At 38.9% G+C, this 60948-nt stretch overlaps 1 protein-coding gene across 1 annotated transcript; it reads right to left on the bottom strand.

The window, feature by feature from the left end:
• Window positions 1–13829: 13829 nt before the first annotated feature.
• On the bottom strand, window positions 13830–38150 carry LOC132129655 (NLR family CARD domain-containing protein 3-like). The gene is made up of 8 exons (XM_059541300.1): window positions 38013–38150; window positions 32690–32855; window positions 32480–32584; window positions 17793–19649; window positions 16316–16489; window positions 15341–15514; window positions 14767–14813; window positions 13830–14684 (listed from the first exon to the last, which is right to left on the bottom strand). The coding sequence occupies exons 2-8, from the start codon at window positions 32833–32835 to the stop codon at window positions 14113–14115; spliced, it is 3075 nt and encodes a 1024-aa protein (XP_059397283.1). The 5' UTR covers window positions 32836–32855; window positions 38013–38150; the 3' UTR covers window positions 13830–14112.
• Window positions 38151–60948: the final 22798 nt, after the last annotated feature.

The following is a 60948-nucleotide window of genomic DNA, read 5'->3' as shown; positions in this document are numbered from 1 at the left end:
AGCTGAGAATCATCAGCATAACGGTGAAAACTAAAGGCACTGATATATTTCAGACAAAATCGACGAAAGAACTGATATGATGTCATATCTAAAAAAATAAGGCCTAAATGAACTTCGTTTTGAGTTAATTTCGGCAGTTCGAAATGGATAACCAAAGTGAACTTTCTGGGGGAGTTCGTTTGGCTCCTAAACACCTTTGAGATTCCATTGGTCTATGGTGGTTACACAATCGGTGGGTGTGTTCTGAAACTCCACCTTCTTTAATGAACAATCTTTTTTTCTTGGTTCGTTCCCATAGACTGTATAAAAACATGGACGTAGTGTCCGTGACGTCACCCGTAGACTCCTGAAGTGTGTTTTTGACATAGACAGTAAAAGAAATGGACACAGCGACCCCATTGGAACTCAATTGAGACAAGTGAAGTGCGTTTTTTAGCACTTCTGTTTCTGACGCGCAGACTCAAACTAAGCTTGATGACGTCAGCAACCTGTCTGACAGATGTAAATCTTCTAGTAGCTGTGCGTGCAAACTGCCATCGTTAATCTTGCAGAGACGGCGAGCTTGAGCGGGGAGTTCTTTGGCGTGAGTGAGCAGGAGTAAGTATTCTGATTAATTATTTTGTATAGTATTTTAAAATGTAACGCCAGTACACCATATTAAGTTAATTGCCTGCGAGCTTCTCCTCCTGTCTGTACGATAATGCGACAGAGAGTCGAGTGGTTATGACGCAATCGTTAGCCTATTTTTACAAAAACTGTTTCGACGGGGCCATAATGTAACATAGAAGGTAATGGAGCCCTTTATACATTGTCGTGTATCTTTAGAAATAAACAATGGACAAACGGAGTCTTTAAACGCCTCAGATGTAAAGTTATTCGCTGTCAAAGTGACGCCAAAATGAATGGCAGTCAATGGGAATGCTAACGCAAGTGAAGTTCTGCTACAAGATGGCGGCACGCGGCCGGCTTCAACTTCCGGTCGACTTCCTTGCCGCCTGGTTTTTGAAGCCTAAAGTGTGTAGAGCGGGCTGTCGCCATCTTGGCAGCGCGTCACCGCGCGACTCTTCCGGACAATCAAAAATGGGCAAAAAGGCGGGAGCTAGTTGCTGTAGCCACACCCACCTAGCACGACGGCAGTGTCAGCAGCGGCAATCCACCTGTCACTCAAGTGGCTACGCCCTTAATTATGCAGAACTTTAAGTCTTAATATAATTTAAATGGATGAGTTATAAAAAAATTCACCCCCCTCACAGTTGTCATGAAGGGCAAAATTAGCTATTTAGACCAAAATAATTTTTTGAACCAGGCTGTAAACATGTTTTTTCCTGCTGTAAATTTGGGCATTTTAACATGGGGAGTCTATGGAACTGACTCCCTTTTGCAGCCAGCCTCAAGCGGCCAGTCGATGAATTGCAGTTTTAGTCACTTCCTTATTGGCCTCACGAGAGAGAGCAGGAGGTTGGCGCTCTTTCGTTCCTCATTTTGCGAAGGTCATCAAGGAGAGCAACATATCCTGAGTACACTGGAGTGTCGAATAGCTCGGCTGCACAAATATATCCGCACCTGTACGATCACTCGCGGAGAGACTTTAAAGATGTAGAGAGAGTATTTCATTCCTAGAATGAAGCTTGGTGTTGACGACCCGGAATTATGCAAAAAGTGAAGCAGAGAAATGTCAGAGACAAGTTTTCCAAAGCCATGAAAAGAATGAAAGGAAAGAGTAAAGATATAAGGTACCAAGTACCAAATACGTGTTTCAATTTTTTTTTATAAAATACTGCTGCTGTTGTTCTTTCAATAAGCAAATTTAAAGGGTATACAGTAAATTAAATGCCAAACGAATATATAATAATAAACTGTTGTTTTTATCAAAACAATTTATCCAGTTTAATAAAATAAATGAACACTAATAACGTAAAGCAACAATCTGATTCCAATTTTTTTTCCTACATCATGCTAAAGTTTTAAGACTATGGGCCATTCACACAAAGCACAAACCCATAAAGGACTGATAATGGAATGGTTCTTCTGTATTGCAAACATGATACTTGATTCTGAACTGCTGCTAATCATTATTCTTTTGTCTATAATATTCTGATCATTGGTGCCCATCTCACACCTAGGTTGTCTACACTTCATCATTTCATCAGTGTTGTGTTTAGGGAATACATGCGGGCATCGCAAGTCAGTATACCGTCGCTCAGCCTTTTCAAACTTCTTTTTCCCCCGAAACGTAGAATGAAAACTAACTTCGTTTGAAGTATATCGGGGCCTTAACACCGTGTTTCCTGATGATATCTCCCAAGGGTAACATGTAAAGCCTGAAGAGTAACGGCCCTAGTATTGAGCCTTGAGGTACTCCATACTGCACTTGTGATCAATATGATACCTCTTCATTGACTGCTACAAATTGATTGTGGTCATATAAGTACGTTTTCTAGTCTTTACAAAAGAATGTTGTGGTCAATTGTGTCAAACGCAGCACTAAGATCCAATAGAACTAATAGAGAGATACAACCACGATCAGATGATAAGAGCAGGTGATTTGTAACTCTAAGGAGAGCAGTCTCAGTACTATGATACGGTCTAAATATTGACTGGAAATCCTCACAGAAGCAATACCATTGTAATATGGATGATAGTTCCTTTGGTTACATTTCAGTTCTTCTAGGACAGTACTGTTTTTGTCCGTTATGGATTAACTCACACTCAGAAACTGGTAGTATAAAAACAGCATGGTTTTGTAGCGAACAGTGTCACAAACAGAATGAGACGAGCCACAAAAAAAGTGAAAGATAGGCAGAAGATTGTTCATTTGAATTCTGGTGCTCTCTCGTGACGGCTCGTGATGCGAGCTCTGACTCACCTGTCATCTGATGGAGGCGGAATTAGCAATAGCTGTTTTCTTATTTTTTTATTTATTTCTCATAATTTTTTCTATATGTGTGAGTGTGTTTTATGTTGAATGTGCCTGCATCTGCATGATTACCATCTGTTTGAGTGCAAATCAGCACGCTATTACTGTGTAATCACAGCTATCAATGTCTATATGAACATTGTAAATGCTGCATGTCTAACGATGTCAGGATGTTCTCAGGATGTTTTATTTTTCATATTTATTTGTCTTACTCAAATTATTATTTTTGTATTTTTCTTGTGTTCAAATATATCACTTATATAATATCTAAGTTTCTGTCTATTGTTTTATGATTGAAAAAAATGCAGTGGTATGTTTAATTACTAAAATAGTTTGTAGAACCATTCAATACAGTTGGTAAATATTTTTTTATATTTGGGGGATGGTGGGGACTAGACAAAGTCTGAGAAAAATGGTTGCAGGGATTTCATATTTCATGGTATCTTCTTCAGATATAAAATATAAACTCATGAGACATTTGACTTTCCACCCATTACTTTTCTAGATTGCTCCAGGACTGATTTCATGTATTTTAATATCAAATAACAGAATTCATAATAAAAATTCAGTGTGGTAACAAATTTTTCAAGGCACTTCAGTGTCTATAACTTTTAAGATTTTTGAGCATGAAAAAGTAAAGCCCAAAGGGTCTTATTTCCAAATACACCAAAATTATGTGTGTAACACACTGAAGTAAGGAACTGTTACAATTGTAAGTTAGGTAGAACACTTTCAGTTGTGAGTCCCATAACAGGTTAACTACTTCTTTGGAGTCAAGTTGTGATTTTTTGATGAGAGCCTTAATAACAGCCAGTTTAAAGTTTTTGGGGACATATCCTAATGACAATGAGGAATTAATAATAGTCAGAAGAGGATCTATGATATCCAAGTTCTAGAACAACATATGCTCCCATGCAGACGTCGTCTTTTTCAGGGAAGACCTTGTATTTTCCAAAGTGGATGTTCGAGGCTGTGGGCTGGAGTGACGCCATTTCACACATACTCCATCTGCAGTGCGTATGTGTTGCGTATTTTTTTACGCACCCACGTTAATGGATTCTACCGTTCACACTGCAAGCGGTTGGAGTCCGTCAGTGCGTTCCAGGAGCGGTGCGTCTGCAGCAGTCCAGCGATCGTTTACGTACCGAGTCTATTTTTGCTGACAGCGCAAATTAAAGTGACAGCGCATTGTTCGTGGTAAAAATGAGCATGGATTGACATATAAATGAAGTAATTTCACAATAAATGTTTACTAATTAAAGCCTATTGTGTTTCACACGCAACACATGGGTTTTTGGCTAGGTTTAAAACAAGACAAAGAGCACCTTTAGATAAAAATTGAAACATATGCACTTTTATGGAAGCAGAAAAACAAAGTTCATTAAGACCCGTGGGATTGCTTGTTATAAAGATTTAAATACAAAAGGCACGAGAGTCAGTGGTGTTTTAATTTTACATTTTTGTGATATCCTAACAAGAAAAGAAAGCTATTTGTTTTGTTTAAATGTTTTGCTGTTTGCCTGAGCAGCTTATTATACAAACCTACATAGAAGTCAAATGCATGAATAATATGTTGTTTATGTTTATTGCGTTTAAACTAATGTCTATGATTATGAAAGAGTGTTACTGTACTGTGAAAAGAGTCACTATACTGAAAAGGTTTTTTTTTTTTTTTTACATGGTTTGGAATAGAGTTGTGGGGATAGATGATAGTATCATGTATCTAAGATATCAGGGATATCAACATAAGCAGATTTCTCTGCTGATAATCAAGACAATATTAGACTCATTTTCCTATTAATGTATTAGATTATAATAATAGCTTTTATTTTTATTAGGCTGCTTATTATAATTCGGCTGTCTGCCCAGCTATTTCACTTCAGCACCGCATTTCACAGACACACACACACACCACGCGCAAGCCTCCTGAGCGGACTTAGCTTCCACTTTTTTAACTTTCTTAGTTCAAGCTCTAGCTTCCTCATCTCATAGTGCCTCTGTTCACATTCACTCTCACATGCATACTCTATTTTTTTTTTCAATTCAACCTGAGTATGCTCATGCTCCTGCTCAAGCTCCATTTTTTTAAACTGAACCTGTTTTTTCCAGTCCTTATCTTTTACGGCTTCAGTACCCTCAAAAGATAGTCTCTCGGTTTCAAACTGTGTTTGTTTTTCTTTTGAAGTTAAATCTCTCTCTACTCCTGGGGACAATACTTTACCAAAATTAGTCTCATCTCTTATAAAAAGAATTCCTTTGGCTATTAACTGGCTTTTAACAGATTTAAACAAGTCTTCCTTTCGCTTCTTATCATTACTAGTCAAAGCAATAGCATGACTCTCTGAGAGTTCTAAAAGTTGTTCTTTGGTGCACCTATCTAGAAATTCTCATGAAGTTCAACACTCAGTTCCTCAGTCGAAGTCATTTTGAACTTGCATAAAAGATGAAGTGACGATTAGTTAATAAATCGACCCCAATAAATCCAAATAATCCTAACAACCTTCCCTTAAAAAAAAAAAGATTAAGTGCCAGAACATATCGTAGAGCCTAGCTCAATAATCCAGTATCACTAGAACACATAAGATCAAGATGAATGAACTCAAATCAAGTTTCCTGGTTCTATCATTCAAATTAATCTTCACGTAGGCTACAACAACCATTTCAGCCTGATTCACTAATCACCTATAACCTGCTGTTGTCCCCAACACAAGATTGTGTAAACAAAACTAAGTTTTACATGTTAACCGGTCTACACAAACATCCAATTAATTCCTCCTCTAAAGTGGCATACGTAGTACCAACACGTGCAAAACATGCTCCATTCATAATCTTTAACAAAAAAAAAAACAGGGGGAAATATAGAGTACTTACCAGGATTTCTATTGGCTTTACATCTCCGATATGCCTGCTTGTGAAAACTAACCTAACTAGTCTTCAAAGGACTGCCGGGCTCGAGGCAACTTGAAACGCTGAACCTCGTAACAGCCAATCTCCAAATGAGTTTAGCTGCACGAGAAGCATAGCCCCACCCAGGATTTCCTTCCAAAAACTCAAATAAAATACAGAGAAAATCTCAAAACAACAAACAGTGTTCCGGTGGAAGGACCGCTTAAGCAGCCCAGCTGAAACACTTTAACTAACCTGAGTGAAAGCCAATAATCACAGGAAAATCCTGAAGAGACAATAAAATACTCCCTCAAACAAACTCAAAATCCGTGATGAGCTCAAAATCTGTGGCGAGCTCCCATTTTATGTTATGCCTGGCTCATATACCACAACATAAAAGAGGCACACAACCAATTTGTTAGACAATAAACCAATTTATTGTTACAAAACAAGAAAACAATTAAACAATCTAAAGAAACTGACATCTAGGGGGAAAGAAAAACATGTGCGTGTAGTAAAGATGCAAATATTCTGACACTAACAATCAATGATAAGAAAAGAAAAATAGGGACAACAAGATGTATAACAGAGAGAAAAAGTGAGAGAGCTTTATGCTAAGGTGCACCAACCTTTTATACTAACACCAGTGGTTTAATTACTGATTGATTGCACCTGTGGCCCAACTAACATCTGCACTAATTAGCAGAGCCAACAGGGGAAAACAGAAAGACGTAACAATGTTCAGAAGATGAATGGAGGTCTTACAGGTTTGGAACGACATAAGGGTGAGTCATTAATGACATAATTTTTGGGTGAACTAACCCTTTAAGTAGAAGATACCAATTGACTTAAATTAAGTTAATATGTGATGTCCTATAAATAATGTAAATTGTATTCAAAATGACAAACAAAATCAACAAAAATAACATTTTATTCTATGAGAAAAAAATAATATTCAGAAATCTTCAATAAAAATAATCTTAATAACACAAATTTATTAAAATAGTAAAAACACTTTTACACAGTCCTTGTGAAAATATGAGCACCTAAAACAAAATTATGAGTACTCTATTGTTATATAACATAAAGAAATACTCGTAATCGGGTATATGTGTGCATGTGTGCCCCTTTGTGCAGATTTATATTGTTTAATTAATATGATTAATCTCATATATGAGGGTGGGGTGGGGGGGTTGTGTACAAAATTTACAAGCAATCAGTTAAACAAGTGCAAGACACAGTGCTATTATATGGAAGCATATGGGTAGCAATATTCAATTTGGAATGTAATATGCAAAATGACAATGCAATATGTAAAATGGCAATGCATTTCTGTATTTACATTTACATTTTCCAATACGTTTGTGCCACGTTTGGTGCAAAATGAAAATGAAAATTAAATTCCATAATTTTCATTTGCCATTTCATACACTAGTTTAATATGTAAAATGAATACTAATTTTAACGCTTTATAAGTTGCAAAATTAAAATCAAAATGTATTACAAAAATGATTAGATATGTATAACATGTTCAAGCAAAAACTGTGGCAAAATTACCATTCAAATGCTATTTTTATTAATTGCATTAACACTCACAGTCAAGACACTGATGATTGCATTTTCATTCAATGTCCCGCAATGAATGTAGCAAAATTCAATGTGCACATTGAAAATGCATTCCGAGCCGATCACGTGCCCGCCCCTTCCTGCCATGTCAATCACTGCGTGAACAAGGCGGGGCTTGCAGAAGGTCAGAGACTCAAATCTCAAGAGGATTCAAGTGAGAGAACATGGACAAGACAGTTGGTCCGTGTACGTTTTGATCATTTCTGTTTATATATGTTCGCTTCAATATTTCATTCGCACTTGTGGGGGGAGCTGAAACGCTCATTTCATTTGATTGGTCGATTCGCTCCGCCTTCAGCTCGGTCTTTTCATTCTTTCAGGCAGAATAAGAGTCAGTGCGAGTGCGGCACTGTAATGTCTGAAACCACCGCCCACTGTTAATTAGCATAATATTTGAATCAGATGTAGCTGGGCACATAATTCGTGCTGCTGAGACCTGCAAATTATTTCTAGGTTGTAGTATTGTATGAATATTGTCCCACTGATAAATGCAGTGCAAATAGTTCTGTCTCTGTGGATAAAAGTGAAGTGGAAATAAAAATCAATAATAGACTGAACAGTTCCATGTCTGTAACACTCTAGCTCATCTTTTAAGTCATAAGGCACTAGGTATGTGTGTGTGACATTAATAAATAATTGTGAAAATTTATATAGTTACATTTCTTAAATAAATTAGTAATATTAGTTTTATTACATACTAAATTGAATGATGTTTCTCTTTTTAGTCTTCTTTTTTGGGCTTGAGAAAGACAACATATATTTACCTAGTTTTCCGGACTATAAGTCGCACTTCTTTTCATAGTTTGGCTGGTCCTGCGACTTACAGTTAGGTGCGACTTATTTATCAAAATTAATTTGACTGAAATGAACCGAGAGAAATGAACCAAGAAAAAAAATTACCGTCTACAGACGTGAGAGAGCGCCCTCTCGCTGCTGGAGACGGTAATGTTTTCTCTTGGTTCTGAATAAATGCGACTTTTTCTCCTCGTCATGACGTATTTTTGGACTGATACAACTTATACTTAGGTGCTACTTATAGTATGAAAAATACGGGTAACATTATTGTTATTATTATTTATTATGAGAGTTATTGACACAGACTAGTACTTTAATGTTTCACCAAATTCAGCTCAGATCTTCAGACTTGTGTTGCTGTATAACTGGCCAGACTTACCTTCCCAAAAAAATCCTATTTAATTTGATTTCATAAATTTAACTACATTTATTTCCAGTTCACTGTTATCCAAGGAGACTGAACTATTTGCTCTGTTTTTATCAGTGGGACAATATTTATACAATACTATAACCTAGAAATAATTTAAAGTGGTCACTTGCAAGTCACAGCCGCATGAATTATGTGCCCAGCTACATTTGATTCAAATATTATGTTAATTAACAGTGAGTGTAGTTTCAGACATTACAGTGCTTCACTCGCACTGACTCTTATTCTGCCTGAAAGAATGAAAAGACCGAGCTGAAGCTGGAGCGATTCGACCAATCAGATGAAAGCAGCGTTTCAGCTCCGCCCACAAGTGTGAATGAAATATTGAAGCCATAAACCGAAATGATCAAAACGTACACGGACCAACTGTCTTGTCCATGTTCTCTCACTTGAATCCTCTTCTTGAGTATCGAGTCTCTTGACCTTCTGCAAGCCCCGCCTTGTTCATGCAGTGATTGACGTGGCAGGAAGGGGCGGGCACGTGATCGGCTCGGAATGCATTTTCAATGCGCACATTAAATTTTGCTACATTCATTGCGGGACATTGAATGAAAATGCAATCGTAAGTGTTTTGACTGTGAGTGTTAATGCAATTAAGAAAAAAAGCATTTGAATGATAATTTTGCCACAGTTTTTGCTTGAACATGTTATACATATCTAATCATTTTTGTAATACATTTTCATTTTTATTTTGCAACTTATAAAGCGTTAAAATTAGTATTCATTTTACATAATAAAACTAGTGTATGAAATGGCAAATGAAAATTATGTAATTTAATTTTCATTTTCTTTTTGCACCAAACGTTGCACAAATGTATCAAATTTTGCATATTATATTCCAAATTGAATATTGCTACCCATATGCTTCCATACTATTACAGTAGTGTTAGATAGACATTTAGTAACAGAGGAGTTACAGTCGTAAGAGAATGAGAAGTGCTTTCACTAACACTGTCAGAAAACAAATGTGCAAAATTGTACATTTAGGAGAACAAAAGCTTGTCATTGGGGTAGTGCTTTCAAAGGGACACCTTTAAAGATCCTTCCAATACTCAATTTTTGCACTTTTTTTATACTTCATACTTCATTTTACAAAACAATATGAAAATGTAGTTGTTAATGTTAATGACACACAATCAGCAGGTTTATTAACATGCTCTCACTTTAAGATGGACACAAGGATCCAATATATTGATCCATATTTCTCAAAATGTTTTTGTTCACATAAGACCAACCCATACCATAAGACCAACCCATTTTGTGAATCCTGCCCAAGACATTTATTAAGACAGTTTAAGTGCAATACACGACTGAAGAGAAATGTATAATGCATAAGGCATCTGAGGCAAATTCTACAAAAAAAAAAGAAAAAGAAAACAAAATGTAAATAGAAACAAAAGTAGATAAAATACCTAGCAGTCTAATGTCACTAGTCAATAGCAGGTATATTCACAAGTTCTCAAGCAGCACAGCTATTTGCTAATTTGCTGCGTCAATGCGCTTTTTGCTTTCAAACCAAAGTGTAAATACACATAAAAAAAATTATCCTTGTGGCGCGGCTGACACAGAAGAGCATAAGCCACCTGCATACTGCTCAGTTTTGTCAAAATGGCGCAAATAATCAGCAAAATGGCCATACGCTGATTTGGAGAGACACAGAGGAATTATTGAATTAATGAAGTCATTATTTTTGTTTTCTTATTGCACAAATAGTATTCTCGTCTCTTCATATGTTATGGTTGTTGTTAATGTTATACCTGAATCAGATGGCTTATTCTAACGATGCTTTTCATACTTTCCTGGATTTTGACACTGTTATTTATTTGGTAGTCTATGGGACAGTCTCAAGCCTACCGGTTTTCATCCAAAATATCTTAAATTGTGTTCTGAAGGTGAACAAAGCTTTTACAGGTTTGGAACGACATGGGGGTAAGTGATTAATGACAAAATGTTCAATTTGAAGTGGAGTAACCCTTTAAGGTTCAAAAAACATATTTTTTTTACATACTAAACATTATTGTTTCTCCTCTATGCCCCGTCTTCTGAAAGTCTTTTTGTACAAAGCTCACCATTCTGAAAAGCGAGGTGTGCTCTGATTGGACAGCTATCTAGTGTGTTGTGATTGGCCAAATGCCAAAAGTGTGTGATGGAAATGTTACGCTCCTTACCATACTGTGATGCGTGTCCCGTTCAGAACACTGGCACAATGAGACAAAAACAATAAAGCTATTACAAACGAGCCATTACAAACATAAATTATTGCATCCAGTAGGGACATAATTACGGATTATAATGACTAATACTGTGATTTTACACATCGCACTGCATCGTGCTGCGTAAACATAAGACCATGTCTGCATTTGTGAGAAAATACAAACAACAAGCAATACTCTATACTAGCGGTTCTCAATTCCAGTCCCCCCCCCCCCAACAGCAGGGGAAATCTGTTGAAGTTACCTCACTTCGGAACATTCATTCATGGATTTGCACTGTGTAACGGCTTCACACTCAGACAAGTGTGACATCATGGACCTCTGTAAATAACTACAATTTAAATTAATGTCTCTCACACTTCAAAATGGACTCTCTCGCCTCTCGCCTTGGGCACCAAATAACCTAGAGCCGGCCCTGCTGAACACACTAAAATATTTGGGTTAAACTGTTCTGGATTATTGTTGTAAATACAGCATAATCACCAGAGGTGTCAAGTAACGAAGTTCGTTACCCTACTTAGGTAGAAATTTGGGGTATCTATACTTTACTTGAGTAATTATTTTTCAGCCAACTTTTTACTTCTACTCCTTACATTTTCACGCAAGTATCTGTACTTTCTACTCCATACATTTTAAAAATAGCTTTGTTACTGCTATTTTATTTCAGCTTGTTTTCATTCCGGCTTGTCATCATTCAAAAAAAAAAAAACCTATCCAGATAAATTGCGCCATCCGGATGGAGTGAATTTGATTGTGGTTGGATGAGAAGTAAACATATACCATTCTGACACCCTATTGGTTTGTACGCGATCCATCGCACCTGCACATGACACAAATCACATCACACTTCAGCATAGGACACTCCAAGGACATAGCCAGTTTTGGGTTCGTTTATCAAAAAATATATTTCTTAAAAGTAGGTTTGGGTATGGAACCAGTATCCGATCGCCTCAGAGTCAGTCCCCTTAAATTTCATATGAAACCGGCGTCAGGCGTCTTTCAGCGCGCTCTTCAATCCGCAGACCGCGGCGGAGCAGCGCAAGCGCACTCAAACGCAAGCAGAGGACACAAGGTATGTGTTTATTGACATATTGTTAGAATATCTGTATCTGTGCAGTTCTTTGTCATAAATACAGTTTACAAAAGGTCACGAGGGAGCAGTCGGTTTCCCATCTACTGTAAAGTTTTCGCTTGTCACCGCTCATCACTAAACAGCTGTTTCCTCCAGCGAAAATCTTGCCCTTAACACATATGAACGAACACATACTTTAATTACACTTATTTAAATATACTTAATTTAATCATACGTACTTTATACATACACTACTGTGCAAAAGTCTTAGGCACGTTAGTATTTTCACTTAAAAGAATGGTGTTCGGCCAGTTATTTAAATTTTTTGCTGTAGTGTGTCAGTATAAAATATCACTTTACATTTCCAAACATTCATTTTGCCGTTTTCAAACTGCTTGTGCATTCAAAATCGCACTAGATTATTATTAAAATTATTGGCAAACTGACATTTCCTACTGCCACACTACAGCAAAAGATATAAATAACCATCTTAAAACCCTTTTTTTAGGTGAAAATACTTATGTGCCTAAGACTTTTGCACAGTACTGTATTTTAAAAACGACATTGTTGCTACTTTATAAAGAATTAGCATACAGTAATTCACAGAACTGATTAAAGACAGTGACAGACAGCACTCATCTTAACTAAATATCAGAGTGAGTGACAGAGATACAGTAGAAACAATATGTGTGGTTTTGTATTAAACAATGACCCAGATTGTGAAATACATTTATTAGCCTTAGATTAAGGGAATCACAACTCCAAGGTGAAAGCTATGGATTTATTTTTAATATTTGTAATGTTCTTTAATGTTATCCATAGTTTTTTTGTGGTTCTTTTTTTTAAAGTATCGGTTCAGGCACCGTTTAGGCGCCAGTACCATTTTAAAAGTATCAAAAAGGCACTGGACCCTACTTAAAAGTTATTATTTCTCACTACTGGCTCATTTACCAAATGGGTGCTTTCTCTTCCTCCTCCACAAATTAAGCTACTGTAGGTAGTTCGTTTTTAGTAATGTTTTAAAAAATTATCTTTTGCGATTGACGACGCGATTGACAATGTTGTGATATCTAGGCCATACCAACTTTAACTCGTTACCCCCCCCCCCCCCCCCCCCCCACACACACACACACACTGGACATAGCAAACGTATGTAGCGAATACAGGAAACTATCAGTCAAGAAGGTATCCAGATTATGAGTTATTTTTCATTTTTAGTTTTTGATTAATCACTTGGATTAATCATTCATTTTGACAGCACTAATGTTAATTGTAAATAGACAACCATACAAGGGTAATTGTTACTAAGCCTGCACCTATGTTCTTGTCCATTGCCCTCGCAGATTCCTGCAGCTAAGCTTGGATGTACATTTACATTCCATTAAAGGTTATTGATGACATGCCTCTGAAGTTTGACTTTTTGCACCATTACAATACTTATAGGCAACTAGTCATCATATCTCTAGTTCTTTAATGCATTTGCATTGTACTAAAGTGCGTTCATTTTCAATGGGCATATATGCGGCTGAAACAGGTAGCCTAGTGCATCCCAAATTTTTCAACATGAACATTTTAATATAACATTATAGTCATTATGGCTTATGGACTTTAGAAAAAATGTTTTTTTGAGGAAGTGGGGTAGTGCACAATAGGCCCCTATGGCGCAGCCTAAGCTTTTATTCTTAATGGCATTTTTTTTCCTTACATTACTTTTACTTTTATACTTTAAGTAGTTTTTTAAACCAGTACTTTTACACTTTACTTGAGTTAAACGCTTGAGTTGATACTTCAACTTCTACAAAGTCTTTTTAAACTCTAGTATCTATACTTCTACTTGAGTAATGAATGCCAATACTTTTGACAACACTGATAATCACTGATTTCTAGTTGTGTCCTCTTTTGAAGGCCAAACAAAGTAGTTCCGGTTTCACAAAACAGCATCTCCATGACATGGCGGCAGCAACATCGAGAATCAAAGGATATGCCTTCTTTCTTTAAGTGAACATTTGGGAGGTGTTATGACAAGTGGGGGCATGTTTAAATGAGGGGTTTTAGGAGCATGTGGATGAGTCTTAACTTCTATAAAGAATATCTCTATGGGTTTGATACTTTAGTCTTTGCAACTTTACAGATCTTGAAAACTTGAAATTGCATCATAAGACCCCTTTAATGAAACTTAACTGACAAGATTAGCAGTGTGGGGAGGCAATTGAATCTGATGAAGAGACACTGAAGAGTCAATAAAAACCCTAAATCCAGCACAGAGGGGTTCAGTGAATGTGGTGTAAAATGTGTGTAAGTGTGTGAGTGTGTGTGTGTCAGAAATGCTGTAGAAGGACAGAATGCCATTCTGCCAGTCCAGAAACACTCCTACTCTCTTAGAGGAGAATGGGATGGGGGCTGTGTCAGTGCTTTTTTTATTGTGCCAGACAGTGAAAAGGTCATCAGAGCAATCAAGGCTCCAGGACTTTTCATTGAATCCAAACCTACAATCATCACTTCCTCCTTTCCTGCTAATTCCTTTATGTGCCACTGATATAACAGCCCCCCTCCACCCGCTCCATTCAACCTCCCAGTAGCAGCGTCCCAACAGACTTTCTCTACACAGAACCTGAGGAAAGTAATCAAATCTGTCTGGATGATCAGGATATGATTGCTGCTTCTCCAAACGTGTCACCTTTCTGATCTGCTCAGATAGACAGAGATGAATGTTTACTGTGTTTGGATCCAGTGTAAGATCATAGGCATCTGAACACAAGAGAGGAAACAGGGAAGAATGAGAACACAACAGAGCAACAGTGACGAAAGGTGTGTGAGTGTGTAAACTTACACTTGCGTAGTCCTGCTGTAATCATGACCTCTCCAGCATGATCCACACTATAAAAATAATTTAGACAACAATAACAATTTCTGCTTTTCTGATTCAACAATAACATAAAATAAGTTAAATGTGAAAAGTAAATAAAATTTTATAGAAAATTTTTATTAAGCCCTCTTTCTTCCTTCTGGTGTGAGTTAGTTTGTCTTAGCACATGGATTTGTTTCCTATAAAATTCTCTCTTATAATTCATCTGCTCCTTCATCTCCTCTGTCTCTCTCTGGACCCATTCATTTTTAGAAACCCATGACTTCCTGCCCATTACTTAGTCTCTGAATGTGCAGTCATCTCTAATCCTCCCAGCAGAGGAACTCACTGTTTGCCTTGGAGTGGAGTTGGTTTTTGTTGTGTGAGCTTAGAGTGTAATTTTCCCTCTATTTTCTCGCTTAATACACCTGAATTTATCTCTCGCCTCTCTGGGTCCTCTTTCCAGTGAACATGACTTGACAGCTCCTATACATTTTAACTTCTTTACACTTTGAACTCCGAAATAAACAGAAAAACTTAACCATAAGGCCCAACATACTTGAGTTTCTCCAGTTTACAATGGGGATCCTCCAGAAGATCAGAGAGCAGCTTCACTCCTGAGTATCCTGGGTAATTGTAGCTCAGATCCAGTTCTCTCAGATGTGAGGGGTTTTCCCTTAGAGCTGAAGCCAGATAACAACAGCCTTCCTCTGTCACCATACAGCCAGATAATCTAAGACACACACATCAATAGTAAAGACTAAGAGACCCGAGATTAAAGCATGACTTACTACCATGTATATGAAACATAAGGGTTGTGATATTTTCTTTCTCTATAAAAGCTCTACATATATTCATTGCAATATAACTGATGTTTGTTCCACATATGTTAAAATGAGTCAAATTTGCCAAAGTTCTGATGAATGCTGTAAGGAGAGTTTTAAAAAAACCCACTTTAAATAAAACTCAGAATTGAAGACAGACACGATGATGGACCGTGGCAAATACAATGTCATTGTTCTCAAAATTCAAAAACTCAAAATGGCAGAAGCCCAATATGAACTTTTAAGAAATTGTAGCTATTATTTATATTTATTGAAAAACTGGTCATGGTGAGCTGAAAGTGCTCATGTACCCTGTGGGCATCCCTTCTATTGGATAAACTTGACATTGTGAAGAAACAGCCTCAAGTCCTGTTTGGAGTGCTCATGCATTAAATTAATTACATTATTATGAGAATGGTTTTGTCTATCATAATGGCTGTATGCATTTTTGCTAGCATGGTCTAATGATAATCTGAACTATATACAGTGATTATCTGATCTGCTGTCTAGGATGAAAAGGTAGGTTTTTCAGAAAATTCAAAATGGCATGTTTCTACACTATACTGTTCAAAAGTTCAAAACATGAGTGACATTTGCTGTATATGATCATATTGTCTTCTACCGGTGTTCCAATATTTCTTTTCACTGTTTTATGGACTGATACAGTTGTAGAAGAAGAAAGAGATTATCTAAGTAATGGAATGAAATACCTCAGTATATTCAGTGTACAGTCTGAACTCTTCAGTCCAGCACAGAGAAATTTCACTCCTGAATTCTGCAGGTCATTGTTACTCAGGTCCAGCTCTCTCAGGGAGGAGTTTGATGATTGAAGTCTTAAAGCCAAGCTTTTGCAGGATTCATCAGTGAGATAACAGATAGACAGTCTAAACAGAACAACCAATTTTCAAAATTATCAAACTATTTAAAACTCCACTACAAAATGTTTAAATCTTAAAACTTAAGTTAAAACTTTTAGAGCCAAGTTTCTATGTAGCTTATGCTTATAAATTGTGTGAAATAGAAAGCAATAGGAAGTTTTACAGCAAAAAGTTTCAATTGGTAGATTAAAAGGGATAATAAGGAAAAAGCACAAACTCGGTGTAAACAGTTAAGAGGACACATTCGCTTTCCTCTAAACAGTAACATGCAACTGTCATTCATTTATCCTTTATCTATTCTTGATAATTATATAAATTTGGAACATCATTACAGATAAGGATTTAACTGTAAAATGCAAAAGCTTTAAAGAACAACAAGTCTTTCAAAGAACCTGACAGGACAGGTTATGTGCTCATGAGTTTGTTTGAAGGGCTTTATATAATTTGTTGACATGTCTTAGGCAGCTTGGATTGTGCCATGTTTCCATCACTCTGTGACCTTCACTATTTTTCAGATGTGTTTTGTTCATGTCTTTAATGTTAATCAAACTACAAAACAAAATATCAAAAGGCAAGACATTTAAAAATTTTAACACTTCTTGGGGGGACACATGGTTACCTTTAGGTTGACACTGCAAGGATGACCAGCTGTCCTTGTCTTTAGCCTTGTTTTAGGCATCTTACATTACAGACATTACAATTTATTGCTCTGGACAAATCTGCAGTCCTCACGCCTGCCTGCAGCAGGACTCACCTGATCACGCAGGTGAACAGGACCCTAAGCATCCTTATTCTAAGCATCCTTATTCTGGAGTCTGTAGAAATGCCTATTTAATGTCCTAATGTATTACAACGTTGACTTTAATTGACTTCTGCCTGTAAACTGTAAGTGACTAAAGACTAAGTGTTTTGTTTGTTTATATCTATCCGAAAGGGGCAGAAGAGAGCATCAGCAATACCATTTGATTGTAAATAATATTTGTGGTACTGTGAACAGAATTAAGCATTGCCGTCAGTCTAGTATATAATTGTAACATGGTCAAAAATGAAGCTGGAATATTTTACCTTTCTATGATACATAATTAGTCAAGTTTAAAAATGTTATATTTTAAATATTTTAAATATTACAATTTTTTTATTTTATTTTTTATATTTGATGCCAATTTACAATTTAAAACATCACAATTCCAGCCCTACCAACTAATGTTGCTAAAGTTTCCCTTTGTGCCACCAGGTGGTGATTTCACAAACAGGTTTAACAGTGTTGAATTGATAGAGAATAAACATTATGAGATAAATTAATACTGACATAGCTTTTCTGCAGTTGTTCAAAGCTGGAATCAGTCTTCTCCTACCCTCCTCTGTTGTGTTGTATTTCTTGAGGTCAAGCTCATCCAGCACCTCTTCTGACATCTGAAGCATGTAAGCTATTGCTGAGCAGTGAGCAGCAGAGAGTTTATTCTTAGAGTGTTTGTCTGACTTCACAAAGTCCTGGATCTCTTTGTAAAGAGTCAGATCATTCACTTCCAGCAGACAGAGTAACATATTGATGGATCTGTCAGCTGAAAAAACATCATTAGCTCTGATTGTGCTTTTAATGTACCGAGTGGTGTTCCTGATGCTCTCTGAGCTGTTCTCTGTGTACATAAGAAAGTCCTGTAGGAGTCTCTGATTGGACTCCAGTGAGATGCCCAGTAGGAACCGCAGGAACAGATCCAGATGTCCAGTCTTACTAGACAAGGTCTGGTCAACTGCTGATAGTAGTATCTCAGAAAGTGAGATCGTCTTAAACCCAAACCATTCAAAAGTGTTCAATGTTTGAATGTTCTTAGTGATATATGAATGAAACACAAAGAAAGCAGTAAGAAACTCCTGAAAGCTCAGATGTATGAAGCTATAAACTTTTCTCTGATGAATCACAGACTCCTCCTTAAAGATCTCGGTGCAAATCCCAGAATAGACTGTGGCTTCAGTGACATCTATGCCATTCTCAATCAGGTCCTCATCATAGAACATCAAATTGCCCTTCATTAGCTGTTTGAAAGCCAATTTAGAAAGTTTCACAATCATTTCTCTATTTGACTTAAGGAGCTTCTCTATATTGTCCTCTTCATATTTCTGATTCCTTGTATTTATTTGAATGATCAAGAAATGTATGTACATTTCAGTCAGAGTTTTAGGGATTTCTGCACTGTCATTGTGTTTTAGGATGTCTTGAAGCACAGTGGCTGAGATCCAGCAGAAGACGGGAATGTGGCACATGATGTGGAGACTTCTTGCCCTTCTGATATGTGAGATGATTTTATCGGCTTGATGCTGCTCACTAATTCTCTTCTTGAAATATTCCTCCTTCTGAGGGTCACTGAATCCCTGAATTTCTGTCACACGGTTGATGTATATGCAGGGGATCAGTCTGGCTGCTGCTGGTCTGGAGGTGATCCAGATGTGAGAGGAAGGAAGAAGGTCTCCTTTGATGAGGTTTGTTATCAATACACCCACTGATGAAATCTCATTAACATCAGATACTTTCTGTCTGTGTGAAAACATCAGTGTAATTCTGTTTTCGTCCAGACCATCAAAGATGAAGACAACTTTACACTTCTCATAAATCTTACAGTCCAGATCTTGAAGTTCAGGATGAAAGTCCAGCAGAAGTCTGTGAAGACTGTACCGGCGATCTTTAATCAAGTTCAACTCACGAAATGGAAGCACAAACATGAAATCTACATCATGATTGGCTTTACACTCTGCCCAATCCAGAATGAACTTCTGCACAGAAACTGTTTTGCCAATTCCAGCAATGCCTTGAGTAAGAACAGTCTTAATTTGGTCTTTCTCCTCACATCCTGGTTCAGGTAAGGGTTTAAAGATGACATTGCAGTGGATTGGAGTGACTTGTGAGTGTTGTGGTCTCTGTCTTTTCTCCATCTGCACAATCTCATGTTCTTCATTCACTCCTTCACCTTCTCCTTCTGTGATGTATAGCTGTGTGTAGATTCTGTTCAGCAAAGTTTGATTCTTTCGTAATTTAAATCCTTCAAATAAACTCTCATATTTGTTCTTCATGCATGTTTTGTGAGTGTCTTTGATTCTCTGGTGTCTGATGTCAGTCTCTACTAAGTATAAAGTGCAGGACAGATGATTCCCCGGATCACTGTGTTCATCACTGGAGTGACAGCAGCAAGAAAAGCAAAACAACAAACAGAAAAAAAAAATTGAAAGTACAGAAAACTATTATAGAACAATATCAGAAAATTACCTGCATATTTTCATGTTTACTCTAAAAACATGCTATCGATGTCCATAATATTTTCTAATTCTAGTAAAAAACACATTTAATTTTTTCTTGTTTTGCTGTTTTTACAATGTTAATATCACAAGCATCTGCACATACAACTGTTAGACTTAATCTTTGATACAAGCATGTTATGTAGTCAGTATGTAGTCAGACATTAGCATAACCTCAGGAACGAGGAAAAAGCAGCTTTAGAGCAACACCAGGATGAGTAAATTATAGGGATGCATCGAAACAGCTTTTTCCAGTACTCACCTGATACCGATACTTTTATTTTTGGTACTTGCCGATACAATACCAATACAAATATTTTTATTGCATTTGTACATTTTTTAAATATTGGGTAGAGAAACCAAAAGAGTTTGTATAATGTTAGCTGGTTAACTTCATTTATTGAGTAGTTATTGGTGTTTCTATTGTACGGAACGTGAATATAGAGACACCAGCCACCATAGTCAAATGTTTACCGGGAGCCAGAGCGCCTGACATCTTGGCAAATTTAAAAGTGCTGGCTAATGCTAAACGTAAATACAGTAAGATTGTTATTCATGCCGGCGCTAATGATGTTCGACTTCGCCAGTCGGAGATCACTAAAAATAACATTAAAGAGGTGTGTGAACTTGCAAGCACGATGTCAGACACTGTAATATGCTCTGGTCCCCTCCCTGCTTACCGTGGTGATGAGATGCATAGCAGATTGTCATCACTCAATGGCTGGATGTCTAAGTGGTGCCCACAGAATAACATAGGTTTCTTAGACAATTGGACGAGCTTTTGGGACAGACCTGACCTGTTTAAAAGAGATGGTCTTCATCCCTCCTGGGGTGGCGCCACTCTTCTCTCTAGAAATATGGCAAATAGTCTTAGTGTTTATACTTGACTAACTGGGGCCCAGGTCAGGAAGCAGACAGACTGGCTAAACCGACCGTCTGCTAGCTGCCTCCCGTCACAGAGGTCAGTTAATTCTCAGCACATAGAGACTTTTTCACCTAGATATCACACTATAGAGACTGTGTCTGTTCCCCGAACTAGAAAAAACAAAAAACGTCCAAACCAAGTTAAGATTAACAATTTAATTGAGGTTCAACAAATAAAAAACAGATGCAATATGGATAAACAAATGATAAAGCTTGGCTTATTGAATATCAGATCCCTTTCTACGAAAACACTTTTTGTAAATAATATGATCACTGATCATAATATAGATGTACTCTGTTTGACAGAAACCTGGCTAAAACCTGATGATTACATTATTTTAAATGAGTCCACCCCCCAAGATTACTGTTATAAACATGAGCTGCATCTAAAAGGCAAAGGTGGACGTGTTGCTTCAATTTATAACAACGTTTTCAGGATTTCTCAGAGGGCAGGCTTCAAGTATAACTCGTTTGAAGTAATGGTGCTTCATATAACATTATCCAGAGAAACAAATGTTAATGATAAATCCCCTGTTATGTTTGTACTGGCTACTGTATACAGGCCACCAGGGCACCATACAGGCTTTATTAAAGAGTTTGGTGATTTTACATCCGAGTTAGTTCTGGCTGCAGATAAAGTCTTAATAGTTGGTGATTTTAATATCCATGTTGATAATGAAAAAGATGCATTGGGATCAGCATTTATAGACATTCTGAACTCTATTGGGGTTAGACAACACGTTTCAGGACCTACTCATTGTCGAAATCATACTCTAGATTTAATACTGTGACATGGAATTGATGTTGATGGTGTTGAAATTATTCAGCCAAGTGATGATATCTCAGATCATTATTTAGTTCTGTGCAAACTTCATATAGCCAAAATTGTAAATTCTACTTCTTGTTACAAGTATGGAAGAACCATCACTTCTAACACAAAAGACTGCTTTTTAAGTTATCTTCCTGATGTAACCAAATTCCTTAGCATATCCAAAACCTCAGAACAACTTGATGATGTAACAGAAACTATGGACTCTCTCTTTTCTAGCACTTTAAATAAAGTTGCTCCTTTACACTTAAGGAAGGTTAAGGAAAACAGTTTGACACCATGGTATAATGAGCATACTCGCACCCTAAAGAGAGCAGCCCGAAAAATGGAGCGCAGCTGGAGGAAAACAAAACTAGAGGTATTTCGTATTGCTTGGCGGAAAAGTAACATATCCTACAGAAAAGCATTAAAAACTGCTAGATCCGATTACTTTTCTTCTCTTTTAGAAGAAAACAAACATAACCCCAGGTATTTATTCAATACAGTGGCTAAATTAACGAAAAATAAAGCCTCAACAAGTGTTGACATTTCCCAACACCACAGCAGTAATGACTTTATGAACTACTTTACTTCTAAAATTGATACTATTAGAGATAAAATTGCAACAATTCAGCAGTCAGCTACAGTATCACATCAGACAGTGCACTATAGACCCCCTGAGGAACAGTTCCACTCATTCTCTACTATAGGAGAGGAAGAATTGTATAAACTTGTTAAATCATCTAAACCAACAACATGTATGTTAGACCCTATACCATCTAAGCTCCTAAAAGAGGTGCTTCCAGAAGTCATAGATCCTCTTCTGACTATTATTAATTCCTCATTGTCATTAGGATATGTCCCCAAAACCTTCAAACTGGCTGTTATTAAGCCTTTCATCAAAAAACCACAACTTGACCCCAAAGAACTAGTTAATTATAGACCAATCTCGAATCTCCCTTTTCTGTCCAAGATACTAGAAAAGGTGGTATCCTCACAATTATATTCCTTCTTAGAGAAAAATGGTATATGTGAGGATTTCCAGTCAGGATTTAGACCGTATCATAGTACTGAGACTGCTCTCCTTAGAGTTACAAATGATCTGCTCTTATCATCTGATCGTGGGTGTATCTCTCTATTAGTTTTATTGGATCTTAGTGCTGCGTTTGACACAATTGACCACAACATTCTTTTGCATAGACTTGAACACTTTGTTGGCATCAGTGGAAGTGCATTAGCATGGTTTAAATCATACTTATATGACCACCATCAGTTCGTAGCAGTGAATGAAGATGTATCCTATCGATCACAAGTGCAGTATGGAGTGCCTCAAGGCTCAGTACTAGGGCCGCTACTCTTCACGCTTTATATGTTACCCTTGGGAGATATCATCAGGAAACATGGTGTTAGCTTTCACTGTTATGCTGATGATACTCAGCTCTATATTTCATAGATTGCATAGTCGATATAAAAAACTGGATGACGAGTAATTTCTTACTGCTAAATTCTGAAAAAACAGAGGTGTTAATTATAGGACCTAAAAACTCCGCTTGTAATAACCTAGAACACTGTCTAAGACTTGATGGTTGCTCTGTCAATTCTTCGTCATCAGTTAGGAACCTAGGTGTGCTATTTGATCGCAATCTTTCCTTAGAAAGCCACGTTTCTAGCATTTGTAAAACTGCATTTTTCCATCTCAAAAATATATCTAAATTATGGCCTATGCTCTCAATGTCAAATGCAGAAATGTTAATCCATGCATTTATGACCTCAAGGTTAGATTATTGTAATGCTTTATTGGGTGGTTGTTCTGCACGCTTAGTAAACAAACTACAGCTAGTCCAAAATGCAGCAGCAAGAGTTCTTACTAGAACCAGGAAGTATGACCATATTAGCCCGGTCCTGTCAACACTGCACTGGCTCCCTATCAAGCATCGTATAGATTTTAAAATATTGCTTATTACTTACAAAGCCCTGAATGGTTTAGCACCTCAGTATTTGAATGAGCTCCTTTTACATTATAATCCTCTACGTCCGCTACGTTCTCAAAACTCAGGCAATTTGATAATACCTAGAATATCAAAATCAACTGCGGGCGGCAGATCCTTTTCCTATTTGGCGCCTAAACTCTGGAATAACCTACCTAACATTGTTCGGGAGGCAGACACACTCTTGCAGTTTAAATCTAGATTAAAGACCCATCTTTTTAACCTGGCTTACACATAACATACTAATATGCTTTTATTATCCAAATCCGTTAAAGTATTTTTTGGCTGCATTAATTAGGTAAACCGGAACCGGAAACACTTCCCATAACACCCGATGTACTTGCTACATCGTTAGAAGAATGGCATCTACGCTAATATTTGTCTGTTTCTCTCTTGTTCCGAGGTCACCGTGGCCACCAGATCCAGTCTGTGTCCAGATCAGAGGGTCACTGCAGTCACCCGGATCCAGTACGTATCCAGACCAGATGGTGGATCAGCACCTAGAAAGGACCTCTACATCCCTGAAAGACAGCGGAGACCAGGACAACTAGAGCCCCAGATACAGATCCCCTGTAAAGACCTTGTCTCAGAGGACCACCAGGACAAGACCACAGGAAACAGATGATTCTTCTGCACAATCTGACTTTGCTGCAGCCTGGAATTGAACTACTGGTTTCGTCTGGTCAGAGGAGAACTGGCCCCCCAACTGAGCCTGGTTTCTCCCAAGGTTTTTTTCTCCATTCTGTCACTGATGGAGTTTCGGTTCCTTGCCGCTGTCGCCTCTGGCTTGCTTAGTTGGGGACACTTCATCTACAGCGATATCGTTGACTTGATTGCAAATAAATGCACAGACACTATTTAACTGAACAGAGATGACATAACTGAATCCAATGATGAACTGCCTTTAACAATCATTTTTGCATTATTGACACTGTTTTCCTAATGAATGTTGTTCAGTTGCTTTGACGCAATGTATTTTGTTTAAAGCGCTATATAAATAAAGGTGACTTTGACTTTGACTTTGAGTAGATAGTCAAACCAAAATTTATTCAAAACACATCTTTAACATTACACATTATTAAAGTTTAATCTCTATAGTTTAGAAGATGGTAATACAATATGACAAGAACTAAAGTTAAACTGTGTAAGAACAAATTCCTCTCGATAATGTTGATAACATTGATAACATTGATAGAAAGTGGTAATTGTAATGGATTACAATCAACCAAAAAAAAATATTCAGACAGCTGTTAGTATGACAATATTTACACATCTATCAATACTTAGTCAGGCAAATCTTAGCCTTAATGACTGCCTGTTGTCTCCTGGCCATGCTGTCATCCAGGTTCATGCAGACTTCGTCTGAAAAAGTTTTGCTCCCAAATTTGTTTTAATGGTAGTCCATTGTTTTAAGAATTTTTTTAGGTATAATTTGTCACAGTTTACTCTAGTTTGCTAACATAATTACTTACATAAATGAACTATAGTGTCCTACACCAACTAGTAAAAAAAAAAAAAAAATGATATCTGGTCTCTGAATATTTTTTGGTTTGACTGTATATCCTTTGGTTATTTTCACACCTAATTATGCCCATTAAAATGTATTATACAAGTTTTTGTTAAGTTCTTTGTTATTATTATTATTATTATTATTATTATTATTTTGCTCTATGGTTCATCATCTGTAATTTAATTGCATTAGAGCTGCTCCACTGAAGTGACTTATTAGCGCTTTGCTGTAATAATGAAGGGAATCACTCGTTATAAATCTGTGATATATTTTTCACAAATAGAAAACGCGTTTTTAGTTTTTTGTTTTGGTAACACTTTAGAAAAATGGTCCATTAGTTAATGTTAGTTTATTCATTAATTAACATGAACAAACAATGAAAAATACATGTATTACTGTATTTATTAATCTTTGTTAATGTTTGCCATATTCACATTGAATATGGCAAAATTTAATTGTATTCTGAGATGATTCATTAAACATTTCTGATTAATCATTATGAATCATTAGCCCCTTTGCCTAATTTAATATATAATTAATATAATAAGACTAGTGGGCGGCTAGTTACTCAACCCACTAGTGCCTCTGAAGAAGCACACCCAAACATTACTACAGAGAACCCTAAGAAAAAACTACCTGCTACCCTCTGATAGGCGGAATGAAAGATGGGCTTAACAGGACGGACTACATGGTAACGATGGCAATGGAAACAGACAACAAGATGAAGACCAGAACTCCAGGAAATAAGATCCCCTGTGAGTGTGGATGCAGATGGAAAAAAGTTATCATGTTCTGTGGGATGCGAATCCACCAGAGGAAGCGAAAGTGTGGGCAGAAGGGCCAACAGCAACCTTACACTGCCATAGCAGGTGAGACAAGAGGGACCGGAAGCTGTGATTGAAAATCAGGGTTATTCCACCAAATATTGATTTCTGAACTCTTCCTAAGTTAAAACATATTGTATTGTTTAAAAATCCATATAAACTTGTTTTCTTTGCATTATATATGGTCTGATTTATGGTCTTGTTATTTTGACCGTTTTTTTGTTTTTTTTTTGTTTTGGCAAATAAATGCTCTAAATGACAATGGTTATTCTGAATTTGGAAGAAATATTGTCAGTAGTTTATATAATAAAACAAAAATGTTAATTTTACCATTATAACAAAGATTCAGAGAATCTGGAACAATCTCTGTGCTTAAGGGTCAAGGCCGTAAAACCATACTAGATGCCCATGATCTTCGGGCCCTTAGACGGCACTGCATCACATACAGGAATGCTACTGTAATGGAAATCATAACATGGGCTCAGGAATACTTCCAGAGAACATTGTTGGTGAACACAATCCACCGTGCCATTCGCCGTTGCCTGCTAAAACTCTATAGGTCAAAAAAGAAGCCTTATCTGAACATGATCCAGAAGCGCAGGTGTTTTTTCTGGGCCAAGGCTCATTTAAAATGGACTGTGGCAAAGTGGAAAACTGTTCTGTGGTCACACAAATCAAAATTTGAAGTTCTTTTTGGAAAACTGGGACGCCATGTCATCCGGACTAAAGAGGACAAGGACAACCCAAGTTGTTATCAGCGCTCAGTTCAGAAGCCTGCATCTCTGCTGGTATGGGGTTGCATGAGTGCGAGTGGCTTGGGCAGCTTACACATCTGGAAAGGCACCATCAATGCTGAAAGGTATATCCAAGTTCTAGAACAACATATGCTCCCATCCAGACGTCATCTCTTTCAGGGAAGACCTTGCATTTTCCAACATGACAATGCCAGACCACATACTGCATCATTTACAACATCATGGCTGTGTAGAAGAAGGATCCGGTTACTGAAATGGCCAGCCTGCAGTCCAGATCTTACACCCATAGAAAACATTTGGCACATCATAAAGAGGAAGATGCGACAAAGAAGACCTAAGACAGTTGAGCAACTAGAAGCCTGTATTAGACAAGAATGGGACAACATTCCTACTACTAAACTTGAGCAACTTGTCTCCTCAGTCCCCAGTCGTTTACAGACTGTTATAAAAAGAAGAGGGGATGCCACACAGTGGTAAACATGGCCTTGTCCCAACTTTTTTGATATGTGTTGATGCCATGAAATTTAAAATCAACTTATTTTCCCTTAAAATTATACATTTCTCGGTTTAAACATTTGATATGTAATCCATGTTGTATTCTGAATAAAATATTGAAATTTGAAACTTCCACGTCATTGCATTCTGTTTTTATTCACAATTTGTACAGTGTCCCAACTTTTTTGGAATCAGGTTTGTATCCTTTCTTTCTCTCTCTCCCTTTCTCACTGAAAAAGATGCACATTCTGCCAAACTCTGAAATGTGTTACAAAATATGGGAAAACCTCAGTGTTTCTTTTCATGTAAGGTAAAGTTTTAATAGGTGACAAGTACAATATATATGATTTATTTTCATTTAAAACAATTGTAATCTGCAACATTTGTGCAATAATATTGCCCTAAAGAAATGAATTATGAGTTTCAATCACATTTACTGTCATTAGTCATTTTACATGTTCATAAATTGAGGATTACACTGAAGGTACACCTATCTGTTTTAGTGATCTATTTTTCATTGTACTTTTTGTATTTTCTTCCAAAGGAGATTCATCTAACTGAATAAAAGATAATGTCACTTTTGATTGCATGTCCTAATTTGATGTAACCGATCTTATAACAGTAATACAACAGTAATTATAACAGTAATATAACTAATTATAACAGTAATTATAACAGTAATATAACAGTAATATGTTTTATGGGAACCAAATTCAACAATGAAAATAAAACTTTGGATGTCTTAGGTGGACTGCTTTTCTACGCAGCATTAATAAAATAAAATAAAATAATATTTGTCAGCTAATAGTTTTTTTGTTGTTGTTAACATATCACAGCCACCGGAAACACCAGAGAAACAGCCCATCTCACCAGACACATCATCCCTCTCTCCAGCATCTCCACTTCTGTGCTTTTCACAGAAAATGGAGGCATTGGTGTATGCTGGGACTAAACTCTCTCACTCATTTGCTGCAAGCCCGCATATATCAACAAAAAAAAAAAAAAACGGCGGGCCCTTCAACCACCAAAGCCTGTGGGCCCTGCTCCTGTGAGAGCTCTCCGACCGCTGCCACAACGCCAGGGCCCAAACCCTCTATCTGCTGAAGGTGAACCAAAAACAATTGATAGCAGCTCTCAGTGATATGTGTCGGGTCCCCGCTATAATAACAGCAACATTCACAAATGCCTACAGAACAAGCAGGAACCCAGTGTGCCTGTAACTTTCTCTATTTCAGTTTTATCATCACTGTAAAAAAAGAAAAGTTGACTTAACTTAAAATTACAAGGTAATTTGCTGCACAGCTTTTTTGAGTTTACTCAACTTTTAAATTAATTAGTTCACTTAACTCAATTCACTGAGTAAGGTCACATGTCTCCCAACTTAAAATCTTGTGTTCAGCTGATTGAGTTTTTATAGTTAAAAAAACCTTTGTTATGTAATTTCAACTTTTAATGTTATTTTCACTTGACTTAATAAAGTACGTTCAGTTGACTAAAAATGTGTTTTTAAACAGCATCCCAAGGTTAAAAAAAACTACTACATCCTTGATATTTTGGTTCAGGTTTTATTTCAAACCAGCAGCAACACATTGGTAACTTTAGCCATACTCATTCTTAAAAAAAGTAATTAAATGAGTAGGCAGAGAAAAAAACATTCAAAGTGCTATTTCATTCAATTGTCCTAAATACTTTAAATGTTCTATGTTTAACATTTTAAATTGTTGACATAAAACATGTTACAAAACAATATAAGTGCAAGTTGAAGGAGTATGCTGACTTTTTGGGGCTTTAGCATATTCACCGTATCCACCACAGTTAAGGTGAGGCTCCTTTGTCTGTTCGGTGTTGGTGCGCTTCATTGCACATGCGCCAATTTCATGGACGTTACAGTGCGCATGCTCCAACCTCCAACCCAACTTGTATGCTTGTTAACTTGAATTTACAAATTGAATTTACAATCAATTCTAGGTTGGTCCAACGATTGTTGAACCAACGTCTTTTCACTAGTTATGCCAACATTTTTGCATTTAATTGTCCTGTTAACTAAAATATAATCGTTAGTCTAACTTTTTGTGAGTTGGATTTTTTACAGTGTAGAAAGTCTAAGGCCATCTCAAGCCAAAGGGCAAACTCATCTAATCTGTGGCCTATTATGCATCAAACTAAGATTGATATAAAGACACAAAGCACTGCCATCAATTTAGCATCTTTAAACATTCGCTCACTAAAAAATAAATAATTTGTAATCAATGACTTTATAACCACAAACAATCTGGATTTTATATTTCTAAACGAAACATGGCTTGACGACAGCTGCAATGCAACAGTCCTCAATGAAGCAGCCCCTCCTAACTTCACTTACATGAGTGTTAGCAGGACTGTTAGGAGAGGTGGGGTGTAGCTGCTCTATTTAAAGATGTCTATCAATGCAAGCAAGTGTCATTTGGTCAGTACTTGTCTTTTGAATATCTAGGGATTGTGCTGAAAGGTGCTCCACGCATTCTGTTTATTATTATTTACAGGCCTCCAAAATACTCTCCAGCCTTTGTTGAAGAGGTCACAGAAATGTTATCAATGATTTCCTCAGAGTTTGACTGTTTTGCTATTGCAGGGGATTTTAATATTCACATAGACAATGCAGAAAACAAAACTACAAAAGAAATGATAACGGTTCTAAACACTTTTGACCTGGTTCAGCATGTGAATGGACCCACACACAAAGGTGGACACACTCTAGACTTAATCATCAGTAGGGGTCTAAACATTTCATCAATTGTTATTAAGGACATAGCACTATCTGATCACTTCTGTATTTTCTTTGATATATTGATCTCTGCTACCACTGAATCTAGATCTGTCTCTGTAAGAAGGAAATGCATAAACGAGAACACAAGTGTACTATTTATGGAGGCTATATCTTTAACACCAAGCATTTCTGCAGATATTGCTCCAATAATAGTCAGTATGAAAACAAACAGACAGAAATCAGTTCGGAGAAGATCAACAGCAGTTCAGACGATGAAAAGACAATCCAGAAAAGCCGAGCGGATGTGGCGGAAGACAAAACTTGAAATTCACTATAGCATCTATAAAGACAACCTTCATGCTTTTAATGTGAAACTAGCCACAGATAGACAGAATATCTTCTCAAACCTTATAAACAGTAACTTAAATAACACTCTTACTCTTTTTGCCACTGTTGAGAGACTGACAAACCCCCCAAGTCAGATTCCCAGTGAAATGCTCTCAGACAGCAAATGCAATGAGTTTGCTTCCTTCTTTTCTGAGAAGATCATCAATATCAGGAAGGCGATTAGCACATCCTCAAGTAATGCAGAGGTCAGAAAGATTAGGCCACAATATCAAAAAGATACTATGTCTATTTTTGAAGCAATTGATAGCAAAATTCTGGAAGACATAGTGCAGCATCTAAAATCGTCAACCTGTCTTGACACACTTCCCACATCTTTTTTCAAAAGTGTGCTTAACTGTTTAGAAGCAGATCTTTTAGAAGTGGTGAACGCCTCACTTCTTTCTGGGACATTTCCAAACTCCTTAAAAACTGCAGTTGTTAAGCCCCTCCTGAAAAAGAGCGATCTTGATAACACCATTTTGAGCAATTTTAGACCAATATCTAATCTTCCTATTATAGGCAAATTTATAGAAAAGGTAGTTTTTAATCAACTGGACAAATACTTAAACGCAAATGGATACCTGGACAATTTTCAATCTGGTTTTCGACCGCATCACAGCACAGAGACAGCACTCATTAAGATAATAAATTATATTTGCTTAAATTGTGACTCTGGCAAAATATCAGTGCTGGTATTGCTAGATCTCAGTGCTGCGTTTGACACTGTCGATCATAACATACTACTAGAGAGACTGGAAAACTGGGTCGGGCTTTCTGCGATGGTACTCAAATGGTTCAGGTCATACTTAGAAGGGAGAGGCTCTTATGTGAGTATAGGAGAGCATAAGTCTAAGTGGACGTCCATGACATGCGGAGTCCCACAAGGGTCAATTCTTGCACCGCTCTTGTTTAGCCTCCCACTAAGTCAAATAATGAGAAAGAACCAAATTGCCTATCAAAGCTATGCTGATGATACCCAGATTTACCTAGCCTTATCTCCAAATGACTACAGCCCAATCGACTCCCTCTGCCAATGCATTGATGAAATTAATAGTTGGATGTGCCAGAACTTTCTTCAGTTAAACAAGGAAAAAACTGAAGTCATTGCATTTGGAAACAAAGATGAAGATTTCAAGGTGAATGCATACCTTGACTCTAGGGGTCAAACAACTAAAAATCAAGTCAGGAATCTTGGTGTGATTCTGGAGACAGACCTTAGTTCCAGTAGTCATGTCAAAGCAGTAACTAAATCAGCATACTATCATTTAAAAAACTTTGAAAGAATTAGGTGTTTTGTTTCCAGCCAAAACTTGGAGAAACTTGTTCATGCCTTCATCACCAGCACGGTGGACTATTGTAATGGGCTCCTCACCGGCCTTCCCTAAAAGACCATTAGACAGCTGCAGCTCATCCAGAACGCTGCTGCCAGGATTCTGACTAGAACCAGAAAATCTGAGCATATCACACCAGACCTCAGGTCCTTACACTGGCTTCCAGTTACATTTAGGATTGATTTTAAAGTACTTTTACTCATATATATATATATATATATATATATATATATATATATATATATATATATACAAATATATATAAGTCACTAAATGACCTAGGACCAAAATATATTTCAGATATGCTCACTGAATATAAGCCTAACAGACCACTCAGATCATTAGGGTCGAGTCAGTTAGAAATACCAAGGGTTCACACAAAACAAGGGGAGTCCTCCTTTAGTAACTATGCCGCCCGCAGTTGGAATCAGCTTCCAGAAGAGATCAGATGTGCTAAAACACTAGTCACATTTAAATCTAGACTTAAAACTCATCTGTTTAGCTGTGCAATTATTTGAATGAGCACTGTGCAATGTCCGAACTGATTGCACTATATTTACACTGTTTTTTTTTCTGTTTTGAATTAATTTTAAATAAGTAAAATTTTTTATAATTTCAAAAGTTTTAAAATTGCTTGTTTTATTCTTGTTATTATTTGTCTTCATTATTATTTTACTTTCCTTTATGTAAAGCACTTTGAATTACCATTGTGTATGAAATGTGCTATATAAAGTGCTATATAAATAAACTTGCCTTGCCTTGTTGTTGTTGTTTTGCAAATTCACAGTGAATGTACTTTTATGTTTTAAAATGTAACACACATGGTATAGGAAACATGAATTGAAACATCTGATTAAGTAATAGTTTTTAAACACAATTCCTTTAAACATAAACCATGAATCCAGAACATTTAATCAGCTTTCACTGTGTTTATACTCACACAGGGTTAGAGGTCACTGTTCCATTACTGAGATTTGGAGGCTGAACAATTGAGTCATTACTCTTCATAGACACACAACTGGATACTGGAGATGCTGCTGTCTTTCTGATGATATAATTAGCAAAGGTTATTCAGGGAGTGCATGCTGAAGAAGACAATATGCTGTTACTATTATTTGGTTTCTTGTTTCCAGTACTGACAACGTCTTACCTAGTGTCAGAGGTCACTGCTTCATTACTGAATTTACGGGCTTGATACATTGAGTTCTCACTTTTCATAGAAACACAGCTGGGCTCTGGACATGGTGCTCTCTGGTACTGAACATCCCCCTTACATCTCTCCTTATCAACACTCATTTTAGAGATAGATTTCAGGACTGCAAATAACATTAATAAATATCATATTTATAAAAAGTGATAACATTTTGGTGTGCATAAATAATGTGTTTATGGCATTTTCTATAACTAAATATTATAACCAAAATATGCTGCTGATCTTTTTCTTTGTACCATTTAAGGAACAGCAAAATAAATAAATATATAAAAATCTTGAACACTGGATTTTTTTATATATAAGATGTGATAGACATGTGGTGGTATTCAGTTATATGATATTGTGACGATCGTGCACTAGGAAAACACGAGGAGAGGGAGAGATCCAATTGCAGGTATATTTTAATAACAAAAAGGGTAATCCAACAAAAACAGTCCAAGGAGACAAACAAAACAAAAGAGGGAACTCGGAGGACGAGAAGGCAAGGGTAAGTCTCGGGAGACGAGAACATTAGTACACGAAGGGTAAGGACTCCATACAAACAACAGGGAAAGACAGGTATTTATAAAGAGACTAATGACAATAGATTGCCTGCATCTGTGTGATTAACTGGAGTGCAATTACTGTGAAGACAGGACCAGACTAGAGGAATTATAGTGCCTATGGTGAAGTGCCTAAGGAGAAGTGAGCTCACTAGTGGACACCCAGGAAAACAAAGACTGACAGCGTGACATTACCCCCTCCCCTACGGAGCAGCTGCCAGATGCTCCACCTGAAACCCAGGGAAACCCAACAGATAAAGAAGCTAGGAGGGAGGTGGAGCGGCGGAGGACTAGGGGGAGGGACAGAGGGCCAGAAAACATAGTACACAGAGACAGGAGAACCAGGTAGAATGGGAAAACAGAGACAGCAGAACCAGGTAGAATGGGGAAACAGAGACAAGACAACCAGGTAAAATGGAAAGACAGAGACAAGAGAAGTGTAACACAAAACAAGGAGTGCAGGAGGGTGGTGGACCGGCGGAGGATCAGGGGGAGGGACGGAGGGCCAGGTCCAAAGAAGGAAACTGACAGAAAAACAAAAGAAAACAAAAACACAAAAACATAGGTCCATGAAGGACATCACGTGATGCCCACCCGGGCGGAGCAGAGGACCACCACAACCATGTGGTCAAGGCAGAAGCCCCCCCCAGGGCGGAGCAGAAGACCACCACGTCCTTGTGGTCGAGGCCGGAGTCCCCCAGGGCGGAGCAGAAGACCACCACATCCTTGTGGTCGATGCCGGAGTCCCCCAGGGCGGAGCAGAGGACCACCACAACCATGTGGTCAAGGCAGAAGCCCCCCAGGGCGGAGCAGAGGACCACCACATCCATGTGGTCGAGTCCAAAGTCCCCCAGGGCGGAGCAGAAGACCACCACGTCCTTGTGGTCGATGGCGGAGTCCCCCAGGGCGGAGCAGAAGACCACCACATCCTTGTGGTCGAGGCCGGAGTCCCCAAGGGCGGAGCAGAAGACCACCACGTCCTTGTGGTCGATGCCGGAGTCCCCCAGGGTGGAGCAGAAGACCACCACTTCCTTGTGGCCAGACCAACGGGAGGACGAAACTCTGGTAATCCTATGGTGTTTCTACTGGATTCCAGAAGATCGGTGCTGACTTGACTCTGCTCACGAAGATTATTGGTGACTTGCATTTGTTCCTGAAGATCCCCGGTGACTTGACTCAGTCCTTGAAGATCCCCGGTGACTTGACTCAGTCCTCGAAGATCACCGGTGACTTGACTCAGTCCTTGAAGATCACCAGTGACTTGACTCAGTCCTTGAAGATCACCAGTGACTTGACTCTGAAAGGTCAGCTGTATCTAGCCTTGTCTCTGGAAAGTCCATGGTAGCTAACCCTGACTCAGGAAGGTCAATGGTGACTAACCCTGACTCTGGAGGGTCCACGAGCACCTGACTCGACTCTGAAGGGTCAACCGGAACCTGACTAGACTCTGGAAGGTTAACAGGAATCTGACTTGATTCTGGGGAATCAACTGGAACGTGACTCGACTCTGGAGGGTCAACAGGAACTAGCCCTGACTCTGGAGGGTCAACGGTGACTAACCCTGACTCTGGAAGGTCGACGGTGACAAACCCTGACTCTGGAGGGTCCATGAGCACCTGACTCGACTAAGGAGGGTCCACGAGCACCTGACTCGACTAAGGAGGGTCAACCGGAACTTGACTCAACTCTGCAAAGTCAATGGACACCTGACTCAACTCTGGAAGGTCAACAGGAATCTGAATTGATTCTGGGGAATCAACTGGAACGTGACTCGACTCTGGAAGGTCAACAGGAACTAGCCCTGACTCAGGAGGGTCAACGGTAACTAACCCTGACTCTGGAAGGTCGATGGTGACTAACCCTGACTCTGGAGGGTCCATGAACACCTGACTTGACTCTGGAGGGTCAACCGGAAACTGACTTGATTCTGGGGAATCAACTGGAACGTGACTCGACTCGGGATGGTCAATAGGAGCCTGACTTGACTCTGGACAGTCAACTGGAATTTGACTCGACTCTGGAAGGTCAACAGGAACTAGCCCTGACTCTGGAGGGTCAACGGTAACTAACCCTGACTCTGAAGGGTCCATGAACACCTGACTCGACTCTGGAGGGTCAACCGGAAACTGACTCAACTCTGGAAAGTCAGTGGGCACCTGACTCAACTCTGGAAGGTCAACAGGAATCTGACTCAACTCAGGAAAACCCACTGTAACTGCCCTCCTCTGCAGTGGCCCCGAGCTGGCGGCCATCTTGGGCAGTGGTGCTGGCTCCGCACACGTGACGTGAACAGTCCTGGGAATCTCTAGGATTTTTGACAGCCTGGAGAAATAATCCAAGACTGTCTCTGCTGCCATCTTGGGCATTGACGCTGAGCTGGCGGCCATCTTGCACTGTGGCGCTGGACTGGCGGCCATCTTGTGCTTTGGCGCTGTGCTGGCGTCCATCTTGCCCCTTGCCGCTGGGTTGGCAGCCATCTTGTGCTGTGGCGCTGGACTGGCGGCCATCTTGTGCATTGGCGCTGAGCTGTCGGCCATCCTGCACTGTGGCGCTGGACTGGTGGCCACTTTGTGCTTTGGCACTGTGCTGGCGGCCATCTTGTGCATTGGCGCTGAACTGTAGGCCATCCTGCACTGTGGCGCTGGACTGGTGGCCACTTTGTACTTTGGCGCTGTGCTGGCGGCCATCTTGCCTCGTGGTGCTTGGTTGGCGGCCATGCCACGCAGCGGCGCTGGGTTGGCAGCCATTTTGTGCAGCGGCACAGGACTGGCTGCCATCTTGCACAGCGGCGCTGGCTCAGCCAGTTTGCGTCTCCTCTCCCCTCTCTGGTCATAGTGGGGAAATGGCGGCTCCCAACCGAACCCCGGGTCAACGGGAGCCCACAGTGGAGATCGCTGCCGGACCTCCTCTCGACTGCTTGCGCCGGAGTGACCTCCCCTGGTCCCACGGAACACAACTTGGCGAGTGCCCTCAAAACCATTTCTCTCCCGCTTGATGGCTGGGGAGGAAATTGTGGCAGACATACCACTGGATCTCTGCGATGGAGTCCTTCTGTGACGATCGTGCACTAGGAAAACACGAGGAGAGGGAGAGATCCAATTGCAGGTATATTTTAATAACAAAAAGGGTAATCCAACAAAAACAGTCCAAGGAGACAAACAAAACAAAAGAGGGAACCGGATGGAACGGACAGGGAACTCGGAGGACAAGAAGGCAAGGGTAAGTCTCGGGAGACGAGAACATTAGTACACGAAGGGTAAGGACTCCATACAAACAACAGGGAAAGACAGGTATTTATAAGGAGACAAATGACAATAGATTGCCTGCACCTGTGCGATTAACTGGAGTGCAATTACTGTGAAGACAGGACCAGACTAGAGGAATTATAGTGCCTATGGTGAAGTGCCTAAGGAGAAGTGAGCTCACTAGTGGACACCCAGGAAAACAGAGACTGACAACATGACAGATATATCACGATAATGAACATGTATTATATTGTTATCGGGTATTTCAAATACCGGGAATAATTATTTATTGCAAATATTTTTGTTTTTTTTAATGTTTAAAAAAAATGCTATTCAGATCACCTAGTTAAAATACAAAACACCACTGTATGCTGCTTCAAAGATACATGCACATTCTGATGTGTTTAGGGAAACTTTTTACATTTTTATCTGGACCACAACATGCCCTAGATTACATTAGTTTATTAGTAAACAATAAACTGCCAATGAAAAATTCTTCTAAAGCATTTATTAATCTTAGTTATTTTCAATGTTTAATAACATATTCAAATCAAAATTTGTTCATGTATTTAATGTACCCAAGCAAACATTGTATTTAAAAAAGAATTATAACTTCTGTATCAAATATAGCTATTGTTAATGTTAATGAATTAACTAAGGTTGAGTAAAGAGACCTTATTGTAAAGTAACAGCTTTTGTTCTTTTATATATATAAAAAAAAATCCATTTCAATCTGAAGCATTTCAGTTTGAAGAATTTGTTCATACTTCATACATTTTTGTGCATTGCTTTATTGGATTTAAATGTTCAGTTCTTTTTGTTATTAAAAAGTTATTGACACTGTCACACTGTATTATAACAACCCTTTTTTCAATTTATTTCAATATTGTATGTGATAAAAGCTTAAGGAATTACACATGCCTAAGGTCACATGCCTAAGGATGTATTACGGTAATATGACTCACACTTAATGTTCTCTGATTAAGAGAAAGGTTAAGAATAAACACATGAGAGAGCAAACAAGGAGGAATATGGTACAAAGACCTGTTAACACCAGTTCACTTTTAGAATGAGGAAATGAAGAATTAGGAAATACATTTACATTTAATAATTAAGCAGACACTTTTATCCAAAGTGACTTACAAATGAGGAATACAACAAGTTATTCATCATAAAGAGACAAAGAAACATGAGAAGTGCCTGTAATACAAAGTTTGCAGACATCGAATAGCACAAGCTGTAAGAGAAGGGGAATCTCTACAGTAACAAAGATAGTAGCCTATATGTATAGATATGTACATTTCCCATGCGGGCTTGCATAGATATGCAAAATGCCAAAACATTTGTATCTTAGTTCTGTGTTTACCCATAAAGATTAAGCAGAATATCACATTTCCACTGTATAAATTGTTTCACTGTAGGTCTTTTTGCTGAGATAAGATTAGCCAAATGATATAATAACACAGAACTTACCATGAGATTTTATGATCAGCTTATGCGTCTTTTCATCAACAGGTTGAATTAAACATTGTTCTATTTGAGTCTGAGATTGATCATCGGGAATTGAGAAAATTGCTTAACCCACACAAAAGCCAACGTTCGTCTAGTAGTCACCCCACCCACAGGTGCGTGCAACTTTGGTTTCAGCTTGCCTCACTGATCTGGGAGATTTGTTGGTTGAGTCAAGGGAGGGAGGAGCTGAAAAAGGAGAAGTCAAGTCAGACAACTTTTGCTTTCCGGCCCTAGCACAGTGGTTTCTTTAGTGCAGTCAAGATGACTAGATGTGACATTTGTCAAATGAACATGTGGCAACCAGAAACATATTTCACATTTTTTGTTGTACCTAATACACCATTATCGGGTGCCGTTTGTAAAGCTGCTCATGCTGAAAATAGCAGCAACATTTTGTCACATTTAGCTTCAAACAATGTTTAAAAAACTGGTATGAATTTTTGACGGTCACTTTTTAGCACATTTACAACAATATTTGTCAACTTAGAGATATTTTAAATAGTTAAACATAAATATTAAATTTAAACCTAAATCTAAATGTTAAATCTAAATGTTAAATCTAAATCTAAATGTTAAATCTAAATGTTAAATATAAATATAAATATAAATATAAATGTTAAATATAAATATAAATCTAAATGTTAAATCTAAATGTTAAATCTAAATCAATCTAAATGTTGAATCTAAATGTTTCGGCTGAAACTAAATATTTAGCTAATATGCAAATTCAAAATGCCGGAAGTGCCAAAATAAAAGCTCGATGAGGTCAATGTGTGTTTATAGCATTGTGTTAAATAAGGAACGAATAAAAATCATCTCATCCGAGGATATTGACTCTTGGACATGGATTATCGTGATAATGACTACCTAAAGTAATAAACACGTTTGGAGAAACTGTATTTGAAGAGTACGCTAGTGTATGTAGATATTAATGTTAGGGAACAATGTGAGTGATGTCTACGTTTAGTTTTATTATCTGATCCACACTCCGGAACAGAAGAGGGCGGTATTGCGCCAATAAGCTGGATGCCAACCGCCGTTAAACTGGGAAGAAGACGAATATGACGGCTTGCTGTGTTAAAATGGTGAGAATATTTTTTTTTCACGAAATAATTATTTAAATTTAAGAGTACAAGTTATTTTTATACAGTGGTATTGATTTTGGAGTTAATAATCTATTAAATCTAAGGTGTAAAGTCAGCAACATAAGCAAAAGGTGTAAAGACGCTATCCTCCGGTTTCACAGGCAAGACTAATTGAGCCATGGCCTGATCCTGGCTTAATCTAAACCCTGTTTGTTACTTACATAATATAGCATATTTGTGATTGTGCTGTAAAAACACGTTTTATAATGAATAACTAACAGGGGAGCTCCATTAAGTACACGACTCAAAAGTGGATTTAGATAAACCATATATACATCTTGAAGACTATTACTAAATGTCTGTCATCTGACAGGATAGTCTTTGATAAGTATTGCAGGTGAGCACATTTAACAGACATGAAATAGACATCTGAGTTCACTCATTGTTGTCAACACTGCTTTAGATGAGTGTGAGTCATGTAATCAAACAAACCTACATAAAGTAACTAAACACTGGTTATCTATTTTATTTGTTCATTTGCAATATTGATAATTTTAGGAACATTTGTGTTGGATAAAAAGCGAGTTACATCATTTACTAACTCAACGTGCAGATGCAGTATATCACAGATAAATCACAGAGGAGACTGACTCTTGTCTGGATGTTACAGGAACAGATTATGTTTATCTGGTGAAGAGAGACTGATGAAGGAATGCTGCCATCAAAGGATTTGTGTAAGTACACTACAAAAATAAATGAAACATTTTAATTAGTGTAATTTCAAAGAGTTATAACAGCACTTTTCTTATTGTTGATTTCTGTGCATTTGCTGCAGATCTTTTGTGGTGGAGCAGGACCTGCAAGGAAAGGGGAAAAAAGGAAATACCTGAAACAAAAGAATAAAGGAATGACTTTTTGTATTGTGTGTGTGTGTATTTGTGTGTGTGTGTGTGTGTGTGTGTGTGTGTGTATTTGTGTAGGTTATGAAAATGTCTTCAGACTGGTGTGTGCACTGAGGATGGAGAAGTCCACTGCAGCATCCGGACATGGTCCAGAGATATGGATGAGATGCTCCATCACTCCAGCTCTCACTGTCTCATCAGGACCAGATGCTGCTGTGGTCTCTTCCTCATCGGTGGCCCCAGAGCAGTGAGGGCATCTAGAGAAAAACCAAAAGACACTGAGGATTTTGGTAAAGTTTGTTCTGCTGGTTCCTGTTTATACAATGAAGGCTGACTTGCAGAAGCTTCAAAAAGCATCATCAAAAAATGTGATGGAGCTTTTATCTGAAGTCATTGACCGTGCTCTTATTACAGGGGCCTACAATCCCCTGATCATCCTGGAGAAAAGAGCCGTGCTCACAGACATACTGCTGGTTTTGAACCAGTTCAGTGGTTTAACCCACTACAAAAGTAATAAATGAATGCATGTACTTGTAAACTATGTGTAAATGTTTTAAAGGTAGTGGTGCTCGTGGAGAGCAGGCACACGATTGTTTGGAGCAGATTTTTATTCGTTCCTTATTTAACACAATGCTATAAACACACACTGACCTCATCGAGCTTTTATTTTGGCACTTCCGGCATTTTGAATTTGCATATTAGCTAAATATTTAGTTTCACCCGAAACATTTAGATTCAACATTTAGATTTAGATTTAACATTTAGATTTTATATTTAGATTTAGATTTAACATTTAGATTTAACATTTAGATTCAACATTTAGATTTAGATTTAACATTTAGATTTAACATTTAGATTTAACATTTAGATTCAACATTTAGATTTAGATTTAACATTTAGATTTAGCATTTAGATTTAAAATTTTAATATTTAGGTTTAACATTTAATATTTATATTAAACTATTTAAAATATCTCTAAGTTGACAAATATTGTTGTAAATGTGCTAAAAAGTGACCGTCAAAAATTCATACCAGTTTTTTTTTTTTACATTGTTTGAAGCTAAATGTGACAAAATGTTGCTGCTATTTTCAGCATGAGCAGCTTTACAAACCGCGCCCCATACACCATTGCCTGTAAAGTAGAAAGTTCAAGATAAGCCATGCTACTTAAATACCAAGTGAATCTATTGTTTTATAGTCTATTTATTTTATTTTGATTAACATGAAACAATATATAAATGTTCATTGGCGTCATTGAGTCGTGGGGACACCATTCTTTCAACATGCTCATCTGCATTTTGAAGGTGCTAAATAATTTTTTTAAAGGACCTTCTGTAGTTTGTCCATTTCATATTTCTGATTCCCTGTATTTATTTGAATGAGCAATACATATATGTACATTTCAGTCAGAGTTTTAGGGATTTCTGCACTGTCATTGTGTTTTAGGATGTCTTGAAGCACAGTGGCTGAGATCCAGCAGAAGACGGGAATGTGGCACATGATGTGGAGACTTCTTGCCCTTCTGATATGTGAGATGATTTTATCGGCTTGATGCTGCTCACTAATTCTCTTCTTGAAATATTCCTCCTTCTGAGGGTCACTGAATCCCTGAATTTCTGTCACACGGTTGATGTATATGCAGGGGATCAGTCTGGCTGCTGCTGGTCTGGAGGTGATCCAGATGTGAGAGGAAGGAAGAAGGTCTCCTTTGATGAGGTTTGTTATCAATACACCCACTGATGAAATCTCATTAACATCAGATACTTTCTGTCTGTGTGAAAACATCAGTGTAATTCTGTTTTCGTCCAGACCATCAAAGATGAAGACAACTTTACACTTCTCATAAATCTTACAGTCCAGATCTTGAAGTTCAGGATGAAAGTCCAGCAGAAGTCTGTGAAGACTGTACCGGCGATCTTTAATCAAGTTCAACTCACGAAATGGAAGCACAAACATGAAATCTACATCATGATTGGCTTTGAACTCTGCCCAATCCAGAATGAACTTCTGCACAGAAACTGTTTTGCCAATTTTGCCTTGAGTAAGAACAGTCTTAATTTGGTCTTTCTCCGCACATCCTGGTTCAGGTAAGGGTTTAAAGATGACACTGCAGGCTGTATTCCAGGCTGCAGCAAAGTCAGATTGTGGAGAAGAATCATCTGTTTCCTGTGGTCTTGTCCTGGTGCTCCTCTGAGACAAGGTCTTTACAGGGGATCTGTATCTGGGGCTCTAGTTGTCCTGGTCTCCGCTGTCTTTCAGGGATGTAGAGGTCCTTTCTAGGTGCTGATCCAGCATCTGGTCTGGATACGTACTGGATCCGGGTGACTGCAGTGACCCTCTGATCTGGACACAGACTGGATCTGGTGGCCACGGTGACCTCGGAACAAGAGAGAAACAGACAAATATTAGCATAGATGCCATTCTTCTAATGATGTAGCAAGTACATAGGTTGTTATGGGAAGTTTTCCCGGTTCCGGTTTACCTAATTAATGCAGCCTAAAAATCCTTTAACGGATTTGTATATTAGAAGCATATTAGTGTCAAGGTTACTGAGGGAGAGGACCCAGATGCAGAATGAACAAGGGACGTTTTATTGACAATTTAGACAAAGCACGATAGGGGGGAGGACTGTAGGACTGTAGAGGAGGCTGTGCAAGGGACCAGACCACAGCACCAGGAACCAAGGGCACTTGGCTATGGAGGTGAAGCCACACACGTCAGACCTCCAGGCGGGGAGACCCAGTGGCCAGGGAGAAAGCAGCAGGCAAGACAGGAACAGACAGAACTCACAAAACACTAGACAAGACTTAAGATAACAAGAGAACAATAATAATAATAATAATAATAATAATAATAAACCAGGGCAAAAAGTCAGACAAGAATGCCATGACCTAGAAACAAAATAAAAGGGGAACTAGAGAAATAACCAAAGCTAACTAACTAAAGTTAACTAAAAAGGTAAAGAAACAAATACCAAATAAAGTTCTAGAAATAACTGGAAAAACTAACCAAGAAAATAACTCAAAGGGGAAAATAAATACTTTAAACAACAAGTCAAACTCACGAGAAAATAAAAATGAAATCCAAACAAAAAGAAACACTTAAACTAGACTAGAATAAACAATGACAAGATAAACTTAAACTAATAAATACCAGACTTTAACAGACAAGGAAAAACTCTATAGTATAGATCAGCTAGCAAGCTAAGCAAACATTAACTCACGTACAAAACGAACCAGCAACCACATGAGGGAAATGATCACAATAAATAGGAAGGAAAGCACACGAACACAAGGTGAGAACAATCATTTAATGAGCACCAAACAAGGACTAAACAAGGGGGTGTGTTAAAGGGAAACAAGGTGGCAGGACGAAAGGAGCACATGGCCAACATGAACAGAGACAAAGCCATGTGGTCATACACAGGGAAAACAGAGAAACACAAAACAAAGAAAAAATAGACACAGCTGCCAGGGTAGAACCCTGACAATTAGTATGTTATGTGTATGCCAGGTTAAAGAGATGGGTCTTTAATCTAGATTTAAACTGCAAGAGTGTGTCTGCCTCCCGAACAATGTTAGGTAGGTTATTTCAGAGTTTAGGCGCCAAATAGGAAAAGGATCTGCCGCCCGCAGTTGATTTTGATATTCTAGGTATTATCAAATTGCCTGAGTTTTGAGTACGCAACAGGACAGTGACACGATGTACACAGCTAAGACAATGCAAGAGTAGCTTATGGACAACTCTGTGAATGTCCTCGGCCCAGCCAAAGTGTGATATTGAACCTAATCAACATTTCTGAAGAAACATGAAAATGTCTATCCAACTTGACAGAGCTTTAAAGCTGAAGAGGTAAGGAGAAGAATGGCAGATAATTGTCATATGCAGATGTGCTAAGCTTGTCACATCTTACCCACAAAAACTTCAGTTGCTTCAACTAAGTACTGAGTTAAGGGTACAAATACTTATGCAATGTACTTATTTAAATTATATTGAATTAGATACTCAAATCAAACTGAATGGAAGACAATATGTCACTTTAGGCCATGTCCTAGTTTGATGTAGCAGATCTTATAACAGTAATATTAAGTGGACTTATGGGAACATTTACATTTAATCATTTAGCAGATGCTTTTATCCAAAACGACTTTGGATACTAGAGATGCTGCTGTCTGTCTCATTCTGATGATATAATTAGCAAAGATGATTCAGGAACTGCATGTCTTATAATTCATATGAGACAGCTTGATAAAGCTGGGCTCTGGACAAGGTGCTCTCTGGTACTGAACAAAAACAAAACAAAAAAACAATCTCCACTCAAACTGGCTCACCAACGTTTGCTAACAAGATTTGTAATGACATGAGTGTGAGTAAATAATGACTGTGATTTTATTTTTATCTAAGGTGTTCTGGTGACAGCATCCATCGTGAACTTACTGTGAGATATGAAGACATTTCATGATCAGCTTTTATCGCCCTTAAATAACGTCTTTTCATCAACAGGCTGAATTAATATATTTCTAGTCTGAGTTTGGTCAGCAGGAATTCAGAAAATTACTTCACCCACCCACAAATTTGGTTTCAGCTCACCTTAACGAACTGGGAAATTTTCTGGTTAGGGGAGAAGCTGAAAACAGAGAAGTCAAGTCAGACAGCTTCTGCTTTTTGTGGTGCTCACATGGTGCTTCCATTAGATGTGACGGTTGTCAAATAAACAGACATTTAAATTTTACATTTGGCAACTAGAAACACATTTCACTGAATAAGTATAGCCTGTGTGCTGCCTAATACACTATACAAGAAGAAAGTTAAAGATAAGCCATATGCTATTTAAATACCAAGTCGGTCGGATGTTTTATAGTCTATTTGTTTTATTTTGATAAACATGACAATACATTAATGTTCATTGGCATCATTGTGTTCAGATCAAACTGCAGAAGAGCCCAAAGTATGAATGCAATGTGCAAAGATTTGCAGTTCAGTAAAAAATGGTAATGTGCAATCACTTCATACATGAGGTGCTCCTGGCCGAACATCAGCGCCACATTGCGGAGGTCCTGCAACGCCTGAGGGACTACCAGCTCTATCTAAAGGCAGAGAAGTGTTCATTCCATCAGCCCTCAGTGCAGTTCCTTGGGTATACCATCGACCGCAGTGGCATCCGGATGGACGAGGGGAAGGTGAGCGCAGTCAGGGACTGGCCCATTCCTTCCACTATCAAGAAGCTGCAACGATTTCTTGGCTTTGCCAATTTCTATAGACGATTCATTCAAAATTTCAGTACAATCACTAGCCCTCTCACCAACCTTCTCCGTCAGAAACCCAAAACTCTCTCCTGGACTCATACCACCACTGAAGCCTTCCAAGCCCTCAAGCAAGCCTTCACGACTGCCCCACTCCTTGTACATCCGGACCCTGATCTCCCATTTGTAGTGGAAGTGGACGCCTCGACCACCTGAGTGGGTGCGGTTCTTTCCCAGCAGCAGGGGACTCTCCATCCATGTGCCTTCTTCTCCAGGATACTCAACCCGGCGGAGGTAAACTATGACATTGGGAATCGGGAGTTGCTAGCCATCAAACTCGCCCTGGAGGAGTGGAGACATTGGTTAGAGGGAGCCAAACATCCGTTTCAAGTTCTCACTGACCACAAGAACCTGGAATATATAAGAGCGGCCAAGCGACTCAATCCCAGACAGGCCCAATGGGCGTTATTCTTCACCCGCTTCCAATTTACCATCTCCTACCGCCCAGGGGTAAAAAACGTGAAAGCTGATGCTCTGTCCAGGTGTTACGCCCCCGAAGAGAAGTCAGAGAATCCGGAACCCATCCTCCAGGACAAGGTCATAGTCGCTCCTATCACCTGGTCAGCTGAGACTCTCCCTCCTCCCGAACCTCCCAACAACACCCCGCCGGGTTGCCCACCAGGACACCTGTACATCCCTAGGACACGGCGCACCCCACTTATCCACTCCACCCATACATCGCTTGGCACTGGTCACCCGGGGGTCAATGAAACCCTCTCGTTGCTACGGGAACGCTTCTGGTGGCCCAACATGGCCTCGGATGTCAGAAGGTACGTGAGTGGATGTACCAGCTGCGCCATGTCCAAGAGCCCTCGCCACCTACCATCTGGCATACTCCATCCTCTGCCCGTTCCCAATCGCCCGTGGTCACACCTAGGGGTGGACTTCATCAAGGACCTTCCACCCTCTGACAATAACAAATGTATATTGGTAATAGTAGATAGATTTTCTAAAGCTTGTCGTCTTCTTCCTCTGAAGGGCCTACCCACTGCCATGGAAATGGCAGAACTGATGTTTAACCATGTCTTCCGATACTTCGGCATCCCAGAAGATATCGTGTCGGATCGAGGGCCACAGTTCATCTCCCGGGTATGGAGAGCATTCTTCTCCCTCCTAGGTGTGGCCATCAGCCTATCCTCCGGCTATCACCCTCAATCGAACAGGCAGACGGAGAGGAAGGTCCAGGAGATCGGACGCTTCCTCCGTACCTTCTGCCATGGCCACCAGAACTCCTGGAACCAATTCCTGGGGTGGGTCGAGTACGCACAAAACTCCTTCAATCCACCACCGGACTAACCGCCTTCCAGTGCATACTCGGCTACCAGGCACCTCTGTTCCCCTGGTCTGGAGAGCCCGCAGATGTTCCTGCAGTCGACTACTGGTTCCGGGAGAGCGAGAGGGTCTGGGACGCGGCTCATCACCAGTTACAACGGGCGCTTCGCAGACGCAGGACGACAGCCGACCTTCGCCGGTCCGAGTCCCCCAGTACCAATCCGGTCAGAAGGTCTGGCTGTCCACCCGGGACATCCGCCTGCGTCTACCCTGCCGCAAGCTCAGTCCCAGATTCATTGGCCCATTTACCATCACCCAGCAGATCAATCCGGTTACTTAAACACTCCAGCTTCCTCCTGAGTACTGGATTCACCCCACATTCCATGTGTCACTCCTGAATCCTCACCATCCTTCTGTTTCTTCCTCCACAGAACCTGGCGAGACGGAAGCCCCCCCTCCTCTCCTTCTAGATGACGGCGCAGCTTATAGGGTCAAGGACATCCTGGACTCCCGCGGCGTGGTGGGCAGCTGGAATACCCAGTGGACTGGGAGGGATACGGTCCAGAGGAATGTTCCTGGGTCCCACGCAACGACATCTTGGATCCCGCCTTACTGGACGCCTTCCATTCCACTCACCCCAATCGACCAGCTCCCAGGGGAAGAGGACGCCCACCACGTCGTCGGGGTCCCCGGCCCTCAGGAGCGGGCCCTGGGGAGGGGGGTACTGTCACAAACACGCCAGGTTCCACCTCCACACAATCACAGCGCACACCCTCACCTGAATACTGAATCATCACCACCTGCTCCTCATCACCCACTCACCAGCGCTGCACCATAAAAGCCACACACACGCACTCAGTCATCGTCCGGTCACGTTCGCGACAAGATCATTCCTGTATGCTTACTATTAGGACTAACTCCTCTTGTACTCTCTCTCTAAGGATATTCTCCGAAGGATCCTATTCCCCGAAGTGCGTGTGTGTGGTTCACCTATCCCTCCAGAAGTCACAGCCTACCTGCACGGATCCCAACTCCCATTCACTCCTCACTACCTGCTCCTCTGCTTGTGTCTCGTAATAAACATCTTCATCTGTTACTCCTCTGTGTTCCGTGTGATCCGTAACACAATCCTGTGTTAAAGAGCTATTTCTACTTGTTCTTACCCTTAAAGTCTACTTACCCTGAGTCTGACTTTGACATACATAAACTCAATATTTATCCTGCAGGCATTTCAGATTTTCAGTCCCCTTCTTCATCCATGGTTCCCTCGTCCAGCCCTGTTTCCCCAATTATCTTGTGTTTATAAGCCCTAGTCCTTTCAGTTTGTGTTTGTCGGAGATTGTACATCTACCTTGTTTCCTGTGCTCCTGTCTGCCCTGTGTATTCCTTTGGATTACTGAATTAAAAAGATTCTTCCTTGTATTACTGGTTTTCCTTTCCTCGCTCCTTGACCTTACACATAGTGTGACCGAATCTCTGACCCAAAAAATGTTTAAATTGCATGCCTCCCCTCGGTTTTGTTTCCATGATTTTTCTATCAGGGTTTTTTTTTTACCGATGTGGCCGCATGGATCCCTTCCTTCAACCCGAATTCCTCTTCCTCCTGCTGGAGCAGGAAGGCCGATCTCTCAAGGAACATACCAGACAGTTCCTGTTGTTAGCTCACATCACCAGCTACCTGAACGACACGCTCTTCGCTTTCTATGACGCAAGCCTTAATGCTGAGTGCAGAGCGCTGAAGTCCGAAGTTGGTCCTCGGGAGGAATCCACCACCTTCGTGGAGTGGACACTTGCGAGAAATGGATCCCTGTTCCCCGCCAGTTCCCAGGGATTAATCGCCAGTGCCACTCCTGACCCAGAGACCAGCCCACCATCTCTCCGATGTGCAGATTGCATGCTCCAGCCCACCACTTATGGAGAGCCAGAGCCCACTGTGACCTACGAGCCATTGCTAGAGAGAGTGATAGAGCTGAGTTTTGCCATGGAGCCAGAGGCCGTGATGTCAGTCCAGGTGTGTGAGCTGGCAACACCACCTTCAACGAGGGCGAAAGCCACGGACAGTGTGTGCAGGGAGAGGAGCTCCAACCCCTACCCCGCAGCTGAGGGTGAGCTGAATATGGCATGGCAAAAGGGCCAAAATGAGGAGGAGGATCTCACTGACTGGGAATCTGATTTGCCGAACTGCGCTCTCTCCATTGCCTCCGCTGGTCCCGTCCACCCCTTCTTCGTCCATGGTTCCCTCGTCCAGCCCTGTTTATCCAATTATCTTGTGTTTATAAGCCCTAGTCCTTTCAGTTTGTGTTTGTCGGAGATTGTACATCTACCTTTTGTTTCTCCTGTGCTCCTGTCTGCCCCGTGTATTCCTGTGGAATATTGAATTAAAAGAAGATTGTTCCATGCATTCCTGGTTTCCGCGTTCCTCACTCCTCGACGTTATACAGTGCGACAAACACAGACCACAGATTTTTTTAAATATAAAATGTATTCACAGACAGTAAAGTGTGTATATATATATATATATATATATATTATTTGTGGGGTACAAACTGACCAAATACATTTCTGTGGGGGACTATAGCTATATCGCATGGTTTTAATAATTCTCGCAGCGTTCAAGTTTATAATGAAGGAATCCATGAACTCTCTCGGAGCGCGCTTCTCATCAGCGCATCTTGTCTGCACTTCAGCGACCTCCTGCACGCTGCGATACAAGACTCACATTTCGATTGGGACAGCTGACAGAACTGTCACTTGACTAATCAGGTAATTGTTGCATTGTCACAAAAATGTATAATTTGAACACCTTTTAAGTATTTTAAGCCATTTGGTACTCGCTCGCTCCACAGGCTGTATTACAGTATGTGCTCTCACAGTCACATCCAGCTCGTGCGTATAAAGCTGCCTCGCGAGTATAATATAGGCCTACAAGTTATTTTTCATAGTTTTTTTTTTAAGCATCCACAAACAATATGATGTCTGATGGGTTTTGACAAATAAAACAGTTTCATGGCACACTCTGCTAAAATACAGGGGGGGGGGGAGGCAGAAAAATCAATAATTAAACAACACTGCATCGTCAGTGTGTTGTATCAGACACGTGCAATTAACATTAGGCTATATAAAAACAAGCTCAAATGGAGTTAACCAGGTTTTTGGCCGGTGAATGAGGAGATCTGTGTTTTGTCTGCATCTGAGGCAAGTGCAGCGCATTATATGCCATTATCACCTTTTACAGGTTAGGATATAACGTTTATTGTTGCTATGGGCCCTTAGTTTTTTCTTGTTGTTTAATACACTTAGCCGAAATCTCATGATATAAACGATTAAGCACTTATGCACAGCAGGATATTTAAAACGTACAAAAGTATTTTGGCTAGATGGCTAAAAAAACCTACTTCTCCAGTCTTCAAGCACACACAAACAATAGCCTTAAAGCGATAGTTCACTTTCAAATTAAATTTTGATATGTTTTAGCTTACCTCAAGGGAATCCAAGATGTAGGTGTCTTTGTTTCCACAGTAGTTTCCATTTAGATTGTTTTAGCTCAAACCGTTCTTGTCTGTGACTCATATAATGGAGGTCTATGTTCACCACCTCAAAGAGCATGCACAGAGAAGTCCAAATTAAACAATTCCCCATCGTAAGTACACATTGATGACCTGAGACACGAAACGAGCAGTTTGTGTAAGAAAACGAACAGTATTTATATTGTTTTTACCTCTTGTACACAACCACGTCCAACTGATCTGAGTGTGCGAGTGCTTCCTGATGTGACGTGTGATCGTGTTCTGGCTTAGTCTGCGCAAGTGCGGAAAGTGACCTTTCGCGCGTGTACGTAACTCATTGTTTACTGTTTACCACACGATACGCCACCAATCTGCACTGTCTGAAATATAATGCAGTACAACCCGAATTCCGGAAAAGTTGGGACGTTTTTTAAATTTTAATAAAATGAAAACTAAAAGACTTTCAAATCACATGAGCCAATATTTTATTCACAATAGAACATAGATAACATAGCAAATGTTTAAACTGAGAAAGTTTACAATTTTATGCACAAAATGAGCTCATTTCAATTTTGATTTCTGCTACAGGTCTCAAAATAGTTGGGACGGGGCATGTTTACCATGGTGTAGCATCTCCTTTTCTTTTCAAAACAGTTTGAAGACGTCTGGGCATTGAGGCTATGAGTTGCTGGAGTTTTGCTGTTGGAATTTGGTCCCATTCTTGCCTTATATAGATGTCCAGTTGCTGAAGAGTTCGTGGTCGTCTTTGACGTATTTTTCGTTTAATGATGCGCCAAATGTTCTCTATAGGTGAAAGATCTGGACTGCAGGCAGGCCAGTTTAGCACCCGGACTCTTCTACGACGAAGCCATGCTGTTGTTATAGCTGCAGTATGTGGTTTTGCATTGTCCTGCTGAAATAAACAAGGCCTTCCCTGAAATAGACGTTGTTTGGAGGGAAGCATATGTTGCTCTAAAACCTTTATATACCTTTCAGCATTCACAGAGCCTTCCAAAACATGCAAGCTGCCCATACCATATGCACTTATGCACCCCCATACCATCAGAGATGCTGGCTTTTGAACTGAACGCTGATAACATGCTGGAAGGTCTCCCTCCTCTTTAGCCCGGAGGACACGGCGTCCGTGATTTCCAAAAAGAATGTCAAATTTGGACTCGTCTGACCATAAAACACTATTCCACTTTGAAATAGTCCATTTTAAATGAGCCTTGGCCCACAGGACACGACGGCGCTTCTGGACCATGTTCACATATGGCTTCCTTTTTGCATGATAGAGCTTTAGTTGGCATCTGCTGATGGCACGGCGGATTGTGTTTACCGACAGTGGTTTCTGAAAGTATTCCTGGGCTCATTTAGTAATGTCATTGACACAATCATGCCGATGAGTGATGCAGTGTCGTCTGAGAGCCCGAAGACCACGGGCATCCAATAAAGGTCTCCGGCCTTGTCCCTTACGCACAGAGATTTCTCCAGTTTCTCTGAATCTTTTGATGATGTTATGCACTGTAGATGATGAGATTTGCAAAGCCTTTGCAATTTGACGTTGAGGAACATTGTTTTTAAAGTTTTCCACAATTTTTTTACGCAGTCTTTCACAGATTGGAGAGCCTCTGCCCATCTTTACTTCTGAGAGACTCTGCTTCTCTAAGACAAAGCTTTTATAGCTAATCATGTTACAGACCTGATATCAATTAACTTAATTAATCACTAGATGTTCTCCCAGCTGAATCTTTTCAAAACTGCTTGCCTTTTTAGCCATTTGTTGCCCCCGTGCCAACTTTTTTGAGACCTGTAGCAGGCATTCAATTTTAAATGAGCTAATTAAGTGGATAAAATTGTAAACTTTCTCAGTTTAAACATTTGCTATGTTATCTATGTTCTATTGTGAATAAAATATTGGCTCATGTGATTTGAAATTCCTTTAGTTTTCATTTTATTAAAATTTAAAAAACGTCCCAACTTTTCCGGAATTCGGGTTGTAATTGTAATTAATTAATTGGTTTATAATGCACCCTGTAATCGATCTGTCTCCTCCAGGCTGTGCGCGCGCGTCAATCTGAGTCGAGGCGGGGTGAAGTGACGAGGTTTCACGAGAGCTTGAGGATCCAATGGCATTACGAAGTTTCACAAGCTCCTTTAAATACTTATCATTGCTTAAATATTTCTAAAACCATGTGATTTAAAATAATAATAACAAATTATAATAGAGATATTTTTCACGGCACATATCTGGCTATTCTCTGTCTGCCATACGGAAACGCCGCCCCTGGAGAAGGGGGATCTGCCAAAATGAAGTGCCGGATCGGATTTCGGAGGTGCTGGATCCGGATCCGGCTTGTTCCAGCACAAATTAAGCCCTGGCATCAGTCATAGGTAAATGAAACAGGTAAGTTTTATTAAAGTCCACAGTATTTTTCCAAGTCACTTTTATGTAAAGCTGAGTGAGTTGACTCATCAGTAAAGAATTTTAGTAGTTACTCCATCAAGAGTGTTCCAGCAGAGGGCACTACACACTATGTTTTCAGGGATAATATAAAAGTCAATGTATCTGTGCAAGCCTTACATTACATTTACATTGTAATATATGAGGGTGTGTAAAACATGAACACCTTTTTTTAACTTTCAAAAATTTAGTTCCTTAAGCATTTTTCTACCTTCTAAAGAGTATTTTGATACTTTATAAACCCATGTCATACATTAGATATAAAACATCAGCCAAGTGTCTTCTGTGTTCAGATGCTGCTAGAGCTTTCTTCAGTACTGGTGTTTTGGAGCTGTTTTTCAATTAATTGTAATCAGTTGACTTTCTTTGAGGACAAAACTGAAGTTGAAATGTAAGGAATACTGTTTCCGGGTCCAAGTCGACTCATTTCAGTTGAGAATGTTATCTCAGCAGTCATTTATAAGCACTGTTTGTTCACACTGTATCTCACATTTAAGCCAAGTCTTTAAAAATGTGCAATGTTCACTACAGTCTCAAGGCTCATGGCGTCCAAGACACAAGTATTTTGACTATTCAGAAAAGATAAATCACTGTCTGGTCATCTGAGATTTCAGTGTGGAGATAAACATTAGGATTGCATGTCTTTCTTTCACAATAAAAAAGATATTTAGAAAGTTGTTTGTTTAATTGTGTACAATTCCATAAAACAATTCCAGTATTGGCTTGACCCCAAATTTTTAAAAGTGATCTTAATTTGTACTTTGCAGAAGACAGTCGTATGTTTGCAACAAACCGAGTGTGAGTAAATGTGCCCAAATACTGTATTTTGTCTCTCTGTGTTTGTTACTCTTCGTCTCTCTTATTTTCTTTGTTCTAAATTTAGTTTTCTTCAGGAAGTGAAGATAAAATGTCCACCCTTTGGCTCCTCCTCTCTAATGCTGTGGCACGGCTCAACAAACCCCACACAAAGTATCTGTTTCTCTTTTAGGGGCCACTTGCCTGCTAGTATTTTTATAATCTCCCTCTTTGCTGAACTGTTGCTCTTCTCCTGGCGCCGGCTCTCTGACCCCCGTCCCACAGCCCCATGCATCCCTTGACTCCTGGGTGGATAATTGAGAGCAGCTGTTGCAAGGTGCCTTACCCAGCAGCCCCTGCACTTGCCGTTTTGCCAGACTGCTCACTTAAGATCTGCTGGTCTCCTCCCTAAACTGCATGTCTTCTCCATCAATCTCTCTGATGGACTGATTACTCTAATCTAAGCCTCTCAATCTATCTCTCTTTCTCTCCTTCTATTGGGTGCTTGACATTTAACAGGCACTTTTTTAACCCAGAGAGGCTTAAAGTACACTAATAGCAGAAACAGACCCCCAGGGAACCTGGGGATAAGTGATTTGCTCAAGGGCACATTGGTTCACAGTTGTAAAGTCCTTCAAAAAATAAAATGGCACATTTCCCAAAAAAATTGTAAAAACTTTTTTAAAAAAAGTTTATGTAGCTACACAATTGTTTTAAAATAGGTTTAAATCTTATAAAAAGCACAGCCAAACATGAATTCTTATTATTGTATATTGTATGTTACTGTTATGTTTGTTATGTAACTTTAAATTTACATAATATTTTAGACTGTAATGCAAATGCAATATTTTGAACAAAAACTATACATTGTCTTATTTGAGTCCTAATAGGTTGAAATGTACAAATAATAAATATGTCCCTTTCAGAAATCCCAAACGTATGGATCTAAAAGTTTTCATTGCATATAAAGTCTTCACTTATTTCTCATCACTATCTATGCAAAAAAAAAAAAAAAAAAGAAAAGAAGATATTTAATCATATTTATAAGAAGATATTTAAGCATTCTCAATTTTGTGGTTACTGGAGCTGAATGTCACATTTAATTGCATGTTTTTTTGTTTTTTGCAATTGAATGATAGAAAACTGAAGGATGATTTCACCTCCATCCCAGCTAACAGAATTCCCCTAGACACACATTCCCTTCAGCAGCCGTCTCATGCCATAAAAGCATTCACAGTCAGAGCTCCTCGTCCCGAGGCTAGAAGATCCCACCCTGATGAAGGAGCTCTTCACACCCAGCAGCACAAATAACTCTCTGCTGACGTTCTCTCAATTCATTCTCTCAGTATCCATTCTGATTGCTCATTTTACACTCTTGGCCTCCTCCAACAGTCATGCACCGATTAAAACATTGGCTACAATGTATAAAAACAATAAATATATATGTATGTGTGTGTATGTGTGTGTGTGTGTGTGTGTGTGTGTGTGTATATGTACATATAAAATCATGTCAAAAATGAGAAAGCAATGAGAGTGTTTTCTGAAAAAAACAAATTCTCATTATAGCATTGCTTAGAAATATAGTTATGTGGTGTGCTGTAAGCAATACATGGGAGGTCTTTACTGTATAACAGTTCCCTTGCTCTCCCTTCTTAAAATGTGTCTCTCTAACCAACACCTGTTGAGGCATGAGGGTCCTTAAACCACATAGTGTGCGTGCGTGCGTGTGTGTGTGTGAGTGTGTGTGCTTCTTGATTGTTACTACACTTGTCTCCCACCCTTCTCTGTCTCACACACACACACTGCTCTTTGAACTGGAAAGCTGAGCATGCATAAGCTAATTAGCCATTTGCTGCTCATTTAGCACCTCAGTGAAAGACTGTATTTAGTCTGTTAACAATGCTGTGGAAATCAGTAATGCTAACAAGCTAAACAACATGAGACACACTACATTAACACGTGAACATGTTCATGTTGTCCCAAAGAAAATGTTATTTAAAGTCACAGTGTTTGTATGTTTGTTGTAATAATACAGTCTCTATTACAGTTGTTCAGAAATACCTTTTTATATGTATAATAACACTTTAGTGCACTTATAACCGAAATCATGTATTTTAAAAGAATATACTTATTTGTGGACTGAATGTAATGTTTAATTGCACGTTATTAGCAATCAAATGAAATTTATTATAGTTTAAATATATATTGAATGCAATCATCTGATTTTAAGTGTGCTTTTAAGTAGGAACTGTTTGAATATAATTTCATAATTTATTTTGTTTTTGAAATATAGTTAAAGTGTACTGCTAAATATACTGACAAACATTTATGGTAAACTAAAATATACTTTAATGTTGTTTTTATTAAAACCTGTATTAATTTTTTTATATTTTATAGATTTTAAAGGGATAGTTAACCCAAAAATGAAAATTGCCCCGTGATTTACTCACTTTCAAGCCATCCTAGATGTATATGACTTTCTTCTTTCAGACAAATACAATCGGAGTTATATTAAATAATGCCCAGGCTAATCTATGCTTTATAATGGGAGTGGATGGAAGCCCAAAATTTTAAGTCCAAATAATTGCACCCATCCATTATAAAAGAAGTCCACATGGCTCTGGTATCAAACCGAATGGAATATTTGTTTGTCACCTATGATGATGTGATTTCCAGGAGGATGTTTTCATTAAAAACTTGCTTCGTCACTCAAAGGGTTACTACAAAAGACTAATAGAGTGAAACTGAGGACACAAAAAAATTATAAATTGATTTCCATCAGTATTTTAAGAAAAAAAATATTTAGTTTGAAACATGTAATTGAGAAAGAGAAACGAAGAAACACAAGGAACATTTCAAAACAAATTGCAAGTTTTTCTCCCTCCCAACCCCCCATTTTGGGAAAACATCCACTCAAACCAAAGTAGTGAAATTATTTATAATTTACTGAAATGACTAACCTATGTTCACTTAATTGTGAAATTGTGTTAAAAGAAAACAACTAAAATGTTTTCCATCTTTATTATGTTTATTGAGGACCCTTACATTGTTGTCATTATTCTCTGAATGTTGACATTCATTTAAAAATTGTCTTTAGTGGCGTCTCTCAGCAGTGGGACGGATGTAAGCACATCTGGAAAGACTTACGTGCTGGAGGCGGGGGTCTCTGGAGCCGGACCAAACCACTGCTGCAGTGTGTGTGTGTGTGTGTGTGTGTGTGTGTGTGTGTGTGTGTGTGTGTGTGTGTGTGTGTGAATTCTCTCTGTTTTCTCTGTAGGGGGGAGTTTTTCTCAAACCCCCCAAAAGCTAGTTTAAATTAATGACTTAAGTGTGAGTGTGTGTGTCCCCATGTGCAGAAAAGAGAGACTGTATTGATAAAACCTCACTCTCCTTATTGTTTTTTCATGTGGTTTTTAAGATTCATACCCGGACACCATTACCACAGCCAATTTTAGATAATTAGCACTTTTTCTTTTCAGTTCATGGTAATATTTATAAATTTTAATACAAGGTATTTTGTTCGGTAATCAATTTTGATACAATGCCAGGTTGGTGTACAATGTAACATCTGGGTCCTGACGCAAAACCATTTGAGAACAACCTCAAACACACACAGAATATCTCCTTCCAACAAATACACACTGCAAAATATATATGTAATATACAGTAACACACAGTTTTTATAATGCAGAGCCACACATGCTGTGCTCAGATCTCTCCTCTGGGCTGGAAAGCCTCTAATACATGTGTGCTGGCTTTGGCTCACTTCATGGTCTGGCTCACAGGGCATTTTAGGATCTCAGCTCTCATAAATCAATTGCACATGAAGTCCTCGAAAGAAAATAAAGAGCCACTTAAGGACAAAATACAATGATTCTCCCTGTAACTCCACTGTGCTTTTCTTAATATGTGTGTGTACTTAATTATTGGTGTCCAAACTAGTGTTTGCATTGTTCATAATGTTATAGAAATGTTAGCACATATAAGTTAAAATAACCAAACAAAGTACTTTGTATTTTCAAGCTAAAAATAAAAATAAATTAAAATCATAAAAAAACTTTGTGAGGTTTTGAACAGTAAAACAATCCTCAGAATGACTGTGGTCGTCAGATGTTAGTGGATCACATTCACAGGAGATTCTCTACACCTGTGATTACTCTGCTACACCCGTGTGACCCTGAGAGGAAGTGATTTCATGCATCCATTTAAAACATCCACTACACAATCACTTTTGATTTGAAATATTTTGTAATATTTTATCTTACTTGCTGTTATTAAGCCTCTCATTAAAAAAAACACAACTTGACCCCAGAGAATTAGTTAATTACAGAATGATCTCAAATCTCCCTTTTCTGTCCAAGATACTAGAAAAGGTAGTATCCTCACAATTATATTCCTTCTTAGAGGAATTTCCAATCAGGATTTAGACCGTATCATAGTACTGAGACTGCTCTCCTTAGAGTTACAAATGATCTGCTCTTATCATCTGATCGTGGGTGTATCTCTCTATTAGTTTTATTGGATCTTAGTGCTGTGTTGACACAATTGACCACAACATTCTTTTGCATAGACTTGAACACTTTGTTGGCATCAGTGGAAGTGCATTAGCATGGTTTAAATCGTACTTCTATGACCGCCATCAGTTCGTAGCAGTGAATGAAGATGTATCATATCGATCACAAGTGCAGTATGGAGTACCTCAAGGCTCAGTACTAGGGCCATTACTTGTCACACTGTTGTTACCCCTGGGAGATATCATCAGGAAACATGGTGCTAGCTTTCACTGTTATGCTGATAACACTCACCTCTATATTATTTTGCAGCCCTGCTTAACAAGTAACATTTTGAGTATTACTTATAATCCCCTGAATGGTTTAGCACCTCAGTTTTTGAAAGAGTTCTTGTTACATTATAATCCTCCGTGTTTGCTAATATTAGTCTAATATTATGTTATTTTTTCTTATTCCGAGGTCACCTTAGCCACCAGATCCAGTCTGTATCCAGTACAGATGATGGATCAGCACCTAAAGAGGACCTCTACAGCCCTGAATGTCAGCAGAGACCAGGACAACTAAATGCCCCAGAGACAGATGAAGTGAAGACCTTGTCTTCTAGATGGCCACCAAAACAAGACCGCATGAACCAGATGATTCTTCTGCACATGATCTGATGATCTGACTTTGGTGGTTTCGTCTGGTCAGAGGAGAACTGCCCCCCCCCCTCCATTCTGTCAACGATGGAGTTTCAGTTTCAGTTTTCACAAATAAAGGTGACTTTACTTGACTTACTCCAATATATGTCTGTGTTGATTTTTCCCTTTACTTCACTTTATTGTAGAAAGGCAATTTTTCACATATATACCAAAAGTTTGGGGTTAGTAAGGTTTTTTATAATATTTTATAATAACGTGATACTTTTATTTAGCAAGGATGCATTAAATTAAACAGAAATACATTTTTAATGTTTGTTTTATTAACTTTCCATTCATCTAAGAATCCTGAAAAAAAAATGTTTCATGATTTCCTCAAAAATATGAAGCAGCACAATTGTTTTCACTATTGATATCAATTTTTTATTGAGCAAATCAGCATATCAGAATGATTTCGGAAGGAGCACGTGACACTGAAGACTGGAGTAATCATGCTGGAAATTCTGCAATAAATTGTATTTTACTTTAAATTCACATAGAAAATGGTTCTTTTAAATTCTATATTATATACACAGTAGTGTATTTACACATCCACCTTGCTGGATTTGTGATAGCGATGCCCGTGTGTTGAATCATTCATTCACTTCAGATTATTCTTTTTAATGAATCTGTCTGTCACCATTCTGAGTGATTTATTTCACAAATCAAATATGAATCAAAATTACAGGAGAAGCTCCCTGACAATGCACAATGAGTTTGCGATGTTATATTGGGTATAGTACAGTCATGTAAGTTTCAAATGTTTTTATTTTATTTATTATTATTATTATTATTTAAATTTAATGCAATGTGCAATGCTAATGAAGTAGTTTGGAATAAGATTTAAGTACTTTAGTTTGGAAAACTGGCTAAAAGTCAACACATCATGGATTCAGCACAGGAATGAGGTTGTTTGATTCATGCACATCCACACATACCTGTGTGACTTAGCCCCTCTGCAGCAGGACGGCCCGGGCAGGAAGGGGAGGTGGGGGCAGGAGGAGTGCTGTTGTTTTGGTTCAGGTGGACTGATATCTAGAATTACACAGTGACAGCTGCAGAGACCTTTCAGCAGACCTCAAACCAAGCTGGCAGGTCACTGTCTGTCACAGCTCACTGATCTCTCTGTGTTTCCATGTATTAGAAACACTGTGATTCATTTCAAGCATTTTCAATCAATCAGAGTTCGATGTTGGTGTGTTTGTAACCCTTGTGAAAAAGAAATGCTTAATTCAGTGGAAAGTGCACTTGTATTGTATCTACAATCATTAAAATTATATTGTTTGTCATACTTGGCAATGACATAATGTAAATTACATAAAAGACCACTTAAGTGTACTTAATTAGAGTTCACTGCCATGACTGTTTCATAACACAATTAAGTACTTTTTTCATTTCTGTTTGAAAAGAAAAATCAAATGTTTACAGTGCTACATCAGTTTAATACTCTTTTAAATGCTTAAAAAGTAGTACATTTAGAGAATTAAACCGACACAGCAGTGAACAAGCTAACAGCGACTCAATATAGGATCTTCAGAACATCATCAATGTTTTATCCACATTAAATGATCTTAAAGAGTAAAAGATGATTCAGTCTTTGCACCGAGAGTGTTTCTATGATCTCTTAGCGTTCTGTCTAGATGTCTTAAACAGAATTGTGTGTGTCTCTGTCTCATGTAACCAGAATCTTTAGTCATAGTAAGGAGACAGGTGTGGACTCACCTGAGCAGATCCAGAGGTCACAGGCACCTTCTGTCTCCCCTCCATCCACCTGTCTGTGCCTTCTGTGCTGGGACCTCCAGCTCTAAACACTCACACCCAAAAGAGACTGCTGCTCAGAGTAAAGCTCAAAGAGACTTTCTCAAAAAAAAAAAAAATTTTTTATTATTATTATTATTAAAATAAATATATTAAGCAATAACATTATTTTAGCATAGCACAGGGCAGATAACTTGATCTTGGAAGAAACCGGTGAGAAATATTGAATTACAGCCCCTCTGTGTAGATAAATGGGGAAAACTGTTTTTCAAGATTGTTTCAATATGTCAAATCATCAATATATATAATTTCAATATGTAAAATCTGACAACTATGGAATCATGAATATTGCTTCTTTAGATCTTTATAACACTAAGAATATTATTTTTAGATTTCTTCTGGAACGCCCCTCCTTGAACTGCCACCTTAACGTGGTGGAGGGGTTTGAGTACCCGAATGACCCTAGGAGCTATGTTGTCCGGGGCTATATGCCCCTGGTAGGGTCTCCCAAGGCAAACAGGTCCTAGGCGACGGGTCAGACTAAGAGCGGTTCAGAACCCCCTTATGAGAAGACTAAATCAAAGGACCGTGACGTCGCCCGGTATGGCGCAGCCGGGGCCCCAC

The sequence above is a fragment of the Carassius carassius genome, chromosome 46 (assembly GCF_963082965.1).
Source record: "Carassius carassius chromosome 46, fCarCar2.1, whole genome shotgun sequence".
NCBI lineage: Eukaryota > Metazoa > Chordata > Actinopteri > Cypriniformes > Cyprinidae > Carassius > Carassius carassius.
The sequence above is the reverse complement of the archived record's forward strand: the minus strand, read 5'-3'. Positions and strand labels throughout refer to the sequence as shown.

What these genes read in the sequence shown, in the direction of transcription:
- LOC132129655 (XM_059541300.1), bottom strand. Translation starts at nt 32,835, where the DNA reads ATGAGTGTTGATAAGGAGAGATGTAAGGGGGATGTTCAGTACCAGAGA. An exon ending in ACAGTGACCTCTAACCCTGT is followed by an intron (nt 19,650 to 32,479) that starts GTGAGTATAAAC and finishes CTGTCACTCCAG; the next exon opens with TGATGAACACAGTGATCCGG. An exon ending in TACAGCAGGACTACGCAAGT is followed by an intron (nt 14,685 to 14,766) that starts GTAAGTTTACAC and finishes TCTTGTGTTCAG; the next exon opens with ATGCCTATGATCTTACACTG.